This window comes from Coffea arabica, chromosome 3e (assembly GCF_036785885.1).
Source record: "Coffea arabica cultivar ET-39 chromosome 3e, Coffea Arabica ET-39 HiFi, whole genome shotgun sequence".
Lineage (NCBI taxonomy): Eukaryota > Viridiplantae > Streptophyta > Magnoliopsida > Gentianales > Rubiaceae > Coffea > Coffea arabica.
This window is the reverse complement of record NC_092315.1, coordinates 11,268,702-11,331,719: the sequence shown is the minus strand read 5'-3', so window position 1 is coordinate 11,331,719 and position 63,018 is coordinate 11,268,702. Positions and strand designations below refer to the sequence as shown.

Sequence of the window (63,018 nt, the reverse complement as noted above, 5' to 3'; positions counted from 1 at the left end):
ACAGTAATTGTTGAACCAAGTCTTTAGTTGTCCCCTTGACTAGAATTAAGAGGTTAGTCCTCCATTAATGGAGAACAACCATGCGAAAGAGCTAAGAAAAGAAAACTAAAAACTATGCTCAAAGCCTAAACTAAAACTATTGATTGATTGATAAGAGTTCTCTGTATGTTTGTCTCCTTTTTAAAGCCAACAATGACTAAAGCTTCTTATCCCTGTGGTCCCCTGCTGAAATTGAGAATCAAACCAAAAGTGGGGCTCTACCGAAGTCCTTGCTTTTAGTTTCCTATTGCCCGTAGGACTCCAATCTCCTAATCAGCAAAGGAAATGCAATCTCTTTGTAGCACCATGTGCGCCCGATTGTTTGAAATCCCAATTATCTCCAAAAAATCCCTCATTTTTGTAGTTTTCTGTTTCACTTCCTGAAATTGAGTCCAATACCAAATATAAGTAAATATTAATAATTAAAACAATATTTGGCAAGGATAAAGGGGAAAATTAACAATAAAATAACCAACAATTAACACCCTATCACCTTGTGAAAATAAAACTACTGACATAAACATATCGTTGTGAAAAAATTTAATTTTATAAATATAAAAAAATAGATGAATGGAGAAAAAAAAAAGAAATGGACAGAATCTCATCCCCTGATATTGGAGTAATTTTATTTGACTTGTCTCATGGTGTCAAATCTGTTCTCGTGCTTAAGGTTTACATAGATTATCACTGTGCATCTTTTATTTTTATTTCACTAATTTCGGACCCTAAAATCCGTTTAATTTTTCTCAGGTCACCCCAAACAACTCATATTGCAAATGAAAGTGCGCTAAAAGATATGCATTCCCTCATTTTATTTACAACTCTTATGAAATAAATCACCTTACATAACTGAGAAGTCAATATAATCATAGTTATACACCAAAAGTGTGTCAAATTTTAAATATTTAGCATGGATTAGCAACTTTAGGGAGCAAAGTGTCCAAATAAAACTTAGAGGCACAACTTTGACATTAATTAGTGACTTTAGGGTACAAAGTGAGAATCATTAAAACACTTCCTCTAGTCAAAAACATTTTAGTTCCTCTTGGTGGCCTATTGGTTTCAAACAATCCTGCCAAAAACATTGAACTCTATGGTCTTCAAGATTGGGAGTTCATATATATATATATATTGCAATTGATGTTTGCAGTAGTAATAAAGTATAAGTATATTAAAGGAAACGTAGATGACTAACTCATCTGTTCTTCTTTTTTTTTTTTCCCTTTTCCCCTTTTCAGTTGAAAATAAAAAGGAATTAGTTTGTGATGTTGGACATTTCTGTTTCAAATTAAAGTCTTTGTCCATTTTCTCTCATTAACTAATGTAACAAGGCCAACTTGCAACAAAGTCATACCTAATGAAAAGGAATAAATCTTTCAAAACGAAGAACAGGTCTAGGTGCAGGGTCATTCGCAGCAATATGAGTATGAAATAGTCCAAAAACAATAAAAATTTCCGTATTTAAACGAGAAGACTTTCTGATTATTTGAACACCGTCTCATTAACTTTGGTTGATCTTTTCTTTCTTGTTCCTTTTGTCTGTTGAATTATTGATTATCTCATTTCTCTTCTTCACCTTCCCACCAGAATATAATTTTTTTTTTTTTTAAAAGCAATTTTCTGGAAAGAAATACAACTTGCTAGCTCTGCAGCAGGTGAGATTTGTTTCTCCCTTAAAATTTGAGAGTGAAATTGAGGAAATCCCTGCATAAGAGATGGACATGGCCTCCTCTTGCAGCATCGATCGTGTCTTCCTTGATCTAAAGTTGCTTGTGGACAGCCTCAATGTCGTGTTTCGAACACACACACTTGAAGCTACGTACCTGGATATAACATTTCTCAAAACATTTGTTATGTGTGCAAGAAAGTGGAGCCACTGCAATGATTTGTACTTGGAATCTGATAATGTAGTGAAGAAGGTGAGTCTTCCATATTTCTTATCTTGCATTGAAGATACCGTTCACAAACACGAGGAGGACATTCACTCTCTTTGCCTTAGATTAGCAAATCATGGAGTTGAAATACGTTGTGCTATCGATAATGTGCTTTTTAAATTTTTTAAAGAGATCAAATCATTTAAGCAAGAAATCATCCAAGTTTACTTTACTTTGGAAAGTAGCAGATCATTGGAATCAAAATCTTGCATGCCAGTTGATGAACTAATGGAATTTATAGACCTCATTCTACAAAATCTAGCGTATTTAACAACTAGCTATTTGCATATTGTTGCTATGGGTCCCCAAGTTAGTGCTCAAGTCCAAGACCTTGAAGCAAAGCTAACATTCTTGAAAAGCTTCAATCCCTTTGCCAAATTCCGAGGAACCGCAGATATTCCTGCCTTGCTGTTGGCTCACTTTGAAGTGGTGGCTTTGAATGCCGCACGCCTCTCTTACATGTGTTCTTGTTGCGATGATGAGGGACGGAAGAATCCTGAGTTCTCCTCCATGATTTATGAGCAACAACAGAAAATCACACCAATTGATTTTCAAGTCTATGAGATTTATATGGAAGTTCTTAGAGCTACAAGATCCTCAAAATCATTGCATAATAGATTGATGGATAAGCAGATATTGAACAACTTCAATGATTCTCTGATAAGTTGTCTCTGGCAGCTGTTGTGCTGCAGCTCTAGCATTATGGATTCTATGAAAGATGAAATGCACACACTCTATGCAGGACTGAGGTTCTTGAGAAGCATTTTAAGGGAGCAGCAGGAGAAGATGGATGAACAAAACGAAAAAATTGGTGCTCTTCTTTGTGAGGCAGGCATTATAATTTGCTCGCCTTCTCTAAACAGAGTGAAGGAAGGAGAAGTTACCTTCTCAGAATCCACAGAGGCCCTTGACTGTTATGATATGCTGGCTAATACCAACATCCATATCAAGCATTTTAAGAGTCAGATCAGTGGCTCAAGCATTATTGAAAGTATTCCTTCCTTTCATAGCTTAAGAGCACCAGAAGTTAGCAAGACTTCCCGCCGCATGCTATCAAAAGGTCAAATGCCAATAGCCCCTGAAGTCATGGTTGGTCTTGATGATGAGGCAGCAAAAGTAATTGAACGACTTATATGGGGACCAAAACAGGTGGAAATTGTTCCCATTGTGGGAATGGCTGGGCTTGGTAAAACAACTTGATAGAGTGCAGTTTAGTCGGTCTTCTCACGTGCTTTTCCTATTTATTTGGACTAAATACTGCACTAATCGGTGGATTTTACTGAGATTTTGTGTTCTATACGAATTGCAGCATTTAGGGGCAAAAGGCGCTGGAAAATTAACTTTTGAAGCCTTCCTGTCAGTTAGACGTGGGCACGCCTAAGTATGATGTCCAAAGCCGGATTTGCGGGATTGTTGGCCACGTGCAAACTTCCAAATATTTGGAGATTCCTTCGCGGGTGACAATTCTGGAACAATGCTGACTTAGCCAATTTGCACGTGAAGAGTCATTTGGCAACAAGACTTCAATTGGATTTCAATTGATTGGGTTCCTTCTTTGACTAAACGTGCTGACCCACAAAAGCAGGAAGACTACTGGGTCTCTTTTGGAGACAGCCGCACGAGGACTCTATAAATACAATCCCTTCGCTGGCTTCAGGGGATCTCTCGCTCTCTCTCTCTCTCGGAGAGCCTTTTGGTCTTTTGGCCAATCTTTTGTTCCCTTCAGTTTTTCTCTTATCAAACACTAAGGCGGCTATTATTTTTATTCTTGCACAGCTGGTTCTCCATTATTGGAGAACTAGCTTCTCAATTCTAGTCAAGGGGACAACTGAAGATTTGGTTCAACAATTACTGTGAGATCTAATTTATTTTAATTGCTTCCTTAATTTATTGGTATTTATATGTTTCCTGCTTTTAATTGCTATAGCTCGTGTGAGTGATTGAATAGATGCGCAATATTTAATTATTCACATAGGCTATTTTGCTAAATAGGGATAATTGAATCCGTAATTGTTCGTTATCTTTATCTCAGTAGCAACTGGCGTAATCGGGTTTATGTCAGGGAAACATACAATCTAATTTAAACAAACCCTCTTAGCGTGTTTGTTAGTTAGGATTGGGCCTTTCTAATTATTAATGCAATCTAGAAATTAAATCCTACGGTCGTACCTAGAATTGTTTTTGGGTTAGAGAAATAGTTAACGGTCGTACCTTAACTATCGAGAAAGTAAGAAAAGGTTGGTTGTTTATCGCGTGTATGACAACTATAACCAATCTATTAATAAATGTGGAATTATCTGTGAATCGATGATCAGTGCATGAACCATTTCTGAAGTGTACCCTTGGCTAGAGTTTTCCCTTAATTATTCCTCTTAATCAATTATTTTCTGCAGTTAATTTATTTAGTTATCATTTAATCCAAAACCCCCCATACTTTGGACTCTAGAAGAAACGAATTATCCCCAGTCTATGTGGATTCGACCCTACTCACCGCTATATACAAAATCTGTATTTTTCTCGAGTAGGTATTTATTATTGTACAGGTTCGGCACCTGTCACAACTTTAGCCAAAAAAGTTTACCATGATAGTTCAATTATCCATATCTTCCACATTCGTCTTTGGTGCACTGTTTCTCAAGAATTTAACATGAAAAGCATGTTAATACAAATTTTGTGCTCTGATGCCAAACATTCCAGGATGGATGATGAGTTTCAAAATCTGGATGAATATGCATTGCTTGAAAAGCTCTGCAAAAAGCTAAAGAAGAATCGGTATCTTGTTGTTTTTGATGATGTCTGGGACATTGGGGCATGGCATGATCTGGGAATTGCATTCCCGGATGACAAGAATGGAAGTAGAATCATCTTCACGAGTCGATCTTCTAATGTAGCTTCAGAGGTTCAATATGGTGGAGAACCTCACTGTCTTCACCCACTCAGTGAGAAAGAAAGTTTTGAATTACTGAAGAAGAAGGTTTTTGGAAAAGAAGATTGTCCTCAAGCATTGCATGGATTGGGAATGGAGATCGCCAAAAAGTGCAAGGGATTGCCACTTGCAATTGTTGTTGTAGCTGGAGTCCTAGCAACTAAAGAGCATGATATTATGGTTTGGAAAAAGTTTGCTGAAAGTTTAACTTCGACCGTGGTGTCTGGTACAGACCAGTGGAAGAAGTCATTGGAGCTTAGCTATGAGCATTTACCATATCACTTGAAGGCATGCTTGCTGTATTTTGCTGCATTTCGAGAAGATGAAAAAATTTGTGCCAAGAAGTTGATGTGTCTCTGGATTGCAGAAGGGTTTGTGGAAAAAATTGAAGGAGAGAGATTAGAGGACATTGCAGAAGAATATCTGATGGACCTAATTGGCCGAAACCTAGTTATGGTAGGTAAAAACAGATCCATTGGTGGAGTTAAAACTTGTTACATTCACGATTTGATATTTGAGTTCTGTAAGGGCAAGGCGAAAGAAAAGAAATTCCTTCAGGTCCTGGGAGGATATGATGAGCTTTCTACCTTTAATGAGCCTCCCAACCTACCTCGGTTGGCCATTTGCTCCAGTGGCGAAGATTTTATAAAGTCAAAGCTATTTTGTCCATATTTAGGTAGTCTGCTATTCTTCAATGCTACTCCAGGATATTTTAAGTTTGACTTGTTTAATATCTCCTTCCTTTTTGGCATCTACAAGCATCTTAAAGTTTTGAATTTAGAGGGCATTAACCTAAGGCAGAAGAAGCTTCCAACTGAAGTCGAATCACTTCTTTGTTTGAGGTACTTATCCCTTGCATCTCGGATCATGGAATTCACTCCACCATCTATAGCCAAGCTCTCACATTTGGAAACCTTCCATCTAGATTCTTACCTGACGGTTTCATTGCCAGATAGCATCTGGAACATGAAGAAATTGAGGCATGTATGTTTGAGGGGTGGCGTTGTTATTGGTCTTTCTTCCAATGACAACATCGCTGAAAACCTCTCCACTTTACCCAATTTAGACACACTCTCTACTCTGTATCTTTATCATGATAAAGAGGGGGAGAACATATTGAGAAGGATTCCCAACGTTCGCCGACTTCAAATTTTCAATCATGGGGGACAAAATAGAGTATGCTGCAACATGAGTCGACTAGTATGCCTAGAATCACTCACCTTAGATGGCGATTGCTTCTCAGGTTCGCTGGAACATGTTGAGCTTTCTTTTCCCATGAATTTGAAGAAGTTGAGCCTTTCCAATCTGGGTCTTCCCTGTGGAAAAATGTCATTGATTGAACAACTACCCAACCTTGAAGTCCGCAAATTAAGACAACAGGCGATGGACGGCCCAAGATGGGAACTGAAGGAAGGAGGATTCCCTGAACTCAAGGTCTTGACTTTGTCCAACTTAGACATTGTGGAGTGGACAGAAGCAGACCCTGACAGTGATGATTACTTCCCGTGTCTTCAGCAATTAAAACTCGGCTTAATTTTTTATTTGGAAATGATGCCTTCTTGTTTAAGATTTATTCCAAGTCTTGAAACAATTCAGGTGAAGGTTTGTGGAGATGACGTCGAATCTTTAGTACGGGAAATTGAAGAAGTACAGAAAAATTTCGGAAATGAGAATCTGAAAATCATCATCATAGATTGAAGGCCATCAGCTGGTGCAATATCTGATTTTTTTTTTTTTGTCATTACTGTTAATTGGCTTGTGGAAATAATCTTTTTTTTTCTTTTAAACGAGTTTAATTTATATACACCTTTTGGTAGCTTTTGGGTACTTTAGTTGCTTGTAATGCATGCGTGACCACATTGAAGTTGATCAACGAAAAACTAATTATAGCTCTTTTTTTTCTTTTTTTAATGATATTGATGAACAAACAACTAAATTATTGCTCTATTTTTTTCTTAATGATATCATCAGGGAGTGCTATGGTAGTTTTTCCTCTTGAGATTGTAGTTGCTCATCTGTGTGGTCTAGCATTTTTCCTCTTAACAATTTATGTTTGAGCTCATGATTCTTGGAAGAATAAGACAGCCCAATTTGGGAATTAACAACAAACTTTTGATCTACAAATTCATGTCAAAAAGGAAACCTCTGTGATCTTCTCTTTTCCTCTCAAAACAGGTTTAAGGAAAAATTTACAATTGGGATCGCAAAAGGCATTGCGTGGCCTCATCAGGATAGAGTACTCCATCGTAGAATCGGTTGAAGATGTTTGCTCAATCTTAACTTTGAATCCAGGATATCCAACTTTGAAATTTGCTAAATTTTCAGAATCATATTTTACTTCTTCAAGTTGAAGAATTTTGGCAAAGAATGAAGTATGGGAATAGAAAAAATTTTTAAAAAAAATTTGTGTCGCAAAATACAATGAATTTTGGGCTAATTAACATAGAATCAAATGAAAAAAATGAGATTTGAATAATTTTAATCGTCTCTGTATCTCAAGCTATACTAATACATGGTAATATTCCAACCATGCAATTATTGTGCTATGAGAGTTTTGAATAATGTACTTGTCACAGTTAATAAATTAGAAGTTCAGATCCAAAATAAATTTTTCTAAAAATATACATATATATATATATATATACATATATATAATCTTTCAGTTTAATAGCAGATTTTATTTCCACTAAATCTTGTAGCAGAAAACATAACATCTATGTCGGTGCAACATGATCTGCTTGCTTGTCATCATAATCCCAATTAACTATATATGCTACTCAGTATTATGCTTAAAAAACCGTATTGAAATGTAAAAAACCGTATGATCTTTCCCCCCTTTTTTCAGTTTTTGGGACATAGGAACGAGGCACTTTTTTTTTTCTTTTTTTAACATTGAAATGAGGGACATTTAAATTTTTATTTTTATTTTTGCTTTTCTGAGGTGCAGCTTTTGTATTGGTTGTTATCCTGACACAAAATAATTTTATAATTGCCAAGTGACTACTTGGCTGGCAATGTCTAACATGAAATTCCCATGATTATCATTGCCTGGGGCCAATTTGATGCCAATTCCATACTGAGAGCTCTAAAACTCTAATCATGATTGGTTCGCCATATCCGTTAACATTTTAGATACATTTTCTTTAAACTTTTTTTAATTGAGTGAGACGACTCTAAACTTTACAAGGAGGAAGGGAAAACTTGAGAGTCGGATCTAGAAATCATGATTACCCAATTAATGTTCATACTAGTTAACCTGGCCCTCGATAATAAAGATTTGCAAGTTTATGTAACACAAGCTGTGTATTTTGATCAGAGAGATCAAAAAAATTGTACACATTGATTCGATCTAAACCGCAAATTTAGGATACCCGAATTGCTTTTAATATGCAGTTCGGGTAGCAGATCGGATTAATAAGGGAGTACGTTCTATCGCAATTCAAAGACTTTGAAAATCGTGGATACCCGACCTAATTCATATGTAAGGATATACTTATAATTTTGTCCATTAAAACTAAAATTAATAGAGGAATATATAATCACCTTTCATTAAATATTTATATTTCTGGTGATATACTTTACTATTTCAACAAGAATTAATCTTGTACAGTGATAGTGTATACATTTTCACCATTAGATGTATATTACTTAATTTCAATTTTAATTTCAATATTATTTTTGTTTATATGACATGTATCCAATGATAATAATAGATACACTGTTAGTGTATACAAAATAAACTCTTTCAACAATATAAAAGTGTTAACTTGTATAACTTGCTAATTATATAATATATTTGGCTTTTGTTGTTGAGAATAAGTGATATTTAAAAACTTTTTACTATGAATATGCAAGTATTGATGGTTATGTGATTTTTCTTAACAAATAATAAACTATATTTAAATAAAGTTTTTTAGATGTTTAATTATTTTCTAATTCTTAATTATGAAAATATGATTTTTTTTTAACTTAGGTACCGAGTATGATACCTCCGGGAACGTGAACCCGCTTTGCCAAATACCCGGTCATTCAAGTACTTTGTGACCGTGGACACAATTATGATTTAATTTTTTGTCAAATTAACAGAACTGGTTCGGATTACAAAGCTGTTAGGCGGAAAGGGCACCCGACCCATGAAACGTAATTAGGGACTGATACTTTCTCCTCTTTGCTCTTTGTTCATGGCTTAACGCCCTTGTTATTAATTATTTAAACTCAAGTAAAAGATTCCATCAAACCAAAAAGAGAAAAAAAAAAACAACGAAATAAAGATGACATAGATGACATAGATGACTAATTATAAATTATCAGTCCTTTTTTCCCTTTCACTTGAAAATGAAAGAAACTATTTTCGTGATAATAAAAATTTCTGTTCAACATTAATTATTTTCCTTTCTTTTTTTTGGCCCCTTACATGCTCTTCTTCTCTCTTTCAACCTAGGCGAAAATTCCAAGAAAGTCTTACCTTATGGAAAGCAAATTTCTTTTAAATTAAAAAAAGGTCTAGGTGCAAGGTCTCTCTCTCTCTCTTAGTGGACAATGTTGGCATTGGTGGTTCTTAACTACAAAATGAGCATGAAATAATTCATCCAGAAACCATAAAGTAATGAATAAAAAAATTCTTTGCTTTTCCAAATCGAGATGCAACTTTCTCATGATTCTAACACTGTCACCGCTACATTGTTATTTGTTAATCTTTTCTTTCTTGCTCAGTTTGTTTGTTGAATAATTGAACATTCCGCAAGAAAATATACATTCCACTAGCTCTGGAGAAGGCAAGATTTGTTAATATTTCTCCTTATGCTACACTAAAAATTTGAGAGTGAAATTGAGGAAGTGCCTTGCATAATAAGAGATGGAGATGACCTCCACTTGCATAGACACGATCTAATTGCGCTCATATGTAAGTAGATATTAATTATAATATTTTCCTTGAAGGAATTTAAAATAGATGATCACTGTTAATGTTAAAAAGTATGTCTACATATCATGAGGTTTAGAAGTATTTTCTTAATCAAACTACTTTGATCAAACTGCTTGAGCTCAGTCAACCAATATTGAAGCAGCTTCGTTGCTAAAAAGCTGGTTTGTGAGATTCGTTTGTAGTCCTATCTAAGAGATAAATACAGCACTATAAAAGTCTTATCAACTCATTAGCTGTCTATAATATTATTAAATTTAACCACAAGAGAATATGAAAATGTTCTTGCAACGTATATCAATTAGCCCAAAATTGTTCAGGTCCCAAAACCTGAATATAGTTGCTCACACATAAAAAAAGGGAGCAGGTTAGAATCACAAGGCCAGGGTAGTTACGCATGGTGAATGAAATCTTCTCCCATCTAAAAACATATTGCCCCTTGGCTAAAGCTTGAATTAAAGAATAACAAAAGGGACCGTCTAGTAGCCATTCTTGACCAGAACGGTATCCGGTCTCCATCAATCTATCGAATTCTGCACATGGACCCGCCGAATGTGGAAGAAAGACTAATGTTAAGAGTTGAATTGATTTCCAATAGCTGTAACAGTATATGCTTGTATTAGAAATTTAGCATGCATTTCCGTTCTGACTTTTGAGACTACTGTGACTAGAGTGTTTTTGGTAAATTGAAAATTGAACTCTGAATCTATTAAATTATTTAATTATTAAATATTAAATTTGATATATTTGAATATATGTCACATTAAGTGTTAATGATAAATGAATAATAAGTGTTATTACTTATTTTTTAGATAAAATTTTGTCAAGAAAATTCAGTGGTACTTAATTAATTCAAATATTAATTTTTTGTTATCAAATGCATTTGAACATATTAAGATCCGAATCCATTAAATTTAAATGTTATATTGACTCATCAAACAAGACCTAATTCTCAATCAACTCGTGAAAGTTTTCTATATGAGTAATAAGAATTGATATCAAACATTTAAAAATATGGGTATGCCTTACCCATGAACCCTGTGTTAAAAAGCAAGGAAAGGGAGGGTTCTCTGCCGTGCTTGACCCGAAGAACAACCAGTCTTCTTCTCTCCCATTTTCCGAATTGACGCGCTCAATGTTGAAGAAAGACTAATGAGAAGACTTTCAATTAATTTCCAATGGCCCAAGTAACACTGAAATGGGCATATACTGGTGTCTGGATAGGAGATTATTTCGGATAATATTTTTTAAAAGAATTCTGTAGCTCTTTTTAATATAATATATATAAGATAAAAAGGTAATTGAAAAATATGCCTATGATACAAGTAGATAAATTAGTATAAATAATTAGCGTGCAATTAAGTCTTGACTCTTGAAAAGAAGTACTGCTACTAATTAGTAGAATTTTTTATTTCTTTAATCCAATCATTTTCTTTGACCATTGTACGTTGGTAATATTTATGCACTCCGAAACATTAATTTTGAACTTTATCATTTTACTCTTTATATTTATTATCTTAGTGTTTATATTTATTATGACAATAGGCATATTTTTTAATACATTTGACTCTTGTAATTGTAGAAATCTCAAATTCTCTGCTTCCAAAATTTCAAGGGTTGAAGCCCTCAAATTTTTTTCCTTCAACTCTTTACTTTGTTGGTCATGGTTATTAATCTCTCAGATCAATGGCCATGATTATTAATAGAAGGGAATTAGAAGAGAAAGTGGTCAAATTTTTAGTGGTTTGCTCAAGAAAGAAAACAATTGAGGAAAATTGGAGAACTAGCTTGAAGATTCATGCTAAAAGAAAAATATGAAAAGAAAAACCAAATAAATCTATATATGTATTTATATCCATACTCTCTATAAAAGTCTCTTGGATCATTTCTATTTTGATGTTTCTTCATTTTTTGATCTTCCTCATAGTCCCACATTAAATAATATAACGTCAGGGTTATTAACTTTTTCTTAATAATATTTCGCTTACATCATAAAAATATTTTTTGATTCATTTTTTTATATTTTTAATTATTTTTATCTCGTATACATCATATCATAAAAAATGCTATAGTAATTATTTCAAATAATACTTGATAGGTTGCAATTTTATCATTTATTTTATTATTAATTTCCCCTATTACCTGACTTGATATGGATTAATTATTAGATTCTACTCGCTTTTCATAATTTGCATTTATTTCAGGGAGTAGATCGAAAATACCATAACAAGAGCCAATTTGACAGAAAAGGAGGATCAGTAGATGTCCGTAGTTCAGGGGCATTTTAGGAACAAAAAAAAGACGTGAGCCCTTTTTTGGGTAATTTGGGCCGAGGACTTCTTCTATCCCTGGGGGGCCGCCCGCACATGGGATCGACGCAGGAGAATAGATTAACAATTTGATATGAATTGGAATTGCAGAGGATCAGGACTACTTTTGTTTTCTTTCGTCCAGTAGCTTAGCTTTGATTTTTCCTTTGCTGGCTTTGGGGGATAGTAGCGTGTCTCCTTGGATGTCAGGAGCACTTAGGAGTTGTTCCCTTTCACTTTTCCCTTAGTTCTCTTTTTATATTTTCTTTCCTACGCATGTCAGAAGAGCGGAGCTTAGCCTTTGACTTTTCTTTTCGTCTTCAGTTGCTCTTCCGTAGGAGTAGACAAGAGATGAGTTAAATCCCTTTTTCTAGTCTTCAGTTGCTCTTCCGTAGGAGTAGACAAGAGATGAGTTAAATCCCTTTTTCTAGTCAAGGAGCAACGGATGCTTTGGATCATCTAAAATTGTGAGATCGATTTAATTTTATCTGTTTCTTTTATTTATTGGTATTTGCATATTCCCTGATTGCAGTGCTTATGGTTGTTTAATTAATTGATTGTCTTGGATCCGGATAATTAGTTAATTTAATAATTTATTGTCAATTGAGGTATTAAATCCGTAATTGTTTAATTACCTCAAAATAGTGACAACTGGCATGATTGGGTTCGTGTCAGGGGAATACGCGGGCTAATCTAAAATAACCCTGGTAGTGTGTTATTTGGTTAGAATAGGGCTCTTCTAATACTTAAGGCAATTGGGGAATTAAATCTTATGGGCGTACCTAGGATTATTTCCCAATTAGAGCAGTGGTTAACGGGCGTACCTTGATCACCGACACAGTAAGGAGGGGTTGACTGCCATCGCTTGTTTGGTAGTTATAACCTATTTATTAATAAATAATTGGAATTGCCTTTGCTTATCGATGATCAATTAGGTGGACCAATGCTGAAGTTATTCCTTGGCTAGATCCTTTGATTTTAGTAAATTGTTTTTTTTTAATTTCTAGTTGACTATTTTATTTTTATTATTTTACTTTTAGTTGAATTGTCACCCCTGATATAAAAACACCCCCCTTTGTCACTGTGAATTTGAAAAGGAACAATTACTCCCAGTCCCTGTGGATTCGACCCTGCTCACCGCTATCTACTGAAATTACTTTTAGTTTGAACAGGTATTTATTATTGTACAGGGTTCGACAACCTGTCAATACTCTATCCAAATAGACTGACAAAATTATCATATCATATTTTACACATGGATGAATTGAAATACTCAACCCTTACTCCACATCTGCTATCAAAGCAAGGCTTCTTGATTATAAAGTTTTAACATATTAAACTGCAACGGATCTTCTGTCCTACACCCTGTACCACTTTCTATCTCACTTTTTATTATATTGTTATTTCTCTTACATAATTATCATGTTTTATTTCTTTTTTATTTTCTTAACATCCAATAACTATTCATTGAGTAATACATAAAATTTAACAAACTCAAAAAATCAAAATACATAAAAATGAGATTTTTATGAATTTTTTGCTGTATTTTTTAATTTTCTATTATATATTGCTTTTTTGAACCTATTGTATTTATTTTTTATTCAATTAATAGTTATTAAATTTTAAAGAAACAAAAAAGAACTAAAATATGATGTTTATGTAAGAGACATAGTAATACAAAAAAAAGTGACACAGAGTGTGAGACAGAAGATCTATTGTGATATTAAACTGTGATAAGAAGTGGAATTATTGCAAAAACCGGGACCCCATTGTGTGGGAATGGAATACAAATAACTCGCAATAATTCTATGAAAGCAGACCCACTACGTGTCAAAGGTTCAGAAGCACTGAGCCCACCACTTGCATATGTCTGACAGGTCGTCAGCCTGTGCAATAATAATAATAAATATAGAACCTAGCTACCACTAAAAGCAGTCAATAATTAATCCTAGGTACTGGAGCAGGGACTCTAGGTGTGCAATGGGTTACTTGATTCACCCTATTCCCGAAGAGTTTGCTTAACCCGATATACCATAATTAATTAATTGACAAAATTTACTAAATAGTAGACAGTGGCAAATAGGGTCGTCTCCTCAGGGACTGGAGATATCTGTCTCTTTTTAAAATCCAATTGATAAGGGGGGGGGGGATTTCACCGGAATGAAACTAAAAACGATTAAACAATTTTGACTAAAATGAATAAATAACTAGCACAAGTATAGCAGGAATTTAATCAGGAATAAATAAATTCTAGTCAAGGACGCAACTACTCTGGCACAGTCCAACCATCCGATCATTGATGCAAGAGATGTTCACTTAATGTATTAATAGGCTAGTTATAGTCTGACGACCAATTTTTCCTTAAATTATTGATAACCAAGGTACGACCGTTGATTACCCCTAATCAGCAAATACTCCTAGGTACGACCATAGGAAGTAATTTTCCAATTGCATTAATAACTAGAAAAACCTAGCCCTAATCAATAACACGCTACGAGGGTTATTTAAATTAGATCGCACGTTCCCCTAATGTGTAAACACACCAGTTGCCACTAATATTAATCAATCAAACAATTACGGATTTAATTGACTAAATTGGCACGAGATTAATAAATCACATTGAACATCGGGCCCTTGACATCCAATTAATAAAATAATCCCATGAAAATTCAAGCAGACAACGTGCAAATATTAATAAATTAAGGAACACGTGAAAACTAATTAGATCTCACAGATTTTCGGGACTGCGCCGTCGAGTTGACCCTTGACTAGATGGAAGGCTTAGCCACGCCGCATAATGAAATCACCACACGAATTAATAAATTGCAAAGGCATTGCGTTTTCTATAAGGAAGTAAGGAATAAAAGGTGTTTTTCCCGTTGGGAAATATTGTCGAACACCTGGCGTGTGTCAGAGGCCAGTCAGGAGAAGGAAAGGAAAAAAACTAAAGACTAGGCTAAAAACTAAAACTAAAAGAAAAACTAAAACTAGAGATGTCTTCCTTCCCTACGTTATCCCTATTTAAGAGACAAAAGAAAGATAGACTAAAGCTATCTAGGTGGTCCCCACACATGTGGACAAAGCCTCCCAAGTACTTCTTGTTCCAAGTCTCCTTACGTAGCTTTCTTTGAAGAGCCCAAATGACTTATAACTTTGTGGTCCCCACCAATCCAAGGGCCCAAGGATTGAAGCCCTTAGAAGTCTCCATATTCTCCATAAAATCCCTCCTTTTTGGTAGTTTTATGCTTCATTCCTAAAATTAAGTTCAGATACCAAATATGAGTACATATCAGCAATTAACACAAAATTTATCAGGGATACAAGGGGAAATAAATAATAAAATTACTAACAAATTCTACCCTATCAATTCCCTCCACACCTGAATCATGCTTGCCCTCAAGCATAATTATCTCAGAAGTACAATCAAGATACGAAGCAATTTACAGCAGGTCATACAAACAACGGCACTCCAAATTCCCCAATAACTTCATCGAAATCAAAATATGCCAAATCAACAATGCTCACAGTTCAAAGTGCACTCATTCACTCCGAAGTGTATAGGATATATATATAAGATGGCTCTCAAATCAACACAATAGAATGACACTACCATAAGTTTGCTCATATATCATATCTCCACCACTTACTTATGAATTTAAATGCAGCAATCAAGGGACTTTGCAAGGTCGTAATGGGGCTAGGGTGAGAAGGTAGGATAAAAAGGAGTCAAAAGGGTGTAAAGGTATAAAGAAAGTGCTCAGAAACTCACTATACAGATTCTTGCACATTGGGCACTTCAAGGCATCTCAACCATCACACGAGTAGAGTAAATCGGCACTTGCCACGACCTTCGACTTTTCCTTTCTTCTCTTTTTTTCTATTTTTTCCGTTTTCTTTTTTTTTTTCAACAACTCCTAACCAGCACCATAAGAATCAACTTTGCTCGTTGCTTTCTTGCATTTTGCCTTCTTCCCACGTCTTTTTTCCTTTTCTCTTTTTGTGGGTTTTTTTTTTTAATAATAAATTAATTACAAAGGCCTCTCAGATACTGTTCCACAATTCTGTATAATGGAATCAAAGCACTTCTTCACACGAGGTTCAGAAAGAAAGTCTAAACAGAGGTTTCGCGGCTAAGAGCTGGGGTCCCAAGCAAAGAATAGGAGTTAAGGCTCAACTTGGCTCCCTAATGGTAGTAAATAATCCAAGAGTTGGTTTTAAGAAAGTCTGAAAATGGCTCATTCCTAGGTGCCCTATCATTTCAACGCATTAAACTCATTTAAATGTGGTCTTGACATGCATAACCGAGCAAGTTCTAGAATGACAGACCATGTGCAATAACCACTCAAACAAACGAAAAATTAGGCCCAAAAATCGCACACGTGGTCAAAATTTATGTCAAGTTCAGCATATTAATCAATCAATTCAGCATCGAGGAAAAATGGAGCACTCCATGGCATGAACTTGCTATGTATACTCATATCTCAATTGCATTCATCACAGTTTAAAGAAGAGAGCTACTAAGGCAAGGAAAATGCACATAAAACAGCTCAAAGCACAACTATTGCATAATTAACCCTCCCCCACACCTAAACCTTTCATTGTCCTCAATGGAAGCGGATAAAGATGAAATAAAGCGAGAAAGGCAATAACGCTTCCCTTAATACGGCGGAGGGCAGAGGTGAACTAAGGTTGTGGAGGGCACGGTGGGCGGCTGATTCAGTAAAGGGTCCCAATCACAGCTGCCAATCACAAACAAGTGCACAACCAAACAATAAAATTACCCCAAAAGCTAATTAGCATTGTGAGCAGCAAAATTTTCCCAGAATACTACCAAATTGACCCAAAAATCACTTAATTAAATAAACGCAGCAAAATACCCCCAAAAACTAATTAAACAAGCAATCAGAGTACAAACTTTCCCCAAATATCTCTGATTGAGCACAAAATTTCACAAATAGACCACAATCAACCACAGATATATCGCAGCAACCCCAAATAACACACAATTTCTGTCCTCAGCTAGCAAATCAAAAATCTGGCCTCAGCTAAGAAAGTAAAATTCTGTCATCAGCTAATTAAATACTAATAATCTGGCCTCAGCTACTGAATGACATAAAAATAAAGAAAGAAATCACCAGAGTGTGGACGAGGCAGTGGGTGAAGTAGAGAGTAGGGGTGGCAGAGAGGTGGAGGAAGGCAGCGCCGCGCGTGAAGGGCACGCGCTTGGGCTGGACTGAGCAGAAACGGAAGGCGCTCTGCTGCGCGCCTGGGTTGTGCCTGGAGAGGAACTGGAGTCGCGCGCAGAAGGCTGGTGATGGCTGCTGCGGAGGTTGCCCGCTGTGGCAGGCAGCGGCGCGTGGCGTGGGCTGTGCAGATCGAGAGGGTCGCATGCCAGGACGACGCAGCGTGAAGCTATGGACGGCGCGCAGCAGGTCAGCGAGCTGGTGAAGCTGCGCGCGATGGGGAAGATCCGCAGCGTCGAGGAAGCAGGGCTGTGGCGGCGCAATCTTGGGAGTGCTGGTGATGCTGCGAGGTGAAACTGGAGCTGGAGGGAGGCGCAGCCGAGGCCGCACGGCTGCAGAGGTGGACTGGAGATCGCGCGCCTGGACGGCGCCCCTGGGCTGCAGATCGCGCGCAAGGACGACGCGCCTGGGCTGCAGAGGTGGCTGAAACTCGCGCGCGCCTGGGCTGGAGCTTGCGCGCAGAAGGCTGCTGGTGGCGTGCAGCTGCGCTGCCGGAGTGGCGCGCGAGCTGGTGGCGTTCGAGCGGCGGCGGCGATTCGGGCAACAGGGAGGGAGCAGAGGAGGAAGAAAAGAAGAAGGAAGAAGAAGAAAGAAAGAAAAAGAAAGAAAAGAAGGAAAAAGAAAGTTTTTTTTTTTTGGCTCCATTTGAGCTACGGTGAGAAATATCCTCTTTTTTTATTTTTTTTTGGTTTTTTTCTTTTCGCTCTACGAAAATTAAATTATTTTTTTTTATTTTTTTTTTTTTGTAAACAAAGAACTCCTGTCTTAGGCGTGGTCACGTCTAACTGCTATAGATTCCTCAGAACCTGCACGAAAATTTCTTCCCCTCGGGCGTGACCACCTGGCGTGGGCACGTCTAACTACTATGGAGTCCGCAGATCCTGAGCGAAAAATTCCTTCCCTCAGGCGTGACCACCTGGCGTGGGAACGTCTAACTGCCATAGAGTCCGCAGATCCTGAACGAAAAGTTCTTTCCCTCAGGCGTGACCACCTGGCGTGGGCACGTCTAACTACTAATTTCCTGCCACCAAACATCAAACTATTAATTGACACTAACACTTAACTAAAACTTCAAAAATGCATGAAAACTGAAACAAATAGTCTTGGGTTGCCTCCCAAAAGCGCCTTTCTTTAACGTCTTGGGCTAGACGTTGTCCAAAACTTTGCTTAAACTAAGCTAATCGAGTCCTCCAAGTGCATCATCTCCACCCGTTCAGTTGGAAAACCTTCATAATATGGCTTGAGGCGGTGACCATTCACTACAAATTTCTTCTCAGTTTTCAAACTTTGGATCTCCACTGCACCATAATGAAAGACATTAGTCACAACAAAAGGGCCAATCCAACGAGAATGTAATTTACCTGGAAATAATTTCAATTTGGAGTGGTATAGTAGAACTTTTTGCCCACACTCGAATGTCCTCCTTGAGATCTGTTGGTCATGAAAAATCTTATTTTTCTCCTTATAAATTACCGCATTCTCATAGGCTTCATTGCAAATCTCCTCCAACTCCTGTAACTGTAACTTTCTTTGGATTCCGCCCTCCTCAACATCCATATTGCATTGCCTAACCGCCCAGAATGCTTTATGCTCGAACTCCACTGGAAGATGACACGACTTCCCAAATACCAACCTGTACGGTGACATTCCTATAGGGGTCTTGTATGCCGTCCGATAGGCCCAGAGTGCATCTTCCAACCGTTGACTCCAATCTTTCCTATCGGGGCGCACCATTTTCTCCAAGATAGACTTAATCTCCCGATTCGACACCTCCGCTTGACCATTGGTCTGAGGGTGGTACGACGTTGAGACCCTGTGGAGTACACCATACTTGCGAAATAACGCAGCTATGGTTCTGTTGCAGAAGTGCGTTCCCCTATCACTGACAATAGCTCTTGGCATTCCAAATCGCACAAAAATATTAGACCTGATAAAATGTGCAACTACTTTCGAGTCATTAGTTCGAGTGGCCTTAGCCTCCACCCATTTAGACACATAATCAACTGCCAGCAAAATATATAGAAAACCAAATGAAGTAGGAAAAGACCCCATGAAATCTATACCCCAGACATCAAAAATTTCCACAAAAATCAACGGGACTTGGGGCATATGATCCCTACGGGTTATATTACCTACCCTTTGACAGCGATCACATGACTTACAAAACACATAGGCATCCTTAAATAATGAAGGCCAATAAAATCCACTTTCTAAAACCTTATGAGCAGTCCTCTTGGGTCCAAAATGACCTCCACAGGCAAAAGTATGACAAAAAGCTAAAATCGATTGAAATTCCATTTCACTTACACATCTCCTCATCACCTGATCCGCACACCTCTTCCACAGGTACGGGTCATCCCAGATAAAATACTTGGCGTCGCTCTTCATTTTATCCCTCTTCGATTTCGGCCAACCTGTAGGAAAATTACCAGTTACCAAATAATTGACCAGGTCAGCATACCAAGGCAATTGAGAAGTTAAAGAAAATAAATGCTCTTCAGGGAATGCATCCCTCAATGGTTCACTATCCTCTCCAACGGGTATACGACTCAGATGGTCAGCTACTAAATTCTCTGAGCCTCTTTTATCCCTTATTTCCAGGTCAAATTCCTGTAGTAGCAATATCCACCTGATGAGCCTTGGCTTTGCATCTTTCTTGGTCATCAGGTACCTTAATGCTGCATGATCAGAAAATACAATCACTTTAGCACCTAACAGATATGACCTGAATTTTTCTAGAGCAAAAATAACTGCAAGAAGCTCCTTCTCAGTGGTGGAGTAATTCAACTGGGCTCCATTCAATGCTCGGGATGCATAGTAGATGACGTGAGCTGCCTTCCGTACTCTTTGCCCCAATACAGCCCCTACGGCGTGATCACTGACATCGCACATGATCTCAAATGGTAGACTCCAGTCAGGGGGTTGGATAATTGGGGGTGAAGTCAACAATTCTTTCAACTTGTCGAATGCTTTCTCACATTTGTCATCGAATTCGAAGGTCACCTTCTTTTGTAAGAGTTGGAACAACGGGGCCCCAATTTTTGAAAAATCCTTGATGAACCTCCGATAAAAACCTGCATGTCCAAGAAAAGAGCGCACCTCCCGCACATTCGCGGGGTAAGGTAATGCAGATATAATGTCTATTTTCGCCCTGTCAACCTCGATGCCCTTAGACGATACAATATGACCCAGGACTATCCCGTGTTCAACCATAAAATGACATTTTTCCCAATTAAGCACAAGATTAGTTTCTATACACATTATCAGGATCAATCTGAGGTTATCTAGACATGTATCAAAGCTATCACCATACACACTGAAATCATCCATAAAAACTTCAATAATTTTCTCCACATATTCAGAAAAAATACTTACCATACACCTCTGGAATGTTGCAGGTGCATTGCACAACTCGAATGGCATTCGTCTATAGGCAAAGGTCCCGAACGGGCACGTGAAGGTTGTCTTCTCTTGATTCTCTGGTGCAATTGCTATCTGAAAATATCCTGAAAATCCATCCAAAAAGCAATAGTAAGCCCTACAAGCTAGACGTTCAACCATCTGGTCAATGAAAGGGAGAGGGAAATGGTCCTTTTTAGTGACGGCATTTAGCCTACGGTAGTCTATACACTGCCTCCATCCAGTGGGTTTGCGCACTGGCACGAGCTCACCCGTTTGGTTGGCCTCTACCGTCACTCCTGCTTTCTTTGGGACTACCTGGACCGGGCTCACCCACGGGCTATCTGATATTGCAAAAATAATCCCCACATCTAACAATTTCAAAATTTCCTTCTTCACCACCTCCATCATGAGGGGGTTAAGCCTCCTTTGAGCCTGTCGTACAGGTTTGGCATCCTCATCTAGTCTAATCCGGTGCATACAGATGGCCGGGCTGATTCCCTTAATGTCCGCAATTGTCCAACCTATCGCCTCTTTATGCTCTCTAAGGATCCGGATCAGTTTCTCCTCCTGGGTTTTTGACAGTGCCGATGAGATAATCACCGGAATGTCTCATTATCACCCAGATATGCATATTTCAGGTGCTCTGGTAGAGGTTTCAACTCCAGTACAGGTGCCTGCACCACAGATGGCAATACCCTCTGGTGAGGTTCGGGAGTAAAAATAGGTAAGATTTCATACCTTTTCGTGGTGGTCTGCAATGAGTGTAATGCACCTATTGTGCATTTTAGATCTTCACTCCACTCCACCTCAGGAGTTGTTTCCAACTCGAGGTGCTTGGTCAAAGCTACCTCCAACTCATCCCTGCCAACAGTTTCAAATACTTCCTGCACCGCAGGGTCAATAGCACTCACAGAGAAAACTGAGCTAAAGTTGGAGTTTGAGGGATATTTCATAGTATCAAAGATATTAAAGTGCACAGTTTTCCCATCAAATTCCATGGATAAGGTACCCTTATTAACATCAATTTTTGTTTGTGCTGTGCTCATAAATGGTCTACCTAACAACAAAGGTGAGGGATCGGGGGAGTGATCATCATCCATATCAAGTACATAAAAATCAGCTGAAAACACCAAATCATTAACTTTCACCAACACATCTTCAACCAACCCATCAGGATATGCATTAGTGCGGTGAGCTAATTGAATGATTATTCCAGTTTCTTATAATGGACCTACCTTTAGAGAAGCATATATAGATTTAGGCATGACATTAATTGATGCTCCCAAGTCCAACATGGCCCTTCTAATCATAGTGTTCCCTATCCTACAGGGGATAGTAAATATATCTGGGTCCCCGCACTTGGCTGGAAGCTTTCTCTGCAGGACCGCTGACACATTCTCCCCAACAATAACCCGTTCATCTCCCCTCAATCGCCTTCGGTTGACACACAAGTCCCTTAGAAATTTGGCATATTTTGGCACTTGTTTGATTGCGTCTAACAGGGGGATATTTATCTCAACCTTGCGGAAAACCTCCAAAATCTCCTTTTCCTTATCCTGCTTTTTTTATTTTTCCAACCTGCTAGGAAAAGGAGGCGGGTTAGTTTTAGCTGTAATTACTGGGTCGGGAAGTACCTTTAGATCTGCACCATTGCTGTCCTCCCTTTCAAGCTCATTTTCGATCTTTTCCTCATCTTTATCCTTAGGGATCACAGGTTCAGGCCCCTGAATTTCCTTCCCGCTCCTTAGGGTCATTGCGCTCACGTTCTTCGGATTTAATTCGGACTGAGATGGCAATTTACCTTGGTTCTGGGAATCCAAACGGTTGATTGTTGTGGCCATTTGACTTATCTGATTCCTTATATCCTGCATTTCGGAGTCCGTCCTTTGCTGAGTTTGCACCATGGTTGTCATCATTTGTTGATTTTGCGCCATGGTTGTCATCATTTGTTTCATCATCTCCTCCAAAGATAGACCAGAACTTGGGGGCGGAGGTGGTCGGGATTGGTATTGCTGCTGGTACCCTGGTGGCTTATTTGGCACAAAGTTAGACTGCCTGTTCGGTGTAAAGTTGGGTTGCCTATTCCCTCCATAACTGAGGTTGGGATGATCTCTCCACCCGGGGTTGTAGGTGCTTGAGTAAGGGTCGTACTGCTTCCTTGGCGCGGGCGCGTGGTCAGCCATATTCACATGTTCTGCAGTTTCTTCCTGAATCATTGGGCACATATCTGCAGAGTGACCTATACCAGTGCAAATCCCGCATACCCTGGCTTGTGATGCATTTCTCACAGCCTGTTGCCTAACAAACGCGGTCAACTCAGTTAGCTGCTACTGCATGGATGGTGTCTCTACCTCATTCACCCTGCGTATTGGACAATCCTCTCTCGTACCGAATTGTTGTGAATTCTCTGCCATCCTCTCTATCAACTCCCGTGCTTCTTGAGGGGTTTTGTTCACCAGTGCCCCTCCACTTGCAGCATCAATTATGCTCCTGTCCCCGAAAAGGAGCCCCTCATAAAAATACTGTATGATCAACTGCTCACTTATTTGGTGTTGGGGGCACCTGTGCAACAAGTTCTTGTACCGTTCCCAATACTCATAGAGTGACTCCCCTGGATGCTGCTTGATTCCACAAATTTCTTTCCTCAGACTTGCAGTCCTGGATGCAGGAAAGTATTTATCCAAAAATTTTTTCTTCAATTGGTCCCACGTGGTGATGCTACCTGGTGACAGGTAGTACAGCCAGTCCTTCGTAGAATCTTTCAAGGAGAAGGGAAATGCCCTCATTTTTATCTGCTCTTCTGTAATGCCCGGGGGCTTCATACTGCTGCACACGACATCAAACTCCTATAGATGCTTATACGGCTCCTCACCTGGTAAACCATGAAAAGAGGGTAAAAGAGAAATCAGACCAGATTTTAACTCAAATGAAGTGTTTTCACTCAAACTCGGGAAAGTAATGCACAAAGGCTGCTTATTTAAATTAGGGGCAGCCAACTCCCTTAATGTTCGTGCATTAGCCATGGGGATTTCTTCTTTGCTCCGAGTCACTCGAGGTGCCACCAAATGAATCTGTTGGTTCGACTCCTGACTCAGGTCTCTGAGATGTAGCACTGGAGTGCTCCTCTCTGAGCTGTCTGGTTTCCTTTCTCGTTCTACGCGCGATTTTCTCTACCTCAGGGTCAAAAATCAAATCACCTGTACGAGAAGATCGAGGCATACACTAGAAGAAAACCAGAAAATTAGGACACAAAATGAATTTAAAAAGAAACAAATAATAACGCCAAATCCCCGGCAACGGCGCCAAAAATTGACAGGTCGTCAGCCTGTGCAATAATAATAATAAATATAGAACCTAGCTACCACTAAAAGCAGTCAATAATTAATCCTAGGTACTGGAGCAGAGACTCTAGGTGTGCAATGGGTTACTTGATTCACCCTGTTCCCGAAGAGTTTGCTTAACCCGATATACCATAATTAATTAATTGACAAAATTTACTAAATAGTAGACAGTGGCAAATAGGGTCGTCTCCTCAGGGACTGGAGATATCTGTCTCTTTTTAAAATCCAATTGATAAGGGGGGGGGGGGATTTCACCGGAATGAAACTAAAAACGATTAAACAATTTTGACTAAAATGAATAAATAACTAGCACAAGTATAGCAGGAATTTAATCAGGAATAAATAAATTCTAGTCAAGGACGCAACTACTCTGGCACAGTCCAACCATCCGATCATTGATGCAAGAGATGTTCACTTAATGTATTAATAGGCTAGTTATAGTCTGACGACCAATTTTTCCTTAAATTATTGATAACCAAGGTACGACCGTTGATTACCCCTAATCAGCAAATACTCCTAGGTACGACCATAGGAAGTAATTTTCCAATTGCATTAATAACTAGAAAAACCTAGCCCTAATCAATAACACGCTACGAGGGTTATTTAAATTAGATCGCACGTTCCCCTAATGTGTAAACACACCAGTTGCCACTAATATTAATCAATCAAACAATTACGGATTTAATTGACTAAATTGGCACGAGATTAATAAATCACATTGAACATCGGGCCCTTGACATCCAATTAATAAAATAATCCCATGAAAATTCAAGCAGACAACGTGCAAATATTAATAAATTAAGGAACACGTGAAAACTAATTAGATCTCACAGATTTTCGGGACTGCGCCGTCGAGTTGACCCTTGACTAGATGGAAGGCTTAGCCACGCCGCATAATGAAATCACCACACGAATTAATAAATTGCAAAGGCATTGCGTTTTCTATAAGGAAGTAAGGAATAAAAGGTGTTTTTCCCGTTGGGGAATATTGTCGAACACCTGGCGTGTGTCAGAGGCCAGTCAGGAGAAGGAAAGGAAAAAAACTAAAGACTAGGCTAAAAACTAAAACTAAAAGAAAAACTAAAACTAGAGATGTCTTCCTTCCCTACGTTATCCCTATTTAAGAGACAAAAGAAAGATAGACTAAAGCTATCTAGGTGGTCCCCACACATGTGGACAAAGCCTCCCAAGTACTTCTTGTTCCAAGTCTCCTTACGTAGCTTTCTTTGAAGAGCCCAAATGACTTATAACTTTGTGGTCCCCACCAATCCAAGGGCCCAAGGATTGAACCCCTTAGAAGTCTCCATATTCTCCATAAAATCCCTCCTTTTTGGTAGTTTTATGCTTCATTCCTGAAATTAAGTTCAGATACCAAATATGAGTACATATCAGCAATTAACACAAAATTTATCAAGGATACAAGGGGAAATAAATAATAAAATTACTAACAAATTCTACCCTATCAATGTCTCTAAAGTTTCAACTTTGTAATGACTAGGGAAACTAATGCAGATTCATATTTGTAATACAAACCGAAAACAACATTAGTTATCAAAATGACCCCAACAGAAAATGTTTCAAGAATGCATTTCTCTGCAATCACGAGAGATTGCCATATCAAATTTCCCCATTAAAATGTTGATAACAGAGTCAACTAATTTTATCAACTTCCTTTTGTAATTAGACATGAGCAAATAATATTGCTAATGACCCACGATTTATTTTCACACTAACTTTAGCTAAAATGACAAAATTGTAGTATCTTTTAAATCCTCAGATGCCCAACTCCTAGCTGTAGTATTATCAGTGTCTGGGGTCCACCTTGATGCCAATTCCACCTGGTTGAAAATTGATTATCTCAATACTCTTCAGAAGAAGAAAAGCAAAGGAGTAATTTTCAGGAAAGAAATACTTGCTGGCTCTGCAATTAGTGAGATTTGCTTCTCTCTTAAAATTTGAGACGAAAATCCCTGCATAGGAGATGGTCTCCACTTGCAGCATCGATCGGGTCTTACTTGATCTGGAGTTGCTGCTCCGAAGCCCTTGTGTTATTGTTACTTACAGAGCTGCTCGTATTCGTGATGCAATCAAACGCATGAAATTTCTCAAAACATTTCTTATGTGTGCTAGAAAGTGGAGCCAAAGCAATGATTTGTACTTGCAATCTGACGATGTAGCGAAGAAGGTGAGTCTTCCATCTTTCTTATCTTGCGTTGAAGATACCTTTCACAAATACGAGGAGGGCAAATTACATAAGCAGATCAAATTACTTGAGCAAGAAATCAAATTACTTAAGCAAGAAATCATCCAAAATTTACTTTGCTATGGCAACCAGCAGGTCATTGCAATCAAATTCTTGTATGACGGATGATGAACTAATGGAATTTATAGTCCTCATCCTACAAAATCTAGCAGATTTGACAAATTGGTATATGGATGGGAAAATTAGTGAATCATCTATTTCTGCTATTTCTGCTGCTTTGAGTGCTCAAGTACAAGCCCTTGAAGCCAAGCTAACATTCTTGAAAAGCTTCATTCCATTTGCCAAATTGCGAGGAACTGTAGATATTCCTGCCTTTCTGTTGGCTCATTTTGAAGTCGTGGCTTTGAACGCAGCACGCCTCTCTTACATGCGTTCCTTTTGGGAAGATGAGGAGCTGCACAATCCTGAGTTCTGCTCCATGATCTATGAGCAACAACAGAAAATCACACCTATTGATTTTCAAGTCTATGAGATTTATGTGGAAGTTCTCAGAGCTACAAGATCCTCAAAATCATTGCATGATAGAATGACGGATAAGCAGATATTGAACAACTTCAATGATTCTCTTATAAGTTGTCTCTGGGAGCAGTTATGCTGCAGCTCTAGCTTTGTGGATTCTATGAAAGATGAAATGCGAATACTCTATGCAGGACTGAGGTTTTTGAGAAGCATTTTGAGGGAGCAGCAGGAGAAGATGGATGAAAAATACAAAAAAATTGGTGCTCTTCTTTGTGAGGCAGGCATTATAATTTGCTCGCCTTCTCTAAACAGAGTGAAGGAAGGAGAAATTAGCTTCTCAGAATCCACAGAGGCCCTTGACTGTTATGATATGCTGGCTAATACCAACATCCATATCAAGCATTTTAAGGATCAGATCAGTGGCTCAAGCATTATTGAAAGTCTTCCTTCCTTTCATAGCTTAAGAGCACCAGAAGTTAGCAAGACTTCCAGCCGCATGATATCAAAGGGTAAAATGCCCATGGCCCACGAAGTCATGGTTGGTCTTGATGATGAGGCAGAAAAAGTAATTGAACGACTTGTAAGCGGATCAAAACAGGTGGAAATCGTTCCCATTGTGGGAATGGCTGGGCTTGGTAAAACAACTTTAGCAAGAAAAGTTTACAATGATAGTTTAGTAATCTGTAACTTCCAGATTCGTCTTTGGTGTACTGTTTCTCAAGAATTTAACGTGAAAAGCTTGTTACTACAAATTATGTGCTCTGATGGAGAACAGTCTAGGATGGATGACGAGTTTCAAAATCTGGATGAACATACGTTGCTTGAAAAGCTCTACAAAAAGCTAAAGGAGAATCGGTATCTTGTTGTTTTTGATGATGTCTGGGACATTAAGGTATGGAATGAGCTGGGAATTTCTTTCCCGGATGACAAGAAAGGAAGTAGAATCATCTTCACGAGTCGATCTTCTAATGTGGCTTCACAGGTTGAATATGGGGGGAAACCTCACAATCTTCGCCCACTCAGTGAGAAAGAAAGTTTTGAATTACTGTTGAAGAAGGTATTTGGAAAAGAAGATTGTCCTCAAGCATTGTGTGGAATTGCCATGAAGATTGCCAAGAAGTGCAGGGGATTGCCACTGGCACTTCTTGTTGTTGCTGGAGTTCTAGCAACTATAGAGCATGATATTTTGGTTTGGGAAGAATTTGCTGAAAGTTTAACTTCGACCAAGGTGTCTGGTACAGACCAGTGCAAGAAGTCATTGGAGCTCAGTTATGAGCATTTACCATATCACTTGAGGGCATGCTTGCTGTATTTTTCAGCATTTCGAGAAAATGAAAAAATTGGTGCCAAGAATTTGATGCGCCTCTGGATTGCAGAAGGGTTTGTGGAAAAAATTGAAGGAAAGAGATCAGAGGTCATTGCAGAAGAATATCTGATGGACCTTATAGGTCGAAACTTAGTTATGGTAAGTAAAAGCAGATCCATTGGTGGAGTCAAAACTTGTTACATTCACGATTTGATATTTGAGTTCTGTAAGGGCGAGGCGAAAGAAAAGAAATTTCTTCAGGTCCTGCGAGGATATGATGAGCTTTCTACCTTTAATGAGCCTCCCAACCTACCTCGGTTGTCCATTTGGTCCAGTGGTGAAGATTTTATAAAGTCAAAGCTATTTTGTCCACATTTAGATACTCTGCTGCTCTACAATGCTACTCCAGGATTTGATAAGTTTAAGTTGCTTAATATCTCCTTCCTTTTTTGCATCTACAAACATCTTAAAGTTTTGAATTTAGAGGGCATTAACCTAAGGCTGAAGGAGCTTCCAACTGAAGTCGAATCACTTCTTTGTTTGAGGTACTTAGCCCTTGCTGCTTGGAGCATGGAATTCATTCCACCATCTATAGCCAAGCTCTCACATTTGGAAACCTTCTGTCTGGATTCTACGGCGGTTGTTTCATTGCCAGATAGCATTTGGAACATGAAGAAGTTGAAGCATATACGTGTATCGCGTGGCTGCTTTATTCCTTTCTCTTCCAATGACCACATTATTGAAAACCTCTCCACTTTACCCAATTTAGACACACTCTCCCATCTGCACCTTTATCTTGATCAAGAAGGAGAGAACATATCGAGAAGGATTCCCAACGTTCGCCGACTTAAAATTTTCAATCGTGGGAGACCAAAAGGAGTATGCTGCAACATGAGTCGACTAGAATGCCTAGAATCACTCACCTGGAGGGGCGATTACTTCTCAGGTTTGCGGGAACAAGTTGAGCTTTCTTTTCCCATGAATTTGAAGAAGTTGTGTCTTTCCTGTGTGGGTCTGCCCTGTAGAAAAATGTCATTGATTGAACAACTACCCAATCTTGAAGTCCTCAAATTAAGAGAGCAGTCAATGGAGGGCCAAAAATGGGAGCTAATGGAAGGAGGATTCCCTAAACTCAGGGTCTTGACTTTGGAATGTGTAGTGATTGTTGAGTGGATAGAGACAGACTCTGACAGTGATGATTACTTCCTGTGCCTTCAGCAATTAAAACTCATCAAAATTTCTAATTTGGAAGTGATGCCAGCTTGTTTAGGGTGTATATCAACTCTTGAAACAATTAATATGAGTTTTTGCGGAGATGGTGTCAAATCTTTAGTATGGGAAATTGAAGAAGCACAGAAATATAATGGAAATGAGAATCTGAAGGTCGTTTATGGATAATATTGAAGGGCATCAGCTGGCGTAATATCAGGTAATTTTTTTGTCATTACCATTAATTGGCTTGTAGAAACAATATGCTTTTTTCAGTTAAAGGAGTTTAATTTATATTTACCTTTTGGTAGCTTTTTTGTACTTCAGTTGCCTGTAATGCATGCACGAGCACATTGAAATTGGAGAAAAAACAACTAATTATTGCTCTATTTTTTTTCTTGATGATATCAGTGGTCATCTGTGTAGTCTGGCTTTCTTTGATACTTTTGTGGAAGATGAAGGTAAAAGTTGAAAAGGATAGATGGCTCTTTCCTTGTTAAGATTTGGTTGAAACAATCAATGAAGTTTGTACGGCAGCATAAAGGTTATTCAGATATTTTGCTATTGGTGTATTTTGTGTAATTGCGTTTTTGCTGAATTTAGTGATGGCTGTGTGCTATTTCTTTTCAAACTTGTGTTAATTTGCCGTCAAGGAACTTTGTTATCTTTTTTTATTTAATTTTTTTTTCTATTTGAGGTTCAAACTCTATTGTTTTGACAGAATTGATTAACAATTTATGTTTGAGCTCATGATTTTTGGAAGAATATGATAGCATAATTTGGGAAGTAACAACAGACTTGTGATCTACAAATTCATATCGAAAGGAAACCTCTATGATAATCTCTTTTCTGCTCAAAAACAGGTTTAAGGTAAAAATTGCAATGGGGATCGCAAAAGGCATTACGTGGCTTGATTAGGATAGAATAGCACTCCATCGAAGAATTTATTTATTGAAGATGTATGCTCAATCTTAGGTATGGATTTGCTAAATTTTCAGAATCATATTTTACATCTTCAAGTTGGTGAATTTTTTGCAAAGAATAAAGTATGGGACTTAAGTTCCTTTAAGAAGAATGTCTGCAGCTTGGGGTTCTGCTGCTTTGAGCTAATTGCTGGAAAGGGCATTAGTAAAATAATTGATCCTCCAAAGAGGTTTAAAGGTGATGTGGTTGTTTGAATATTTAATCTTCCATTTTTGAATTCCACAGAATATGTTTTAGATGATATATGGAGCTCGGGATAAAATATCCAAATTGTGGAGAAAACATGTCTAAATATCACAATTGTACAATAAGTCGATGCCTATATTTGTTTATAGGTTCTGACAAGTAAACGTAGACAATAATACAATGAAATTTGGGCTAAAAAAAAGAGCAACTAACTGAATTCTTCGTGGTACGAAGAACCAAAAAAGTAATCTCTCTCTTTCTAAATACATGAATGCAATTTAATTGGATAATACAGGAATCACCTTCTACCAACATCAGGCACTAAAACAAAAGAAACACAAAAACGAAATTGTAGAATATGACAACAAAAACAAACAGGAAAGGGGTTCTACGGCGTCCTAAATTGTAGCATATGACGCCAAAACTGGACTCTAAAAGATGAAACGTAAGACCACATGCTCGTCTCGAGCTGCAAAGTAGACTCATTTAATGTTTGTGGGACATTTTGGACTCTCTCCCACCCCAACCCGACTTGTGTTGATCTTGTAAGGCCCCAATTTTAGCAACCGTTTCACGTCTGAATTCCTCTAGTTTCTTGTCTCAACTATGAATACTTATGATGAGTTCGATGAGAATGGACTTCAACTCGTAATCTGAAAAGGGGTAAATTCGCAGGTCTATTTATTACAAATCAGTGGACGAATTCGAATTCTCTTTGCTACTACTTGATAACACTTTGTGCTAGTATATCAAGACTATAAACGAGTAACTGTTTGTTATATTTTTACACAACTTCCAAGGGTTGTGATTATGATTTTTTACATCTCAATTAGTCTTTTATGGTTTAGGGATATTAACTGTTAGTTAATAATCTTTTCAAGTGATGCCCCTCTTTCATCACATATTGGTGGGTGTCAAACCACCAAAAATAAAATTTATATTATACCTATTACCAAAACTGAATGAGTATAGTGGTGAGTAGGATCGTCTCCTCAGGTAACTGGTAGACTTATCACACACAGATAATTGGGGGATTTTTGGAAGGGAAATAAAATAAATAAATTAAAGATGCAGGATTACTAAACAATTGCAAGAAGTGCAATAACTAAAGAATGTAATAAACAATTAATTGACACAACCTAATCAAGGAGATAATCTCGGCACCGGTTCACGCAATTGATCATAGATACATGAATTAATCCACACGTTCGCAAATAAATTGGCTCTAACAATTTAGCAACCGCTAAACTCCCAATCTCTTCTTAATTTTACAGTAGTTCAGAGACGCTCTTAAACTACCCTCTTGTAAAATAGATAACTCCAGAGACGCTCGAAGGATTTAATCTAATTACAGTTTTAGGAATTAGAGAGACCCAATTCTAGTTAACAAACACACATGTGGGTTCATTTAAACTAGATTAATTATTCCTACGACCCAGATTAGACTGCTTGTGACGCAATGAAATTGGTACCATTTGCCACTAATTTAAGACATTCAAGTGATACGCACCGCTGTCCTAACTGACAATATATTATTTAGACAATTAAACAACTGGTCATATTGATCCAATAAATCCAAACAATAATAGATTGTTCAAACAAAGAATAATTAAATACTCACAAAGGCAGAATTTGGAATAAACAAAATGATCTCACAATTATTCATGCTCCGGGCCTTGATTACTCTTCAACTAGATAAACGATTTAGCCTTGCCTCATAGTTAGAGGTGTCAAAATGGGTGACTTGGGCGGGTTTGGGTTGGGTAAAATGGGTAATGGGTATAAGTGAGTCAACCCATTTATACCCATTTAATTAGATGGGTATAAATTGGTAAGTCAAGAAATGAATTGGGTAACCCAATTACCCATTTATAACCCATTTATTTTAACTTTTTGCAAACTCATTTAAATTCATTTTTGCAAACTAAGTTATCAATTTATATCACTCTTTGTACCCCATCATTAGTTTTAAATATTTACTTATAATGTTCAATACACTTAATTACCAATTTTTTTCATTTATACTCTATGTCACAAAATTACCTATTATTTAATAATTTAATAATAAGAATATAAAAATTTGAACTAAGTACTATAAAAATCAATATAAAAACTTAATCCAAAATTTTTGAACCCCTAACATTTTTTTCATATATAAATTTAAAATTTCATTTTATAAAGATAAGCAAATAGGTTAAAATTTATCATAAATTGGTAATGCTAAAAAATGAGCAAGTTAACAAACTAAGAGAAAATAAAATAATAAGATAAAATCAACAAATAATAATAATAATAATAATAATAAAACAAAAGTAGTTAACATCATGACAAAATGAAAAATTTGAAAAAAAAAAGGTGGGGGAAAAGAAGAGACTTGAGGGGGGGGAAGAGAATTCTAAATGGGTTAATTGGGTTTGATGGGTTACCCAATAATACCCATTTAATAAATAGGTATTATTGGGTAACCCATTTATACCCATATACAAAAATTTAAGATACCTATACCCATCTATTCATGGGCGGGTATGGGTAAATTTAGTTAAGTGGGTTGATTTGCCACCTCTACTCATAGTCATGACAACAAAGCAATTCAAAGTTTTCATGGAGTTTTTGTTGATGAAAAGTAAAAGGGTATCGCAGCCAGTCTAAGACTTGCGTTGAGAAGTAAAAGACAAAGACGAAAGATGAAAGACCCTAGTCTACTGCTGTCCTATTTAAAGTGTTTCCGCCGCACACTTGCTTTCCGACATAGAGTTTGTTTCTCAAAAGGATTGCTTCCTTATTTCCCTAATTGAATTGTTGCCAAAAGTCTTCTCTGCAACGGTTTCCTAATCCCATTTAGGTTCAAAATGTATCTCCAAAGAAAGGAAGTAGCTCCAGGGATAGGACCCACGGTCTGTCTTTTTCACGCAGCTCTGCGTTATCTGGCGTGGGCACGCCAGAGAATGCCTAGTCTTCTGGAATTTGCTTTTTTTTTTTTTACCACTTTTGACACCAATTGCCTGCAATAGACGCAAATACCAATTATGAACAGAAACCCATTACTCTGGACCATAATTAGCCAAAATTAGGACTAAACATCAATGTAATAACACTCAATTATTGACAGGTGCCGAACCTGTACAATAATAAATACCTACTCGAGAAAAATACAGATTTTGTATATAGCGGTGAGTAGGGTCGAATCCACAGGGACTGGGGATAATTCGTTTCTTCTAGAGTCCAGAGTATGGGAGGTTCTTGGATTAGATGCTAAATAAATAAATTAAGTGCAGAAAATAATTGATTAAAAGAAATAATTAAGAGAAACTCTAGCCAAGGGTACACTTCAGAAATGGTTCAGGCACTGATCATTGATTCACAGATAATTCCACATTTATTAATAGATTAGTTATAGTTGCCATGCACGCGATAAACAACTAACCTTTCCTTACTTTCTCGATAGTTAAGGTACGACCGTTAACTATTTCTCTAACCCAAAAACAACCCTAGGTACGACCGTAGGGTTTAATTTCTAGATTGCATTAATAATTAGAAAGACCCAATCCTAACTAACAAACACGCTACGAGAGTTTGTTTAAGTTAGATCGTATGTTCCCCTGACATAAACCCAATTACGCCAGTTGCTACTGAGATAAAGATAACGAACAATTACGGATTCAATTATCCCTATTTAGCAAAATAGCCTATGTGAATAATTAAATATTGCGCATCTATTCAATCACTCACACGAGCTATAGCAATTAAAAGCAGGAAACATATAAATACCAATAAATTAAGGAAGCAATTAAAATAAATTAGATCTCACAGTAATTGTTGAACCAAGTCTTCAGTTGTCCCCTTGACTAGAATTAAGAGGTTAGTCCTCCATTAATGGAGAACAACCATGCGAAAGAGCTAAGAAAAGAAAACTAAAAACTATGCTCAAAGCCTAAACTAAAACTATTGATTGATAAGAGTTCTCTGTACGTTTGTCTCCTTTTTAAAGCCAACAATGACTAAAGCTTCTTATCCCTGTGGTCCCCGCTGGAATTGAGAATCAAACCAAAAGTGGAGCTCTACCGAATTCCTTGCTTTTAGTTTCCTATTGCCCGTAGGACTCCAATCTCCTAATCAGCAAAGGAAATGCAATCTCTTTGTAGCACCATGTGGGGCCGGTTGTTTGAAATCCCAATTATCTCCAAAAAGTCCCTCATTTTTGTAATTTTCTGTTTCACTTCCTGAAATTGAGTCCAATACCAAATATAAGTAAATATTAATAATTAAAACAATATTTGGCAAGGATAAAGGGGAAAATTAACAATAAAATAACCAACAATTAACACCCTATCAATTATCACCCTATCAAATCCCCCCACACCAAGACAATGCTTGTCCTCAAGCATCTCGGAGCTCAAAAATACAATCACAGTTACACATATGCAGCGCCATGCGAGTACAAATATCCTATCCTCCTAACAATGTTATCAAATTCAGAAATTGCAATACTTAACCCTCTCTTATAGAATGTTATATGATTACTCACTACACCAACATAAAACACAAAGAGTTACTCTCGCCACACAATAAAATGACGTTACCATATGCTTGTTAATATATCACATCGCCACCACTGAAGCCAAATTTAATGCAAAAATCAAAGGGTCTTGATACAGGTTGTAACAGAGCTCTGGCACGGGTTGAATCATACAAGTAATTTAGGTTCATTAAGTCAAAGGAAACACCATTGACCCCACTGCATGAATTCCAATTTCATCCTTCATTCCAATGTTTTTAAACTCGGACCGGCCAGCGAACCGGAGAGAGGGACGGTTCACGGTCTGACCGGTCGGTTCAACGGTTCAATGTTTTTTTTTTTTTAACAGTTCACAATTCTTCACTCTATAGTCTACACTGAAACTTAACGGCTAATGTACAATCTAACATGATTATTAATAACTTAAGTCCCAAAAATACATTCACCAATGTAACTTAAAATTAAATTTAAGTTGAGACAATAATAAATTTTCTAAAAGTTATACATGAAACCTGACATGATAAATATAACTAAAATATCATAATTCATCACAGGTTTTCATATATTCATTACAAACATAGATAGATATAGTCCAAATGTTCATCAATTATCACAAACAAAAACACAAAAATAAATAAAATAAATGTTGATATTCTTTTACAATTCTCAAAAAGTCCAAAATAGAGTTCAACTCATATTCAAGGCAAACAATTTGAATAACAAACTTCCATTATTGGCATGACAAGGCAACAGCACCTCCTTCACAATTTTATCAATTTAACCTGAAAAATTAAAAAATTTATTACAAAAAATATAAATCTAATTGGTGAAACTAAAAAAAAGTCAAAAAATTTCTAAAGACAAAGATACAACCAAACACAAAAAGAATCAATTGCTACTAAACATCACTAATTAACATGTTATATTACCAATCATTATCTTCATCATCATCCAAAAGGCGCCTACGCTGAAATGCTTCCAAATCAATAGCATTATCTTCCCCAACTTCACTTTCATCATCTAAATAAATAAATAAATAAACAATTAAGAATTTTTTCATATTTATAATAAAATTCAAATTAAAAAATGCACTTTTAGCACCTCATATTACAAGTTAAAAATATATTTATTTTAATATTAAAACCAACCTTCAACTAGTTGAGAATCATCTTTAGGAAGTTCTTCGAGTTCTTCCTCCAATTCATCACAATTAAGCTCGCCATCTTGTTCTTCTTCTATGACCCAAAATTCCGTTTTATCAATAGATTCATCAATGGGATCATAAGATCTCTTTCGGTGATCAAACCTACAATAAAATACATTAGTTACAAATCTAATATTACTTTATAAATAAAATGTAAAGAATAAAGTAAAAAATCAATTATACTTATGTTGCAAACGCAAATTGTAGTGCACATAAACAAGATCATTAAGTCTTTGGTGCTCCAACCTATTCCTTTTGTCAGTGTGAATGCGTTCAAAACGCTCCAAATACGTTCACACTTAGAAGAAGAAGCTGTTTGACTCAAAATTCTAATTGCAAGCTTTTACAAATTCGGAGCATCACAACCATATAACTTCCACCAATTTTCTATCACAATCATATTAAAATATTAGATCAAATAAAGAATAAGTTCACAAGTTTTAGATATTAAAAAAATATAAATAACCTGGCCGATCAGATTTGCTAGTAAGAATAGCAAGTTTGCGTCCAAAACTCCCTTGTCTTTCCCGATACATTCCAACCTCTTGCGATAATTTTTCAGGGTTGCACCAATCCACTTTTGTTTCAATGTAATCAAGCAAGCCATTTATAACCTCTGGATGTGTACAAAATGTGGCACTCTCATATTGAAATGAAATGTGCCGTCTGCGCTTTCTTAATGCTAGGGTTTTTTATTTAATCTGATTTTATTTTTTAGTTAAGTACAGTTCTACACAACAATAGCTCGTCCTTCGGCTGTGGTTTAGTGGCAAGCGTACCTTATTGTGGTCTCAGAGACCGGAGTTCGAATCTAGCAGCCTCCATTCTTGCTATTATTTTGAATTTGAGGTTATATTATTCAAAAATTTGAGAACCGCCGGTTCCCGGTTTATACGGGTTTTAACGGTTTGTACGGTTCACCCGGTTCGTAGCGGTTTTCCATTACCTTCCAGGTTTGATACCGGACTGGACCGGTGACATGGCCGGTTCGCGGTCGGACCGGTCGAACCGGCCGGTCCGGTCCGGTTCTGAAAACATTGCTTCATTCCATTGATCTTTCCAAAGTCTAACCGTAACTTTTCACAAAAATTAGCAATTGCAAGCACAACTAAGAACTTCACCCATTTTTCTCAACAGAACACACATAGACAAAAACACTCTTTTTTCTCTTTTTTTTTTCTTTTTTTTCTTTTTTTTTTGTTTGTTGTTTTTTTCTCTCTTTCTTGGTGTGCTCCTTTTTTTCTCTTTCTCCTCTTTCTCTCTCTTTTTTTTGTTTTAAATATGCCGAACTACATGGGGATATAGACACACTTGCTAATTTCAATCATCTCCTTTCAACCCAATTCGAAATCATCATGCATTGAAATCAAGGCATTCCTTTGACACACGGTAGAAACAAAGAGAGTCGAACACAAGAGGTTTAGGGGTGACAAAATGAGTTTTTAAACAAAGGAAAGGTCCAGGTTCAACCATGGTCAACTAGAGAAGATCTGATTAGGGTTGGTTTTTAAAAAACTAAAAATGGTGAACCTAAGTGCCCTTATCATTTTAATGCATCAAATTCAGGGATGTGATCTTGACATGCACAACAAAGAAAGTTCTAGAACAATCAAATTATGTGTGATATCACTCAATGAAAGAAAATAGAGCAGTTATCAATGCAATGCTCATTGGCTCGACAGCTCACAAAATGGTTACTAATCACCAAGTCTTGCAAAATTCATCATTCAATTCTATCTTCTTGAAGACAAGACATTTAACCACATCATATCATTGCTCATGCTTGTAGAGTAATTGCAATCATCATCATAGCATCAAGTTCTAGACATTTTCAACTGTAGCCAAATGAACTCATCATATATCTATTTTTTTCTTTTTTTGTTTTGTTTTATTTTTTTTCAATGTAAAGAGCTAGAACTACTCCCCCCCACACCAGAAACCTACATTGTCCTCAATGGAGCAAAGAAAAATAGAAACCAAAAAGAAAGGAATTAGAGCTTCCCTGAAGGGCGAAAGAATGCTACGAAAGCACTATAGGGAAGGAGGATACGACGGCTGAAAGCCAACATGGGCAAAGAAGGCTGCCAGTTTTTTGCGTCTGAATGGAAGAGTGGACTTGCAAGGCTCTCTTTTTTCTTTCTCGTATTGGTTGGAAGGCGTGGACATGCCTTGGAACCCATAGTTTTCTGTTTATCAAACTCTAATTCCAGTAAAACATCACAGAACACACCCAAGACCTACAATAAAGATTTTTTATCAATAAGAATCCAAAATAACCTGATCTTGAACACAAAATATGAAATAAAAACACAAAAAAATGACTAAAAATTGAAACTCTTGGGTTGCCTCCCAAGTAGCGCCTCTCTTTAATGTCTTTGGCTAGACATTGCCCTGTTTATTCACGGAGGATAAAATCTTGTGCCTCGTTTCAATGCTTCATCTTCTGTATAGTCCTGATAACCCTCGTAAATAGAGTAATCATTGAGCACACGAGGTACGGTCTTCCATGGATTTGTAGATGGTGCCAAACAAACAAGTAATGACCTTAATTCTTCACTCACTCCTCCATCACGAGCACTTATTGGTTCGAGATATTTTGCCATCGTGACTCTTAACTTATTCCTGTCATGAAATTCAAAATTTTCTGGTATAATAAAATCAATCTCACTAACAGGAATTAAAGAATAAGAGTCAAGAGAATATTGATTAATGAATGGAGGAGATGTCACTGCAATTGGAGATTGTTCATTGAATTCATTCACTTGAACAATTTGATATTGGAGTTCCATTTCTTGTATCTCAATTCCATTTTCAACTGCATCTTTAGATTCTTCTTCTTAAGACTCTTGCAGTTCCATGTCATTGGCCAGGATAATTGTACTCTCGTCTTCTTTAAAGTCGTTGATGGTCTGTGAGGGCAATTCTTCATAAATTGGAGAAATCAATTTATTCATTGTAGATGCCAATTCACGCCTTCCATCTTGCATCTCTTTAATCATCCTTTGTGTCTCCTGTTAAAATTCATGTGTGTTAGTAGCTATTTAACCATTTCTTCAAGAGACATACCTGACATGGGTGATGGCTGTTGCTGTTGATATTAATGTTGAAAATTGATTGGCTCTGGCGTATAATTAAAGTTGAAATTGTCCCACCATCCTTGATCATATCCGTTTGAGTAAGGGTCATACCACATTTGATTTTGAGGTAGAAAATCTCCAAAAGTGTTTATTGAAGCACTCAGGCCATCTTGAAATGTGGGGTATATATCGGTTGAATGATTTGAGGTAAAATAACTTTTACAATTTGCAACAGCCAATCGATCATGAGAAAAAACATGAGTCTCATAACTCTTTCTAGAAATAAAATCCAATCAATCACCAAAATACGGAAGATTAGCAGCCATAAACTATTTAAAAAAAAAATAAGAGAAGAAAAGAAAAAAATAAAAATAAAAATAAGATGAACTCAAAAAGAAACAATTTAATCATACATCAGTTCCCCGGCAGCGGTGCCAAAATTTGGTGGGTGTCAAACCACCAAAAATAAAATTTATATTATACCTATTACCAAAACTGAATGAGTATAGTGGTGAATAGGGTCGTCTCCTCAGGGAACTGGTAGACTTATCACACACAGATAATTGGGGAATTTTTGGAAGGGAAATAAAAGAAATAAATTAAAGATGCAGGATTACTAAACAATTGCAAGAAGTGCAATAACTAAAGAATGTAATAAACAATTAATTGACACAACCTAGTCAAGGAGATAATCTCGGCACCGATTCACGTAATTGATCATAGATACCTGAATTAATCCACACGTTCGCAAATAAATTGGTTCTAACAATTTAGCAACCGCCAAACTCCCAATCTCTCCTTAATTTTGCAGTAGTTCAGAGACGCTCTTAAACTACCCTCTTGTAAAATAGATAACCCCAAAGACGTTTGAAGGATTTAATCTAATTACAGTTTTAGGAATTAGAGAGACCCAATTCTAGTTAACAAACACACATGTGGGTTCATTTAAACTAGATTAATTATTCCTACGACCCAGATTAGACTGCTTGTGAGGCAATAAAATTGGTACCATTTGCCACTAATTTAAGACATTCAAGTGATATGCACCCCTGTCCTAATTGGCAATGTATTATTTAGACAATTGAACAACTGGTCATATTGATCCAATAAATCCAAACAATAATAGACTGTTCAAACAAAGAATAATTAAATACTCACAAAGGCAGAATTTAGAATAAACAAAAAGATCTCACAATTATTCGTGCTCCGGGCCTTGATTACTCTTCAACTAGATAAACGATCTAGCCTTGCCGCATAGTCATGACAACAAAGCAATTCAAAGTTTTCATGGAGTTTTTGTTGATGAAAAGTAAAAGGGTATTGCCGCCAGTCTAAGACTTGCGTTGAGAAGTAAAAGACAAAGACGAAAGATGAAAGACCCTAGTCTACTGCTGTCCTATTTAAAGTGTTTCCGCCGCACACTTGCTTTCTGACTTAGAGTTTGTTTTTCAAAAGGATTGCTTCCTTATTTCCCTTATTGAATTGTTGCCAAAAGTCTTCTCTGCAACGGTTTCCTAATCCCACGTAGGTTCAGAATGTATCTCCAAAGAAAGGAAGTAGCTCCAGGGATAGGACCCGCGGTCCGTCTTTTTCACGCAGCTCTGCGTTATCTAGCGTGGGCACGCTAGAGAATGCCTAGTCTTCTGGAATTTATTTCTTTTTACCACTTTTGACACCAATTGCATGCAATAGACGCAAATACCAATTATGAGTAGAAACCCATTACTCTGGACCATAATTAGCCAAATTAGAACTAAACATCAATGTAATAACACTCGATTATCGACCTACGACATATGCTGGCTAAGGCTTAGTTAACTTTAACCAAATGAGAAAGTAAGGTTAACAAGTAACAACAATGTGGTTCTCCTTGTAAAAACTAGGACACGCGCAAGCTATAAGTCTTACCTAATGAAAATGAACAAATTTGCAAACGATGTCAGATGGGCCCTTCTCAACTGTGAAATGATTGATCATCTAATTGTGAATCTACAATAGAAAACATGATAGAGTTTGCTGATATCACTTTAGACGGATTTGGTCCTCACTAGTGAATTCTCTCTTCATTTCGTACCATGCATATTTAAATATATGACACACGTCTTTAATTACTATGAAAGTATATGGTCATTTTAAAATTGACTAATCCTGACCTTTGTTTATAAATGAAGATACGTGTCATATATCTAGATGTGTATTGCGAAAAATGAAAAAAAAAATCCACTAAAGATGAGCCAAGTCCCACTTTAGATTGGTTTTCAATTTTGGTGCTTGTTTGATTCTGTGGATCTTTACACTACAAAATATGTTTACTCTTAGTCTGTGAGGATATTACTATCATTGAGAGTGAAATTGCTCTGGCAAGAACATAATTGTTTTGGCAATATAGCTAACCCTTTTCTATACTTTCCTACTAAGACATACTATCAATAAAGTTTTGTTAAAATAATTTATATGTTTTGTTGGAGGAGAAATTTGATAGCAATATGAAATTTAAATAGTTAAATTCCTATTCTTTTTAATTAATTTTAAAAAATTATCTTAGTACGTATTCCTAAAACAAATGCCCACTATGTGCAACGCGTATGCTCCTATGCTAATTTCATCAAAATAGATCTTATAAATTTTAGTTATAAACTTATCAATTTTCATTTGAAGCTTAAAAATACCGTGTAAGATAATTTTTATAAGCTTTTCAACGGTGTTTTGTTATATATGCGACCAAAAGTATATTCACGACATCGTTCTTCCTCTAACTTTGTTACTCTAACCTAGCCATTGGAGCTCATTTATCCATATCCTCGGCAAAGTCATTGCTCGACCCAAATGCTCGGGAGATTAACTATTAGTCAAACTAGAAGGAACCAGACTGTGCTTGGCCCATCTATAAAATTATGGTTAAAATTTATTACACTATAATTTGCTTTCAAATAAAAAATAATTATAATTATCAAAAAATGAGCCTAAAAAGGTTTATCTTTAGTGGAATGTTCCAAAAGTTCGCTCCAAGTTGTGTATTATAATGTAATAGAGATATATACTATATTGTATGGACAAACAACAACAAAGAATTCAAAAATCAAGCACATGAGAAATGCAAAATCGGTTCAATATTATAAATGACATATGCTTCATAAAACTGAAGTATCATGCTATTATAATTACAAATGCATAAAATTTCACCACTATTTTTTTTCAAACAAGACACCATTATGTAAAAATTTCTATCCTACAAATTCACAATAAAACTTGGAAGAAAGTTGAATGGAAGGCTTTTCAAAGCATATAAAGGGTACAAAAAATCAGTACCAAAGAATTAGTAAAAGAAGTACAAGATTCAATTATGAAAAGGAACTAAAACATCAAAATTGCAATAAATAAATTTTGCATTTAGATTTAAGACAAACCGCAATAAAAGGAAAATTGATTAGCAGAACCAAAATAATGGAAAGCTTAATGAATATCAAGGAGATCAAGCCAAAATAAATAAATGCACCAAGGTAATGGAATAAAAAGGTTAAAAAAAAGAAAAATGATAAAGGCTAAATAAAATACAGCTAATAAAAAAAGTTAAAAAATACAGTTAATAAAAAAAAGTTAAGTCCATATTTGGCAGTGTGAAATGAGGGAAGAATAGGAATAAACAGAAAATGGAATATACCAGACAGTAGGAGTAGTGGAGGTATAAGGTCTATTGCCTATGTTTCTCCTAAAAAAAAAAGATGATCATGATTCATGAAATATCCATTCCTGTGCGAGAAAAACATACATTCAATTAATTATAGAGGGAAAAGGAAAAAATGCATTGATTGAGTAGAATGAGAAAAGGCAGAGAAAAATTAGGATGAAGGAAAAAAAGAAAAAAAAAAGCAAAATACTAGATTAAAGAGTTAAAACTGATGGAATAGGAATTGATAATATAAATCAATTAATTATTTCGACACCTCTCCATGGTCAACAATAATCATCTAAAAAAATAGTAAGAAAATAACTTTAGTATACTTAATTATAAAGAAAAAATATGAAGGGGGGAAAAAGAAAGATGAAGAAAAAAGAGGGAGATGAAAGTTAAAAGCAGATGCAGAAAGAGGAAGAAAAGAAGAATTGGAAGGAGAGAAATTTATGACTTTTGACTAATCAAAAAAATAGTGGAACAAAAATTTCAATTACAAATAAAAATTGACACTTGTCAAAATAATAGATTATACGCTTGGCAAAAAAAAGAGGTTGTTACAGTAACTTCTCTTTCTTTTTAGGGTAAAAAACAAAAAAGCCCCATGTGATAAGCCTAATACACAAAAAAACCCTCATGATTTTAAAATGTACAATACGACACCTCATGCTTTGAACTAAATTGTAAAGGTGACAGAATCCGTTAAACTTAACAGAAATCGACGAAATGACCAAAATGCCCTGATATTAAGCAAAAGACGGTTAAAAAAATCATTTGTTTTATTCTCTAAATAGAGAGAATTGAGGATTAAGGGGTAAAATAGGCATATTTGTTAAAAATTAGGTATAAATTTTTTTAAAGTTCCAATATGTCATTTCCATTTAATTTAACAGATTCCGTCACCTTTACAATTTAGCTCAAAGCATGAGGTGTCGTGTTGTATATTTTAAAAAATGAGAGATTTTTCTGTGTATTAGACTTACCACATGAGGCTTTTTAATTTTTTACCCTTCTTTTTATATACAAGGTGGATGAGAAAGTAAAGATAAGGAAAAAGCATAATTCTTCTTGAAGAAAACTGGGACACGAATCAAATTCTATGGAACCAATACCTTGTGAGGGTTCAGAAGCAGTGAACCCATCACTCTATGTTTTTTTTTTCTCCGAAACGATAATTGTATAACCTATTCTATCTTAAACTAGAGAAGAGGGATAGTATAACCTACTCTAGTCTAGGGAGAGTCTAAAGAGGCTTGTATTAGGGACTAGCAGATACACAGATCTTTATTAGACCAAAGAGATGCTTTGACACCATCCTAAGATTTTTTTCGCTGCAGTTAGGATTTGAACTCCCACCTACAACTACTGAGCCAAGCTCAATGGTTCACCACTCTACGATTATTAGAGTGACAATTTAATAATGTGTGCTACCTTTAACTTTTTCGAGGGAATTTTCATTATTTTTGGTTCCCATAATTTCTATTGGGAAACTTATCACTTGTATTTTTTTTCCGTTTTAATAAGCAAGCAACCCATTACTCGTGCTAAAGAAACTATTATTGCGGTGTTGTAAGCTCCTATCTAATTTAACTACAAAATATTTTTATCTAAACACAATCAAGTAGTCTTTCAGTTTAATAGCAGACTTTATTTACTCTAAATCTTGCTGTAGAAAAGCATAACATCTACGTGGGGGCAATAAGCTCTACTTGCTTGTCATCATATACCCAAGTAATTATGTTACTAAGTACATTGCTTAAGAAACAGTATTAAAATGTAAAAACTTCAATGTCACTTAATTACTAAGTTGAGGTCAATTTGGAAAAAGCAAATGATATTTGCACTTCAGAAAAAGTTCAGGTACTCCACACTTGTCCTTCCCCTCTTTTTTGGTTAAAGAAAATATAAAGATCCAAAGCCTATGTTCTCTAATAACTTGAATACCAAAATTACTTCCCCCCCCCCCCCCCCAAAAAAAAACCACCCCGGTATGGTAAAGGATCATTTTGCATTATTTTTGTGGAGACCACTGCACTTTTAATTACAAAAGTCTTAAAAACTTAATGTGTATATATAAATATAAACACACAGACATAATTGGCTAGAGTTATAAATGTTCACTAGAGGATAACGAACAAATCTGAAAACAATACACAACTCCAAATCACAAAAAACTTGTACTTACTTAAGAATTGCTAATTAATTTATACTGAAATGGCATTTAAACAATAATATTTTTTAAACAATTTCCTCCATTATTAAAAGTACAACAATTTATAACGGATGTAAGAGTAGTAAAATTTGAACAAAATTAACCTAGACAAATAATAAAATGAGTAAACAAATGAGATTCAAATAATTTTAAATCCTCAGTTTCTCAAGCTATACTAAGTTAAAAAGAAAAAAGCTATACTAAATAGATGGCAATATTCCATGCATGCAATTACAATGCTATATGATGACGGCTTAACTAAGTTGATACTTTGAGTGGTGGAGAGTTTTGAATAATTTACATGTCAAAGTCAATGAGTTAGAAGATAAGAATCCAAAACTATCTTTAAAAAAAAAAATTCATAATCTTTCAGTTTACCAGCAGACTTTATCTCTTCTAAATCTTGTAGTAGACATAATAGGTCGAAATTAATAATTTCTAGAGTAATTATGCTCCTCAGCTTTATGCCTAAGAAACCGAATTGAAATGTAAAAACTTGATTGTCACTTAGCAAGTTGAGGTCAATCTGGAAACTAATAGGACTTTTTTGTAGTACCCTTCATCTGCTATGTGAGTGCTGAATTTGTAGTAGCTTTATTCTACGAGGATCACCTTCAATCTATTTACAGGCTTACGCAGTATGATTCGGATCCTTTAAAGTACTAATTCACACTCTAGAAAGTAAAGCAAACATTTTCAATCCCATCAAAGTTTTCTTAACCGTGTTTGTTCCCTCTATAATTAGCTTGATTACATACTTGGATATGGCCTCGAAAAGAATGCAATCAGAATCAACAACAGGTGCTTGTCTGTAACTATGATAATTTAATTTGTGTACATTTTCTGTAACTATGATAATACTTTGTTTGGAAATAAATCCAGAGCATTACTGAGAAGCCAATATAATGGTGCATATTAGCACATTAATCAAAACTTTACATTAAAAGTGTGTGGTTATAAAGAAAAATTTTATTTAAGAAAATTTCTGTTTAAGGAAATCCTTAACTTTACGTTAAAACGAATCAGTTTTGTGACGTCGGAAATTTCTGTTTAACTTAAAGTCCTTATTTATTTTTCCTACTCAATGGTATTGGTTGCATCATGGTAAGAAGTGGAATTAATTTTTATTCTACACGCTTTGGACGGTAAAATCATCTAAGTGTCTCAAATCACAAAAAAAACAGAGCCCAGAAATATGAGGATAAATAGTCCAAAAACAATAAAAATTTCTTTCCTTGAATCTTTCAAAACGAAAGGCAATTGTGGGGTGCAGGTCCTTTCTTCTCAGTAACCTATTGAGTATAAAAAAAAAAAAAAAAAACTCCAAAAGAACTACTACTAAATACTTGTTTGCTCTGCAGACGGTGAGATCTGTTTCTATTAAAGGTAAGATTTCTGTAAACTTGCAAATTGTACATTTCTAAATACCCTACTACTCAACAACAACCAATTAACAGGTCAAATTCCAGCAGAAATTGGCCTGTTGGATCGGTTGAAGACTTCTGATGCTGCCAACATCCTTCTATCTTCATGTGACATAAAATTAGCTAAGAAAATTAATATTAGAATCGATGGAGATCTAATGTAGAGGATGGTAAAGTGGCCTGACGGTTATGTATAACTTTTCAAGGTGTAGGTGAGTTATGTATATATATAAAAAAAATTCCATAAGGTATAAATGTGTAATTTATCCTATATATATATATATATATATAGAATTACATAAGGTACAAGGAAGAAATAGAATTACAAAGGTGTAATTTATCCTATATATATATATATATATTAAATTTTCTTTAACAAGGAAGAAATAGAATTTTTTTTTTTCAAAAGCGGAGAGGAGGAAGGATAATTAGATTCCAAGACTTCTAAATCTTAAAAGTTCAACATTAGTTAATAAAATCATTTTAGGCTTTTAATATAAATAATTTTAACATTTTAAGTATTTCCAACGCAGAGGACGATATCCATCACCCTAATCACTGCTGTTATTGTGAATGAAAGTCGACTAAAACAAAGGCTTTTATGTGATCCCTAACATCAAATTTCCCTAATAATATGTTGATGTCAGAGTCAACTAATCTTTATCAATTTCCTCCATTTGTAATTAGTTGAGATAAATTTGGATTTTGGGTGAAGCCAATTTAACCCAATACGTGCCTAGCTCCAATTCCACAAAGTTGAACAATTGCTTATCACTGCCTGGGGTCCACCTTGATGCCAATTCCACCTAGTTGAGTAGTTGATTATCTCAATACTCTTCTTCACCTTCTCACCAGAAACAAATAAGTAATTTTCAGGAAAGAAATACTTTGCTAGCTCTGCACTTAGTGAGATTTGTTTCTCTCTTAGAATTCGAGAGTGAAACTGACGAAAATCCTTGCATAAGAGATGGAGATGGCCTCCACTTGCAGCATCGATCGTGTCTTACTTGGTCTAGAGTCGCTCCTGTACAGATTCCGAGGCCGCTCTGTTCCTTGCGATGTTCGTGATGCAATCAAACACATGAAATTTCTCAAAACATTTCTTATGTGTGCTAGAAAGTGGAGCCAAAGCAATGATTTGTACTTGGAATCTGACAATATTGTGAAGAAGGTGAGTCTTCCATCTTTCTTATCTTGCATCGAAGATACCTTTCACGAATATGGAGTGTTCCTCGATATTCACTCTCTTTCCCTTAGATCAGGAGTGTTCCCCAAAATTGAGAAACAGATCAAATTACTTAAGCAAGAAATCATCGAAATTTACTTTTCTTTGGCAAGCAGCAGGTCATTGCAATCAAATTCTTGTATGACAGATCATGAACTGTTGGAATTCATAGGCCTCATCCTCCAAAATCTAGCAGATTGGACAAATGGCTATATGGATTGGAAAATTAGTGAATCGTCTATTTATGCTGCTTTGAGTGCTCAAGTCCAAGCCCTTGAAGCAAAGCTGACATTCTTGAAAAGCTTCATTCCCTTTGCCAAAATGCGAGGAACTGCAGATATTCCTGCCTTGCTATTGGCGCACTTTGAAGTGGTGGCTTTGAACGCAGCACGCCTCTCTTACATGTGTTCTTATTGGGATGATGCTGAGGCAATGCACAATCCTGAGTTCTACTCCATGATACATGATCAACAACAGAAGATCAGAGCTGTCGATTTTCATGTCTACGAGATTTATAAGGAAGTACTTGGAGCTTCAAACTCCTCAGCATCATTACATACAGCAGTGATGGATGAGCAGATATTGAACAACTTTAATGATTCTCTTTTAAGTTGTCTCTGGGAGCTGTTATGCTACAGTTCAAGTTTTATGGATTCTGTGAAAGGTGAAATGCACATACTCTATGCAAGGCTGAGGTTTTTGAGAAGCATTTTAAGGGAGCATCATGAGATGATGGATGAACAAAATGAAAAAATTGGAGCTCTCCTTAGTGAAGCAGGGATTATAATATTCTCGCCCACTCTGAGCAGAGTGATAGAAGGAGAAGTTAGCTTCTCAGAATCCACCCAGGTTCTTGATTTTTGTGATATGCTGGCCAATACCAATATCAATCTTAAGCATGTTAAGGATCAGATCAGTGGCTCAAGTACTATAGAGAGTCTTCCTAATTCCTTTCATAGCTTAAGAGCACTCGAAGTTAGCCGGACTTCTCGTCACATGCTACCAAAAGGTAAAATGCCAATACCCCATGAAGTCATGGTTGGTCTCGATGATGAGGCAGCAAAAGTAATTGAACGACTTATATGGGGACCAGAACAGGTGGAAATTGTTCCCATCGTGGGAATGGCTGGGCTTGGTAAGACAACTTTAGCCAAAAAAGTTTACAATGATAGTTCAGTAATCTGTAACTTCCACGTTCGTCTTTGGTGTACTGTTTCTCAAGCCTATAACGTTGACAGGTGCCGAACCTGTGCAATAATAAAAATAGAACCTAACCATCACTAAAAGCAAGTCAATAATTAATCCTAGGTACTGGAGCAGGGACTCTAGGTGTGCAATGGGTTACTTGATTCACCATGTTCCCGAAGAGTTTGCTTAATTCGATATACCAGAATTAATTAGTTGGCAAAAATTACTAAATAGTAGACAGTGGCAAGTAGGGTCGTCTCCTCAGGGACTGGGGATATTTGTCTCTTTTAAATTCCAATTGGTAAGGGGGATTTCACCAGAATGAAGCTAAAAGCAATTAAATAATTCAACTAAAACTAAATAATTAACTAGCACGAATATAGCAGGAATTAAATCAAGAATAAATAAATCCTAGCTAAGGATGCAACCACTCAGGTACAGTCCATTTATCCGATCATTGATGCAAGAGAGGTTCACTTAATTTATTAATAGACTAGTTATAGCCATCGAGGAGCTCTAATGACCAATTTTTCCTTAATTTATAGATGACCAAGGTACGACCATTAATCACCCCTAACCAGAAAAGTATTCCTAGGTACGACCGTAGGAATTAATTTTCCAATTGCATTAATAGCCAGAAAAACCTAACCCTAACCAATAACACGCTACGAGGGTTATTTAAATTAGATTGCACGTTCCCCTAATGTGTAAACACACCAGTTGCCACTAATATTAATCAATCAAACAATTACGGATTTAATTGACTAAATTGGCACGAGATTAATAAATCACATTGAATATCGGACCCTTGAGATCCAAGTAATAAAATAATCCCATGAAAATACAAGCAGGCAATGTGCAAATATTAATAAATTAAGGAGCGCGTGAAAACTAATTAGATCTCACAGATTTTCGGGACTGCGCCGTCGAGTTGACCCTTGACTAGATGGAAGACTTAGCCACGCCGCATAATTAAATCACCACACGAGTTAATAAATTGCGAAGGCATTGTTTTTTTACTAGAAAGTAAGGAATAAAGGATGTTTTTCCCGTTGGGGAATATTGTCGAACACCTGGCGTGCGTCAGAGGCCAGTCCAAGGAAAAGAAAGCAAGAAAACCAGAGACTAGGCTAAAAACTAAACTAAAAGGTAAAAACTGGCTAGCCCACTCCTTCTGTACGTCTTCCCTTAAAAAGCCAAAAGAAAGAAGCCTAAAAGCTCTTTCCTGTGGTCCCCACACATGTGGACAAAGCTTCCAAATTACTTCTTGGTCCAAGTCTCTCTACGTTGCTTTCTTTGAAAGGCCAAAATGACTAAATGCCTTTCACTAGCTTGTGGTCCCCACCAATTCAAGAGTCCAAGGTCCTTAGAAGTCTCCATTTTCCCATAAAAGTCCCTCCTTTTTGGTAATTTTCTGCTTTGTTCCTGAAATTAAGTCCCAATACCAAATATAAGTAAATATTAATAATTAAAACAATATTTGGCAAGAATAAAAGGGGAAATTAACAACAAAATTACTAACAATTAACACCCTATCAATTCCCCCCACACCTGAATCATGCTTGCCCTCAAGCATGGGGACAATTCAACTCAACAATGGCTAGCTTTCACGTTATCATTGCCAGTTGTGCTTATACCAAAATCAAGATTTAATGGCTAAGTGTCAAGACATATCTCTCCCGGTTAGCTCCTAAGTTCTTAGACCTGTCCAATTCATGGCTAATTCGCTTAGGAAATCCAAATATTAACTAGCAACAGTCAGTAATTAAGTCAACTGGCAACCAAAATCTCAACATTACGAACCAAGGATCGGCAGGCCAATATGATCATAAACTCACATCTTTTTCACATCTTTTTTTTTTTTTTAATAAATTACTCCAACGCAAATCGTCCAGATTAGAAATTGCTTAAAATTTTTTTTTCTTTTTGGAATTCGAATTTCGAAAATTGTAATTGCTAAAATACTTTTTTTTTTTTTGAGTCGTCAAATATGGCGTGGGCACGCCAAGATTAGAGAGCATCCACTGCCTTCGAGAGTTACATTACGCACTTTAACGCGTGCCCTCCTCGCGTGGGCACGCCAAGATTCTATTTTCTGCCTGCGTCGCGAGATGTTGAGAATTTACCAACACGGCGCGGGCACGCCATATTTTACAAACATCCTCTGCCCATGGGACTTGGACTTAGACGCTTAACGCGTGCCCTCCTCGCGTGGGCACGCCAAGATTACCTATCCTGATCAAAGTTAGAAAACATCAAGAGTGACTAGTACCCACGTGAGAAACAACCTAATTAAATAATTAAGCACTAAAAAAACAAAATTAACAATTGGGTTGCCTCCCAAAAGTGCCTTTCTTTAACGTCTCTGGCTAGACGTAGCCCCAAAAATTTGCTTAAACTAAGCAAGCAGGGTCTTCCAAGTGCATCATCTCCACCCGTTTAATTGGAACCCCTTCATAATACGGCTTGAGACGATGACCATTCACTACAAATTTCTTCTCAGTCTTCAAACTTTGGATCTCTACCCATGGGACTTGGACTTAGACGCTTAACGCGTGCCCTCCTCGCGTGGGCACGCCAAGATTACCTATCCTGATCAAAGTTAGAAAACATCAAGAGTGACTAGTACCCACGTGAGTAACAACCTAATTAAATAATTAAGCACTAAAAAAACAAAATTAACAATTGGGTTGCCTCCCAAAAGCGCCTTTCTTTAACGTCTCTGGCTAGACGTAGCCCCAAAAATTTGCTTAAACTAAGCAAGCAGGGTCTTCCAAGTGCATCATCTCCACCCGTTTAATTGGAACCCCTTCATAATACGGCTTGAGACGATGACCATTCACTACAAATTTCTTCTCAGTCTTCAAACTTTGGATCTCTACTGCACCATAATGAAAGACATTAGTCACAACAAAAGGACCAATCCAACGAGAACGTAATTTACCTGAAAATAACTTCAATTTGGAGTGATACAGTAGAACTTTTTGCCCACATTCGAATGTTTTCCTTGAAATCTGTTGGTCATGAAAAATCTTATTCTTCTCCTTATAGATTGCCGCATTCTCATAGGCTTCATTGCGAATCTCCTCCAACTCCTGTAACTGTAACTTTCTTTGGATTCCGCCCTCCTCAATATCCATATTGCATTGCTTAACCGCCCAAAATGCTTTATGCTCGAATTCCACTGGAAGATGGCAAGACTTACCAAATACCAACCTATAGGGAGACATCCCTATAGGTGTCTTGTAAGCGGTCCTGTATGCCCACAAAGCATCTTCCAACCTTGAACTCCAGTCCTTCCTATCAGGGCGGACCATCTTTTCCAAAATAGACTTTATTTCCCTATTCGAGACTTCAGCCTGGCCATTGGTCTGTGGATGGTAGGAAGTGGAAACTTTATGAAGTACACCATATCTCCTGAACAAAGCAGCAAGTGTCTTGTTGCAAAAATGCGTCCCCCTATCACTCACAATTGCCCGTGGCATTCCAAATCGCACAAAAATGTTAGACTTTATGAAATCTGCAACCACCTTAGAATCATTAGTGCGGGTGGCTTTTGCTTCCACCCACTTCGAGACATAATCCACTGCTAGTAAAATGTATAAAAATCCACAAGAATTTGGGAAGGGACCCATGAAATCCATACCCCAAGTATCAAAAATTTCAATGAAAAGCATGGGCACCTGTGGCAGTTGATCCCTTCGGGATAAATTGCCTATCCTCTGACATTTATCACATGTCTTACAAAACACATAGGCATCCTTAAACAATGAAGGGCAATAAAATTCACTTTCTAAAACCTTATGAGCAGTTCTCCTGGGTCCAAAATGACCTCCACAGGCAAAAGTATGACAGAAAGTTAAAATCGATTGAAATTCCATTTCACTTACACATCTCCTCATCACCTGATCCGCACACCTCTTCCACAGGTACGGGTCATCCCAGATAAAATACTTGGCGTCGCTCTTCAATTTATCCCTCTTCGATTTTGGCCAACCTGCAGGAAAATTACCGGTTACCAAATAATTGACCAGATCAGCATACCAAGGCAATTGAGAATTTAAAGAAAATAAATGCTCTTCAGGGAATGCATCCTTCAATGGTTCACTATCCTCTCCAACGGGGATACGACTCAAATGGTCGGCTACTAAATTCTCTGACCCTCTTTTATCCCTTATCTCCAGGTCAAATTCCTGTAGGAGCAATATCCACCGTATGAGCCTCGGTTTCGCATCTTTCTTGGTCATCAGGTATCTCAATGCTGCATGATCAGAAAATACAATCACTTTAGCACCTAACAAATATGTCCTGAATTTTTCTAAAGCAAAAATAACTGCAAGAAGCTCCTTCTCAGTGGTGGAGTAATTCAACTGGGCTCCATTCAGGGCGCGGGATGCATAATAGATGACGTGAGCTGCCTTTCCTACTCGCTGCCCCAATACAGCCCCTACAGCATGGTCACTGGCATCGCACATGATCTCAAATGGTAAATTCCAGTCAGGGGGCTGGATGATTGGAGGTGAGGTCAACAATTCCTTCAACTTGTCGAAGGCTCTCTCACACTTGTTATCAAACTCGAAAGCTACATCCTTTTGTAGAAGTTGGAACAACGGGGCTCCAATTTTTGAAAAATCCTTGATGAACCTTCGGTAAAAACCTGCATGTCCAAGAAAAGAACGCACCTCCCGCACATTTGCGGGGTAAGGTAATGCCGATATAATGTCTATTTTAGCCTTGTCAACCTCGATGCCCTTAGACGATACAACATGACCTAAGACTATCCCGTGGTCAACCATAAAATGATATTTTTCCCAATTAAGCACAAGATTAGTCTCTATACACCTTATCAGGATCAATTTCAGGTTATCTAGACATGTATCAAAACTATCACCATACACACTGAAATCATTCATAAAAACTTTAATAATTTTCTCCACATATTCTGAAAAAATACTTACCATACACCTCTGGAACGTTGCAGGCGCATTGCACAACCCAAATGGCATTCGCCTATAGGCAAAGGTCCCGAACGGGCACGTGAAGGTTGTCTTCTCTTGATCCTCTGGGGCAATTGCTATCTGAAAGTATCATGAAAATCCATCCAAAAAGCAATAGTAAGCCCTACAAGACAAACGTTCAACCATTTGATCAATGAAAGGGAGAGGGAAATGGTCCTTTTTGGTGACGGCGTTCAGCCTACGGTAGTCTATACATTGCCTCCATCCAGTGGGTTTGCGCACTGGCACGAGTTCACCCGTTTGGTTAGCTTCTACCGTCACTCCTGCCTTCTTTGGGACTACCTGGACCGGGCTCACCCACGGGCTGTCTGATATTGCAAAAATGATCCCCACATCTAGCAATTTTAAAATCTCTTTCTTTACAACTTCCATCATGAGGGGGTTGAGGCTCCTCTGAGCCTGCCGAACAGGTTTAGCATCCTCTTCCAGTCTAATCCGGTGCATACAGACGGCCGGGCTGATCCCCTTAATGTCTGCGATTGTCCAACCTATTGCCTCTTTATGCTCTCTAAGGACCCGGATCAGTTTCTCCTCTTGGATTTTTGACAATGCTGACGAAATAATCACCGGGAGTGTCTCATTGTCACCCAGATACGCATACTTCAGGTGCTCTGGTAGGGGGGTTTCAATTCCAAAACAGGCGTCTGCACCACCGATGGCAATACCCTCTGGTGAGGTTCGGGAATGAATATAGGTGAAACTTCGTACCTTTTTGTGGAAGTTGGCAATGAGTGTAATGCTCCTATCGTGCATTTTAAATCTTCACTCCACTCCACCTCAGGAGTTGTCTCTAACTTGAGGTGCTTGGTCAAAACTACCTCCAACTCATCCTTGCCAACAGTTTCAAATACTTCCTGCACCGCAGGGTCAATAGCACTCACAGAGAAAACTGAGCTAAAGTTGGAGTTTGAGGGATATTTCATAGTGTCAAAGATATTAAAGTGCACAATTTCCCCATCAAATTCCATGGACAAGGTACCCTTATTAACATCAATTTTTGTTTGTGCTGTGCTCATAAAGGGTCTACCCAATAACAAAGGTGAGGGATCGGGTGGCATCATCCATATCAAGTACATAAAAATCAGCTGGAAACACCAAATCATTAACTTTTACCAACACATCTTCAATCAACCCATCAGGATATGCATTGGTTCGCTCAGCTAATTCAATAATTATCCCAATTTCTTTTAATGGACCTAATTTTAGAGAAGCATAGATAGATTTAGGCATGACATTAATTGATGCTCCCAAATCCAACATGGCCCTTCTAATCACAGTGTTCCCTATCCTACAGGGGATAGTAAACATACCTGGGTCCCCGCACTTGGGTGGAAGCTTTCTCTGCAGGACCGCTGACACATTCTCCCCAACAATGACCCTCTCATCTCCCCTCAACCTCTTTCGGTTGACACACAAGTCCCTTAGGAATTTGGCATATTTTGGTACTTGTTTGATCGCGTCTAACAGGGGGATATTTATCTCAACCTTGCGAAAAACCTCCAAAATCTCCTTCTCCTTATCCTGCTTCTTTGATTTTTCCAACCTGCTAGGAAAAGGAGGCGGGTTAGTTTTAACTGTAATTATTGGGTCTGGAAGTACCTTTGGGTCTGCACCATTGCTGTCTTCCCTCTCAGGCTCATTTTCGATCTTTTCCTCATCTTTATTCTTAGGGATCACAGGTTCAGGCCCCTGAATTTCCTTCCCGCTCCTTAGGGTCATTGCGCTCACGTTCTTCGGATTTAATTCAGGCTGAGACGGCAATTTACCTTGGTTCTGGGAATCCAAACGGTTGATTGTTGTGGCCATTTGACTTATCTGATTCCTTATGTCCTGCATTTCGGAGTCCGTCCTTTGCTGATTTTGCATAATTGTTGCCTCCGTCCTTTGCTGATTTTGCGTAATGGTTGCCATCATTTGTTTCATCATCTCCTCCAAAGATGGACCAGAGCTTAGGGGCGGAGGTGGTCGGGGTTGGTACTGCTGCTGGTACCCTGGTTGCTTATTTGGCACGAAATTAGACTGCCTGTTTGGTGTAAAGTTGGGCTGCTTATTTCCTCCATAACTGAGGTTGGGATGATCTCTCCACCCGGGATTGTAGGTACTTGAGTAAGGGTCGTACTGCTTTCTTGGCGTGAGCGCGTGGCCAGCCATGTTCACCTATTCTGCAGTTTCTTCCTGAAGCATTGGGCACATGTCTGCAGAGTGACCCATACCAGTGCAAATCCCGCACACCCTGGCCTGAGATGCATTCCCTACAGCCAGTTGCCTAACAAACGAGGTCAACTCAGTTAGCTGCTGCTGCATAGAGGATGTCTCTATCTCATTCACCTTACATATTGGGACGTCCTCTCTCGAACTGAATTGTTGTGAATTCTCTGTCATCCCCTCTATTAACTCTCGTGCTTCCTGAGGGGTTTTGTTCACCAGTGTCCCTCCACTTGCAGCATCAATTATGCTCCTGTCTCTGAAAAGGAGCCCCTCATAAAAATACTGTATGAGCAACTGCTCACTTATTTGGTGTTGGGGGCACATTCTGCACAACTTCTTGAACCGTTCCCAATACTCATAGAGTGACTCCCCTGGGTGCTGCTTGATCCCGCAAATTTCTTTCCTTAGACTCGCAGCCCTGGATGCAGGAAAATATTTATCTAAAAATTTTTTCTTCAATTGGTCCCACGTGGTGATGCTACCTGGTTGTAGGTAGTATAACCAGTCCTTTGCAGAGTCCTTCAAGGAAAAGGGAAATGCCCTCATTTTTATCTGCTCTTCTGTAATGTCCGGGGGCTTCATACTATTGCATACGACATCAAACTCCTGCAGATGCTTATACGGCTCCTCACCTGGTAAACCATGAAAAGAGGGTAAAAGAGAAATCAGACCAGATTTTAACTCAAATGAAGTGTTTTCACTCAAACTCGGGAAAGTAATGCACAAAGGCTGCTGATTTAAATTAGGGGCAGCCAACTCCATTAATGTTCGTGCATTAGCCATGGGGATTTCTTCTTGCTCCGTGTCACTCGAAGTGTCACCAAATGAATCTGTTGGTTCAACTCCTAACTCAAGTCTCTGAGATGTAGCATTGGAGTGCTCCTCTCTGATCTGTCTGGTTTCCTTTCTCGTTCTACGCGCGATTTTCTCTACTTCAGGGTCAAAAATCAAATCACATGTACGAGAAGACCGAGGCATACACTAGAAAAATATCAAAAAATTAGAACAAAATTGAATTTAAAAAGAAACAAATAATAACGCCAGTCCCCGGCAACGGCGCCAAAAATTGACAGGTGCCGAACCTGTGCAATAATAAAAATAGAACCTAACCACCACTAAAAGCAGTCAATAATTAATCCTAGGTACTGGAGCAGGGACTCTAGGTGTGCAATGCGTTACTTGATTCACCCTGTTCCCGAAGAATTTGCTTAATCCGATATACCAGAATTAATTAGTTGGCAAAAATTACTAAATAGTAGACAGTGGCAAGTAGGGTCGTCTCCTCAGGGATTGGGGATATTTGTCTCTTTTAAATTCCAATTGGTAAGGAGGGATTTCACCAGAATGAAGCTAAAAGCAATTAAACAATTCAACTAAAACTAAATAATTAACTAGCACGAATATAGCAGGAATTAAATCAAGAATAAATAAATCCTAGCTAAGGATGCAACTACTCAGGCACAGTCCATTTATCCGATCATTGATGCAAGAGAGGTTCACTTAATTTATTAATAGACTAGTTATAGCCATCGAGGAGCTCTAATGACCAATTTTTCCTTAATTTATAGATGATCAAGGGATGACCATTAATCACCCCTAACCAGAAAAGTATTCCTAGGTACGACCGTAGGAATTAATTTTTCAATTGCATTAATAGCCAGAAAAACCTAGCCCTAACCAATAACACGCTACGAGGGTTATTTAAATTAGATTGCACGTTCCCCTAATGTGTAAACACACCAGTTGCCACTAATATTAATCAATCAAACAATTACGGATTTAATTGACTAAATTGGCACGAGATTAATAAATCACATTGAATATCGGGCCCTTGAGATCCAAGTAATAAAATAATCCCATGAAAATACAAGCAGGCAGCGTGCAAATATTAATAAATTAAGGAGCGCGTGAAAACTAATTAGATCTCACAGATTTTCGGGACTGCGCCGTCGAGTTGACCCTTGACTAGATGGAAGACTTAGCCACGCCGCATAATTAAATCACCACACGAGTTAATAAATTGCGAAGGCATTGTTTTTTTACTAGAAAGTAAGGAATAAAGGATGTTTTTCCCGTTGGAGAATATTGTCGAACACCTGGCGTGCGTCAGAGGCCAGTCCAAGGAAATGAAAGCAAGAAAACCAGAGACTAGGCTAAAAACTAAACTAAAAGGTAAAAACTGGCTAGCCCACTCCTTCTGTACGTCTTCCTTTAAAAAGCCAAAAGAAAGAAGCCTAAAAGCTATTTCCTGTGGTCCCCACACATGTGGACAAAGCCTCCAAATTACTTCTTGGTCCAAGTCTCTCTACGTTGCTTTCTTTGAAAGGCCAAAATGACTAAATGCCTTTCACTAGCTTGTGGTCCCCACCAATTCAAGAGTCCAAGGTCTTTAGAAGTCTCCATTTTCCCATAAAAGTCCCTCCTTTTTGGTAATTTTCTGCTTTGTTCCTGAAATTAAGTCCTAATACCAAATATAAGTAAATATTAATAATTAAAACAATATTTGGCAAGAATAAAAGGGAAATTAACAACAAAATTACTAACAATTAACACCCTATCAAACATGAAAAATGTGTTACTTCAAATTTTGTGCTCTGATGCCAAACATTCCAGGATGGATGATGAGTTAAAAAATCTGGATGAACATGCGTTGCTTGAAAAGCTCTACAAAAAGCCAAAGGAGAATCGGTATCTTGTTGTTTTTGATGATGTCTGGGACATTAAGGCATGGAATGAGCTGGGAATTTCATTCCCGGATGACAAGAAAGGAAGTAGAATCATCTTCACGAGTCGATCTTCTAATGTGGCTTCACAGGTTGAATATGGGGGGAAACCTCACTATCTTCGCCCGCTCAGTGAGAAAGAAAGTTTCGAATTGGTGCAGAAGAAGGTGTTTGGAGAAGAAGATTGTCCTCAAGCATTGCATGGGTTGGGAATGGAGATTGCCAAAAAGTGCAGGGGATTGCCACTTGCACTTCTTGTTGTAGCTGGAGTCCTAGCAACTATAGAGCATGATATTTGGGTTTGGAAAGAGTTTGGTAAAGGTTTAACTTCGACCATGGTGTCTAGTACAGACCAGTGCAAGATGTCGTTGGAGCTCAGTTATGAGCATTTACCATATCACTTGAAGGCATGCTTGCTGTATTTTGCTGCATTTCGAGAAGATGAAAAAATTGGTGCCAAGAATTTGATGCGTCTCTGGATTGCAGAAGGGTTTGTAGAAAAAATTGAAGGAAAGAGATCAGAGATCATTGCAGAAGAATATCTGATGGACCTTATTGGTCAAAACTTAGTTATGGTAAGTAAAAGCAGATCCATTGGTGGAGTCAAAACTTGTTACATTCACGATTTGATATTTGAGTTCTGTAAGACTGAGGCGAAAGAAAAGAAATTTCTTCAGGTCCTGCGAGGATATGATGAGCTTTCTACCTTTAATGAGCCTCCCAACCTACCTCGGTTGTCCATTTGCTCCAGTGGCGAGGTGATAGGTTGCAATTTTGTCATTTATTTTATTATTAATTTTTCCTATTACCTGACTTGATATGGATTAATTATTAGATTCTACTCACTTTTCATAATTTGTATTTATTTCAGGGAGTAGATCGAAAATACCATAATAAGAGCCAATTTGATGATTATCGGAAAAGAGTTCAAATAGCAGGCAATCAAGGGCATTCTTGGAACAAGGAGATGCAAGACCTTTTTGGTAATTTTGACCGAACACAGCAACTAGAAAAAGGGCAAAGAAAGCAAACCTGGGGGGGTCTTCTTCTTCCCCCTGAGGGGGCCGCCGCACAAGACCAGACAGTAGCAATAGGCCATTAGGATAGGAACTATTAGATTGCAGAGAACAAGCACTTTCTTTTTCTAGCTTCACTTTGACTTTTCTTCCTAGCTTTCCATTGCTTTTCTCCACGCATGTCAGGAGGAAGCAATTTTTAGTTTTAGCGTTTGACTTTTCCATTTCGTCTTCTTGTGGTTCTCTAGTCCGTATGTGAAGACCAAGTGAAAACATTGAATTCCTTCCTGTAGCTTGTCTTTCTCCTTGATTTCTCCGAATTGAATTTGACGATGGCCGCTACTGTTGCATCAGCTTTGTATGGGGTTTTTCCATCAACGATGAGCTAAATCCATTTTCTCTAGTCAAGGAGTAACGGATGCTTTGAGTCATCTAAAATTGTGAGATCGATTTAATTTTATCTTTTTCTCTTATTTATTGGTATTTGCATATTCTCTGGTTGCAGTGCTTATGGTTGTTTAATTAATTGATTGTCTTGGATCCGGATAATTAATTGATTTGACAATCTATTGTCAATTGAGGTATTAAATCCGTAATTGTTTAATTACCTCAAAATAGTGACAACTGGCACGATTAGATTCGTGTCAGGGGAATACGCGGGCTAATCTAAAATAACCCTGGTAGTGTGTTATTTGGTTAGAATAGGGCTCCTCTAATACGTAAGGCAATTGGGGAATTAAATTCTATGGGCGTACCTAGGATTATTTCTCAATTAGAGCAGTGATTAACGGGCGTACCTTGATCACCGACACAGTAAGGAGAGGTTGACTGCCATCGCTTGTTTGGTAGTTATAACCTATTTATTAGTAAATAATTGGAATTGCCTTTGCTTATCGATGATCAATTGGGTGAACCATTGCTGAAGTTATTTCTTGGCTAGATCCTTAATTATCACTCATTTGATTTCAGTAATTTGTTATTTAATTTTTAGTAGTTTCTTAGATTTTAGTTGAATTTCTTTGATTGTCACATTCTGCACAAAAACACCCCCTTGTCACTGTGAACTTGAAAAGAAATAATTACTCCCAGTCCCTGTGGATTCGACCCTGCTTACCACTATCTACAGAAATTAATTTTAGCTGAGCAGGTTTTTATTATTGCACAGGCTGACAACCTGTCAATTTTTGGCGCCGTTGCCGGGGACTGGTGCCAGATTAATTTGTTTCTTTTTGAGTTTATCTTGTTTTCATTTTCTTTAATTTATTTTTCTCTTATTTTTTTTTATTATTTTTTTATGGCTGCTAACATTCCATATTTTGATGATAGACTGGACTTTGTTTCTGAATGGGGTTATGAAACTCATGTTTTTCCTAATGATCAATGGGCTGTTGCAAATTGTGGAACTTATTTTGATTCAGGTTATTCAACTGACACATGCCCCGCATTTCAAGATAATTTAAGCGCTCCAATTGATACTTTTGGAGATTTTCCACCCCAATATCAAACGCAGTGTGACCCTTATTCAAACGGGTATGATCAAGGATGGTGGGATAATTCCAATTTTGATTATGCAACCGGGCCAATGGATTTTCAACAGCAAGAGTCTCGGCAATCATCCTCCGTGTCAGGTATGTCTCTTGAAGAAATGATAGGTTTACTAATTGCTAATTCAAATCGATTTCATCAGGAGACACAAGCGAGCCTAAATCGATTTCATCAGAAGACACAAGCGAGCCTTCGCGACCTGGCGGATCAAATGCGTCAATTGACATCCAGGATAGATCGATTGGCTTCTCAAATGGAAGAATTACCCGCACAAACCAATATCAATCTTGAGGAAGATGAGAGTGCAATTGTCCGGCCAAATGACATGGAACTGCAAGAGTTTCAAGAAAACGGATTTAAAGATGCAGTTGAAAAGGAAGCTGAAGTGCAAGAAATGAGACTCCAAGATCAACTCGTTCAAGTGAATGAATCCAGTGAACAATCTCCAAATGCGGTGACATCTTCTCCACTCCTTAATCAATATTTTCCTGACTCCTATTCTTCAATTCCTGTTACTGAAATTGATTTTATTATACCAGAAAATTTGAAATTTCATGACAGGAATAAGTTAAGAGTGGCAATGGAAAAATATCTTGAACCGAAGAATGCGTGTGATGGAGGAGTGAGTGGAGAATGCAGATCATTGTTGACTTGTTTAGCGCCATTCACTAGTCCATGGAAGCCCGTAGCTCGGATGCTCAAGGATTATTCTATTTATGAGGGTTATCAGGACTATATAGAGGATGAAGCAGTAAGACGAGCCACAAGATTTTATCCTCCATGAGCAAAACATGATAATGTCTAGCCAAAGACATTAAAGAAAGGCGCTCCTTGGGAGGCAACCCAATTGTTCTTTTTAATTGTTTGTTCATTTTCGTGTGGTAGTTTAGATGTATTCTCCTTGAATTCGACTGATTTTGGGTTTCAATTTTCATTTTTTCTGATTTATAGGTGCCTTTCAGTCATGACGCGCCCGCATGGTGACAGCAGGAAGCTCACGATCAGAAACTTCTGAAACTTCTGGGAGCTCTCTTGCCCTCATGACGCGCCCGCGTCACGTTCGCGGGAAAGGTAAGGATTCAAAAATATATAAAAAAAAAAAAAAAGAGGAAGTAATACGGAATCAAAAGGAAAAAATTTTCTTTCTCCTTAACCGTAGCTAGTCCTTGACTTGTCAAAGTAAAAACAAAAAAAAAAAAAAAAATCCTTTCTTTTTCTTTCTTCTTTCTTTCTTTGTTTTCTTTCTTTTTCTTTCTTCTTCTTTCTTTCTCTTTTCTTTCTTTCTTCTCCCTTGTTTCTTCTTCTCTGTCGACCGAAGCCGATCCACACGCGCGCCTCCTGCTCCACCTACACCCCGCGCCACCGTCTTCATCGATCTCCCAGCCGCACGCCGCCATCCACGGCCGCCACAGGCGCGAGCTTCCTCTACGCGTGCGCCGACGACGCGGGCCGCCGCCGCTGGAGTCC

At 37.4% G+C, this 63,018-nt stretch overlaps 3 protein-coding genes across 3 annotated transcripts; all 3 read left to right on the top strand.

Moving 5' to 3' along the window:
* Positions 1-4,671: 4,671 nt before the first annotated feature.
* On the top strand, positions 4,672-6,597 carry LOC140038378 (putative late blight resistance protein homolog R1B-16). Its single transcript, XM_072083715.1, has one exon. It carries the CDS (start codon positions 4,672-4,674, stop codon positions 6,595-6,597), a length of 1,926 nt encoding a protein of 641 aa, XP_071939816.1.
* Positions 6,598-26,011: 19,414 nt separating this feature from the next.
* On the top strand, positions 26,012-30,117 carry LOC140004316 (putative late blight resistance protein homolog R1A-3). Its single transcript, XM_072084724.1, has 2 exons — positions 26,012-29,572; positions 29,764-30,117. The coding sequence occupies exon 1, from the start codon at positions 26,440-26,442 to the stop codon at positions 29,539-29,541; it is 3,102 nt and encodes a 1,033-aa protein (XP_071940825.1). The 5' UTR covers positions 26,012-26,439; the 3' UTR covers positions 29,542-29,572; positions 29,764-30,117.
* A 17,375-nt stretch (positions 30,118-47,492) lies between these two features.
* Positions 47,493-60,395, top strand: LOC140038377 (putative late blight resistance protein homolog R1A-10). The gene is made up of 3 exons (XM_072083714.1): positions 47,493-49,080; positions 58,828-59,565; positions 60,300-60,395. The coding sequence occupies exons 1-3, from the start codon at positions 47,596-47,598 to the stop codon at positions 60,393-60,395; spliced, it is 2,319 nt and encodes a 772-aa protein (XP_071939815.1). The 5' UTR covers positions 47,493-47,595.
* Positions 60,396-63,018: the final 2,623 nt, after the last annotated feature.

Excerpts from the sequence above, each read along its gene's own strand:
- LOC140038378 (XM_072083715.1), top strand. The coding sequence starts at position 4,672 with ATGGATGATGAGTTTCAAAATCTGGATGAATATGCATTGCTTGAAAAG.
- LOC140004316 (XM_072084724.1), top strand. The coding sequence starts at position 26,440 with ATGGCAACCAGCAGGTCATTGCAATCAAATTCTTGTATGACGGATGAT.
- LOC140038377 (XM_072083714.1), top strand. The coding sequence starts at position 47,596 with ATGGAGATGGCCTCCACTTGCAGCATCGATCGTGTCTTACTTGGTCTA. Across the intron at positions 49,081-58,827 it reads GTACTGTTTCTCAAGCCTAT|AACATGAAAAATGTGTTACT; the intron begins AACGTTGACAGG and ends AACACCCTATCA. Across the intron at positions 59,566-60,299 it reads TTGGTCAAAACTTAGTTATG|CTTGTCTTTCTCCTTGATTT; the intron begins GTAAGTAAAAGC and ends TCCTTCCTGTAG.